The sequence below is a fragment of the Bacillus rossius genome, chromosome 13 (assembly GCF_032445375.1).
Source record: "Bacillus rossius redtenbacheri isolate Brsri chromosome 13, Brsri_v3, whole genome shotgun sequence".
Classification (NCBI taxonomy): domain Eukaryota; kingdom Metazoa; phylum Arthropoda; class Insecta; order Phasmatodea; family Bacillidae; genus Bacillus; species Bacillus rossius.
In genome coordinates, this window is record NC_086340.1 from 24205961 (window position 1) to 24273869 (window position 67909).

Genomic DNA, 67909 nt, shown 5'->3' on the forward strand with positions numbered 1-67909 from the left:
TGACCTAGCGAGTTGGTTGAAGCGGGGAAACACCCCTGGGACGTCGACCGTGAACTCCTCTTCCAAGCTCACGTGAAAGTTGATTCAGCTCGGCGATACGCATCTTCCAGGATGCTCAGTCGGTACACAGGCGCATACGTAGATCGCACATGCAAGCGCACAACATATCAATAATCCCTGGCGATGTGTTTTCACTTTGGTAATGCATAAACCCGATAAAGCAATCACGCTATCCGTCTCCCCAGGCAAGTCAGCTATAGCGCCATAGCGCCACGACATAAGCGATTGTAAACACACAACGCGAAAGTTAGAAATTCACAAAATTTTTTTATATCTTCTATAAGTCCTTGCTCAGAGAGTCCAAATTTAAGTAGTGGTTTTATAAATACGTAAACGTATGAGGCGTTACGTAAGCGACGTAACACTACGTAAGTGCTCTACGGCTACTTTAATGTTTATGTCATTTCCATGGTTCGTCACTACCAAATATCGCCAGCCACCGACCAGCTCAACGACATCAGTCACAATTAATTGTTAGTATTACGTATGTGTAGAGACCTGCACAATTCGCGGATTCATTCTGTGATAGGCTAGAATTCAAACACATATACCTCTTAGATGATTTTGCTATTGGCTTACTGTTAATCTGGACGAAACTCAACCAGTTATAAACCCTCAACCATAGAAGGATCGAATCACAGACAAACCAGCTGAGAAGACTTACAAGTCGGCAGCCAATGAACTTGCGTTACTTGCCCGAGTGTACAGGGGTATGTGCAGTCTATCCTGAAGGCCATAGAAACCGCGAATTTTGCATGTCTCTACGTATGTGTATAACGTCTTGTAGCATAAGTTAAGTCAACAATGCTCTGTCCGTTAAACAACTAGGTCCAAACTCGACTATCATTACTGTTGCACCCGCTGTAAACATTTCAATGACCAGCAGTATTCAAAGAAAAATTCTATCAACAACCTAGATAACTTTAGTGACGGCATACCAAATTTCATGTCCAGCGTAGTTCCGGCAACATGGCGGTGCTTGGCGAGTCGGAGCGTCGGGGCGGCGTTAACTGCTATCTTCTTCTTTGGGCGACTGCGCTGAGTCAGTTAAAATTAGGGCTTGTATTAGGGCTTGTACTGTCCGGACCAAACGTTGTGGTAGCTGGACTCCCTAGTGCTGTAGGCGCGTAATGTCGGCACGGCCCGGTCACACGCGGGCACATTCGGCACGGCCCGGCACGGCTAGGAAGTGTTGTCTCTGTTACAAAAAACATATGCGTGTATCGCTTTCTCATCGCTCCCCAGGCCACAACGCTTTGGGTTTCACTTGTCCTTATCATGACACCTTAGGCCCATATCATTTTTTTTTACTATATAACGAGAAATGTAAAACCGATGGTGTGAATGATATTAGCAACCCAAAAACGGCAATGTAATCAACCCATATGAATGCAATGCACACGTTACCAGTAGTCTGAATTTCACCTCGACAGATATTTTATCCAATAATCATCTGTCTCCAAATGTTTTTAGCTGAAAAACAAGGAATGTGCAATGAAATAAATATGTTACGCGCAAATAAATTTAGCAAATGAAGTTTACTGCAGGGAAAAATAACGTATTTTTAATATACCTCGTCACAAGTATAACTTTAAAAAAATCAATTACATGAAAATATAATACTCTCTTGGTAAAAGTGCCACATGCTGTAGAAAGAAAATTAAATAAAATCACCCTGTACGGGTAATTAACTCTTTAAATTACATGAAACAATAAAACATAAATCTCAGGAATTTAAAAATCAAACTGGCCTGGTCGCCGGTTTTGGTTCAATGCATAATACTGTAAAATTCAAAATTAGACTATAAAATGCCACTATACAAAATTATGAAAGATACAATATCATTCACAATAGCAAAATCGTAAGTATCAATGTCTACAGAATAAATACAATTTAAAACAAAAATATAAAGGTATAGTATAAATAAACAATGTATTGATAACCTCCCCCTTAAGGAATTGAAGTCATTGCTCACTACTTTAGCAATAATGTCTCTTTCTCGACTATGAATAACTTTATGAGGCCGTCGGCAGCGTTCACGTCCGTCCATTTCCGTACGTCTCGTAACACGCGCTGCGAGTTGGTCACGTAGCAATGTTTTCATGCTGAACGCTACACGTACCGACCTGCGCGCGCATCGCCTGCCCCTCCGCCGCCTTGCCCCTTCACCACCGCGCTGCCAGCTATCACAACGTTTGGTCCGGACAGTATACTCCTCTGGACGGCGCACAGTGGGAGATTTGCCCGAAAACGTGGTCAAAAATACAAAAACCAATGTTATGTCATACAAACTTCATTATAGGGGTTTTCGAGGTCGCTGATTACGAATTTAATGTTAAAATCAGTTAGTTAATGGCCGTTCATCTTATAGAGGCTAAAATAACAAAAAATACATATAATTTGTAGTCTATAATATGCATATTAAATGTTTGTAATTTTATTGGAAATTGCTCATCATGGTAAATAACATTTTGTATGTAACAGATATCTCATTCCCATTTATTGTTACAGTCAGTGGAACAAGTGATTCAATTTACTGCTCGAAATAGTTTTCTTCTCTTACAATGCATTCAGTGTTTTCATGGAGAAACTGCAGACTGATTGGCCTACAAAACCTGGAAAATGAATGCCTCGGATTCTTCCATATAACAATTTCGTCCCGAGATTTCGGTTCAGAAGAAACAAGTTGCAATGGTACAAAATACGTCAAGAACACATTTGCATCCGAATCAGAATCGTTGTTGAATCTTTGCTTGTACTCACTGTGTCCCGAGCTCCCATCACATTCCCATTTACAAATTAAACTTAATGCACGCACATCGTCGGGATGTAAACTTTGTATCACTTCTTCTTGGACTAGTAAAATACGTTGACAGGTGTGATCTAACAGATTTTGAAACTTCACTTCTGCACTTTTCTCAGTAACTGTGATACTCGTACGCGGTAGACAACACCTCTATTTCGCTTCCCTTACTGCTTCATAACTGGGATACAATTTGCAGTTGTGTTTTCGCGCTGTTGATCTAATTACACTGTATTGATGCCTACTCAATTTAGCATCAACCATTGTAGACAAAGCCTCATCTGCAGATATTGTCTTCTCGACTTGCATACTATATAACGCTTCCGATATTTCGAATCTTTTGTTGGGGTAGTTGTGGTTATGTCTTTTACTATGTTGGCAGCATCTAAATTACCAGACGAACGAAGGCTCATCTGAGTGGCATAAGACAACATCGACATGTCTACATTAAATGTACAAATTTTGTACGTAGTTGCTCTGTTCTCCTTCGTTTCGTTCGTTCACTACTTGAACAAAATTCCACGGAAGGGCGTCCACGTTTCTTTGCCGACTCTCCAGAACTGGGATTACTTACCGGAATACAAATGTTCTTGCTGAGCCATGCTTGATTTTTATTCAGAAAATAGTCAATGTTTCTTGAAGATTCTTTCCATGTAGTGTTTAGCTTAGAAAAAACGTGGACAAAGCAGGCATTGCACTCGCAGGTATTGTTATAATGCAACCCCGTTTCTCGGACAACACTTTCTGTAGGTGTTCCAGACTAGTTCTTATATCTGAAGTTAAGAAGCCCTTCAGCATCAAGAATAGCTCCCTCCTAGTATATGCCAGTTCTTCTTCTCCTGATCCTAAAAAGAAAATTTTGCATGACTGCAATGCAATGGCACTTATTAAAATCATTGGGCGGGTAAAAAAGTTCAGATCGGGGAAAGAGGGAAATTGGTTTGCCTTAATGGAGTCCTTTCTTGGATTATTTTCTGTATGAATAGAGTAACATAGATTAAAAACAATTTCGAATATTAAAAACATAATATTCACAAATTATTAATACCATTTTGTTGAATATAATTACAATAGTGTAATAAAATGCACTGATATTTTTATGCCATTCTGTTATAGTGAAAAAAGAAAACACCAAAGAAATAGTCAACAAAATTCTACCATAATTAAGATGTCAAAAATTGTTCATTACAGAGTGTTGTTTTTGGTGAATTCGTTTACAAGTTCTTTGTTCAGTGCTCATTTGCGTTCGCAACAGTAGACCCTTAGGAATAATGTCTTATTCGCGGGATTGATTCTTGGTTATGGTCGATCCGGAATTTCTTAAGGGGGGAAATGTAACTGACTTGGCCCTAGAAGAGCTAGTTTTCTCGGAGTGCTTCCCATTTCACTGTTGTATTCCATTCATGCTTCGAATCTACCCCAAATCACAGTCACTGGCACCGAAGACCTAGGCTGTTAAACTTCGCTCAAATTTCTCAATTGTTGCCATTTCTTAAATCCCATCATTCCATACAGTCTCGTGAACTAATTTAGGAAGTTTCTTCATCTCATTAGATAACAATAATTGAATTGTAAAACAACACATGACATAAACTTAATCAATTCCTTATGGGTTTGTGTGTATCCACCCATCATATATGGTTATTTTACAGCTGGAAAATCTAAAACAATTGTCCTTCTTAGTGAACAACTTTGAAGGATTTTAGATTTGTTTCTTACCAGTAGTAAAAAAATTCCGTACCAATAAAAAATCTGACTATACCAACACTACATGTGGTTTTCATCAAAGATTTCTGAAAGGCTAGACCACCACTAGTAAACTTCTCCAGACTTCAACAAACATAGATGACGATGTCGAGAATGAACTAACAATTAGTGAAGCTTATGAAGGAATAAGAAAAAAGGCATCTGGTATTAGACGGGCTATGCACATTGTCGACAATGATGGGTCGGCTTAGACCCGCCATAGCCTCAGGGAGTCGCCACCAGTGCAGCGATGAAGGAAAAAATATCGTACACAAAGGGTAGCACATATTAGCAGCTAGTTATTGTAAATTCGTATTACTAAAGCAATAAACTAAACGCTCTATTTCGAAAGAAAGGTGCATAATGTGGCATACCCAACTAAAAGCCTCGATGTAATATGATAAAACTAAATTAGCATTATGTTCACAAAGTCGCTTTAGAAAATAAAACAAATAATCATTACAGCTTTATATATAACAACATAAGGCAGCGATATAGACGCCATACCTCCAGGAATTGCATCAATTTTTCAGAAATCAAAAATATCAATTTTTACGGCCGCGACATTCAATTTAGTACATCATGGAATTATCTTCAACATAGTTAGGTCCGCCCAACGCACTCGACCCTCACTTGTCAGCTGCCGTGAAACCTCAGGATGTGGGAATTTCTCATTGCCATATCCGGTTTCCCATGCAGGGATGATCTAACATTACTACCACATTGCCAGTTTGGTCGGGATTTTAAGTTACCGATTTGCATTTTGACCACGTTTTCGGGCAAATCTCCCACTGTGCGGCGGTTGGTCCAACCTAGAACATTCTCCGAAGGTCTCCGACCAGCTGGTAGCAATGATCGCACTTCCGTTGGCGTAACACGTGGTGTGGAGGCTATTTTTTTTTTTTAATTTTGGGCTGGAGCATTTTTAAAAATTCGCACTGCCAGCTGCCTACTCCACAGGCGTTGTCAACCGCGGTCTGCTTGTTGCCTACTTCATAGGCGTCAAGCGCCGCGCACCAAAATGTCGGCTGATACTCCCGCATAACATAAAGGAAAAAAAAGGACCCAGCAAAGAAAATTGGGAGAGGGAGGGGGAGGGGGAATTGGTGGAAAGACCATAACAATATTCAGGGGATATTAAGAAATAAAACTAAAAGGAAAATCTGTGTATTACAAAAAAATTACATGAACAACATTACCAATCTCAACATGAGTCACTTCCTGTTTTAGTTTATTGTTCCAGGCGTTGTGATAAGTTCACCTTGCGTCACCCAAAATAACGCACCTCCTTCACCGAAAAATCGTAGTTTTTCTTCTTCAACACCTGGTGTAGTTGGATACATCGCCACATAACCCCCCCCCCCCCCCCCCCTTTTCCCCATGTATTCGCCACTGACTATGGATTCGTGTGAAATATCACTATCATTCTTAATCCGTTTCTACATCTATCTAACAACCTCTTACAGCGCGGGAAATATTATTATTATTTTTTTTGTAATTTTAACCGATGGATGGTAAAATTTGGATCCTAAGTCTAAGTTGCCAAGTAATTTTTCAGGTTTGTAATTACTGCTATTATTTTATGTCGTGGCTGGACATATATTTTTCAGCGGCGAAGCGCAATTATAAGAAGATTATTACGAGTCTTACGGCGAAAGTTTCATGTGTTTGTATGCACGACAAAAAAAAAATATTTTACTGCACAGCATTAACCTGCGCTCTACCCGCACCATGTAGAGTAAGTATCTTAAAAAAACCTTGTTTTATTATTAACAACAAAAATGTTGTTCGGCCCCAGCTTTAATCCTTTATTTTGTAGTGGTATTTCTATGATACAACTTTGAAAAAATGTTACTATTCGCAATGTTTCAGTGGTATTGCCGAAATACCTCGCGTGAGTAAGCCTTGTGCTGCTATCTGGCGATCCTAACAAGAACAAGCAACATTGGCTGCTTTAATTGTTCCTTCCGCCACGTCTGCTAAAAGTTACACAATAGATTCTAATTTATTTTTTATATATTTCTGTGTGCCTCAAAGGGTTAAGGAGATGTGCCAGATTCGGGAACCTACAGCTGAAGTTTGTCTGTTGAAATCAGACACATTCTTTATATAGGCTTATATGTATTTTCTTTTTCATCATGCTCTCGGAGACATCGAAAGGGCGGTGGCATCTTCGAGCGACCCGTTTTCACGAGGTCGCCTCTACGCCTTTAGTCTCTCCTTCCCACTTCCCCCTTCAACCCCTCCTGTGACTTCAGCAAGGGGGAAATTTATTCAGGGGGAAAGCAGGTGGCGCCGAGGGTAAATAACCCGGGCCTCATGATGAACTGCTGAATGTTTCATACTGCGAGCTTCATAACTATTCCTGAAGATATACATTATCCATTGTCTTTTTTTTATTTCCTTAAAAATAGTTTGTTTGTGCTCGAAGCTGATTTAAAACGCGGCTGAGTAAAGTACACAGAGAGAAAAATAAAGTTCTGTTCTGTTAACGAAGATTCTTTTTGGAAACCAGTTGCCAAGAAATAGTTTTTAATACTACAAGAAAAATATTGTAATTTTGAACAATACATGGCTGCGGCTATTTTTCCATAGGTATATGAAACACGTTTTTCGAGATAATACTGAGCATTTCTTAGGAAAATTGGAGCAAAATTGTGTATTTTAATTGATGTTTCATTCAGGCGTAATTATTTCAAACCACGGAAAAGATAATCGAATATTAAATAATTGGAAAGCTATTCAGGGAACGGTTTACAAATATATATATATATATATATATATATATATATATATATATATATATATATATTAACTATTTGAGAAACTGGGACAACACAGAGCATGAATTCCCGGGTAAGAATCCGAAGCCAGCATTAATTAGAACATTATTTTTGTAGTGATAGAGTTGTTTTCATGTAAATGTACAAATTTACAAATGTCTGTAAGTTTACATGAATACTTCTGCAGGGCTCTGGGAGACATAAGGTTCCAACAGGATAGCGCTACAGCCCGCACGGCTATAGTTCCAGCGGCGGCACTTGGACAGGTGTTCCCTGCGCGCCTCGCGTCTCTGAGGTCACGTGGGGTGGCCAGTGCGCTTCTTGCTGCGGGGAACAGCTCTTCAAGCATCGTCCTCACACCTCGGAGGAGCTGGACACGAGAATACTGGAGGAAATCACCGCTACACCCCTCTAGACGTGCCGAGAAACGGTCGAAGAGTTCCCAAATCGCCTTCAACAATGCATAGCTGCTGATGGCCACCATCTTCCTCATGTGATTTTCAGATCTGGATAAAAAAAATTGGTTGTCTGTAAAGTCGGTCTACGGACGATAGTTTAACGTGACGACGTCATAGCAAAACATTGATGAATTGATTGCATTCTTTTATGAATAAAATTGAATCATTTTTATTTTAATAATAAAAGAATAAATACTTGAAATTATACTAGTAATCAGATATTTAAAATGCAAGAATAATTAACCTTTGTTGCCGAAATTGTTGTTGTAATGAGCAATGAAAACCACATTAACTTTTCACTGCACTTTATAACCAGTCGACGAAACAGTTCACGTGTAGATGTAAGTTGTGTGCTGCCGCTGTCTTTCTTCTCCTCGGACGCATAGGCCAATCGAGTGGACGAGAGATAGATGCGGCGCAAGCGTACAATGAGCGTAACGGGACACAGCGTAACGGAACAATGTGCGTAACGGGACACTTTTTCGTGCGTGCAGGCGGCGTTCATCGATTTATTAGACGTTGTCAAGTCAAAAAAAATAGGAGTGTATACTGATTTCAATAAAATAAACGTCATTTCTCTAAGTTGCTCCATTATTTTTTAAATAGCCCTTCACAACCGATACATACCTTTTGCCCCACTCTGTACTTGAGTACTTGACGTTTCAAGTTTTAGGCCTATAACAATTTGGAAATTTCCTAAGCAACACAAGATTTTATTTACGGCTTCATTGGCTGACTTGGTACAAAGAGGCAGATTCTGTGATAAAACTATTATTTTCCCCACTGCTTTAGACTATCTACAAAATTTCCACTTCCCTATTTATATGAATGCAAGAGTTGAAACGTCTTACCAATATATACGTTAAAAAATACATACATACAACATTTTCGATTGACGTGGAAACATTTCATTTAGCCGTCAACAGACTAGGTTTATTTTGAGAACCGCCAAGAAGATAGCCCTTGCAAAATCACAAAACGTGCTGCAATACGTAGATAAATAATTGCTTATAGAGGATTGAAGATAATTATTTACAGTTTTTATTTTGCAGCTCATTATTTTCTTTCAAAAATAAAGATTTTTCTTTGTTCTTAAATTGATGTCAGTTGGGACAGGTATTTAAGACGGATTGTGTTGAATTTCAAATTCAGGAAGTCATTGACAGATGTCATTCTAAAACATGCGGTCTAGCTGGGATTTAATTTCGTATAAATTCATAAAAAAGGTAATGGGAATTTTTCGTTATTTTTACGCACCTAAAAGTGTTTGTGATGATTATTTTGTTACTATGTTAGAAATACCGCGATGACGCGCAGTTTGTCATTACTGGTTTGAGTGATAACGTAATGTGACACACAACGTTTTTATTTATTTTTTAATATTTTGGTCGGAAGATTACCAGTTCTAAAGAAGGAAAAAAAAAAAAAAGAATACCGTTTTGTATTCCCGCAAATAAACAGTATAAACGCGGTGTAATTACTCCCGGCATTGTGTTTTCGCTCCAAGTAACTTTCATTGTGGCCTTGTTTCCCCCTTTTCTCCTCCTCGTCCCACTTTCTTGTGGCGGCAAGCACAATGCAATCCCCATTAATCCAAAGGAGCTTTCTTCCCCCTCTACCCAGCCTTCAGCTGTAAATGAAAACACGCCTTCCAATGCGAAACGCAACGACCAGAAGAAAGAAAGTAACGAAACGGGCAAAGGAGGGTAGGAGAAGAAGAAAAAAAAAGATGCAGATTAACGCTGCTTTTGCCCGTCGGATTTTGGTTTCTTTTGTGGAGAACGAGGCGTAAAAGGATTCGCTGCGGAAGAGGAATCTCTGCGAGAAACGAAGAGCGTTCTTTTTTTTTTGTCCTCTTTCCCCACGTGAGCCCTGACGGCGTAGAATCATGTCACGTGACGTCTAGGCCGTTCGCACAGGTGAGACTCAGGTCCCGAAGGTGACGTCGTATTCTTCCCCGGCTGGGCGCGCGAGCTCTATAAACGCTAAGGGCGACATTGACTCTCGCTACTCACACCTTTTTTCGCCTCTACGCGCCAGGCACAGAATTGGCATGCAGTCTTCGCGTCGGCAACGCGCCTCCGTGGGACTTCATCTTGAACCTTGCAGTTTGAAGCTGGAATATTAATGACTCACGATGAATGATAATATATTATAATGAATTATGATAAATGATGATGAACGATGATGAATGATTTTGAATGTAGTTGAATGAGATAAATTATAATGATTGATGATAAATGACAAGGTATTATGATGAATGATGATAAAGAATGTTCAAAAAAGATAATGAATGCTAAATTATAATAAATAATGAATGATGATGCATGATTATGAATGATGATGAATGATGTTGAATTATGTTAAATGATGATGAATAATGATGCACGTCTATACACAACTTGCAATAGTGTGTTTAGAATTGTTCAAAGTTAAAAAAAAAATTGTGAACATTTCGAGCTTTTTTCTAGTGTCCGAAAAATACACGGTAAAGACGAAACCATGGAACGAAACTTGTACAGACAAGTGCAATGGCTCTTAAATTATATTCGTTATCGGATGCTTTCACTAATCTTGAGTGGTTTGTAAATAGCGCGTTGACGCCGGAAGTTCTGCATGCCGTTTGGCGACCCAAAGGACGAGAGAACGGCAAAGTGGCGAGTGAGGGTTCACTCGAGGCAAGAGGCGAATCAGGCGGATGTTCCAAGCATAGAGCTGTGAAAATGCAAACCTCTAATGAACTCTACTGAAAGGTCGTCGTCGATACCTTTTTTCCCCCCCAGTAAGACCCGTTGTACAATGACACGTAGCGGGACACGGCTTGGGGATGGGGTAATGGTCGTAGTCCGTGAAGAATTCGGCACGAGTCAACTCGCAGACCTACGTCACATTTCTGTGACCGACCTTGCTGTCGTACACACGAACACATTTAGAAACAGTACTTTTTTGACGTGACAACGTCTAATGAATCGATGAACGCCGGCTGCACGCACGAAAAAGATGACTCGTTGTCCCGTTACGCTCATTGTACGCTTGCGCCGCAACTGTCTCTCTTCCACTCGATTGGAACAACCATCGATTTGACTTTTTCGAGGCACATTAAACTTGAAACACTCCCATTCGTTTCCTACTGTTCCTATCGTCGTCATATCCTTAACAGAATAACACAGATTGGAAGAAGTTAAATAGCAAACATGTATAAACGTTATAGTTAAAATAATCTGTTCGTTAAAGTAATAAACATATTTGAATTAATGAGTGCAAATAAAAGTAAAATTATCAATTAAATTGTAGATTTCATTTCACTCTTTCTTTGTAACTATACAAAATAGTGATAATTCAATAAAAATGATTCAATTTTTTTCATAAAAGTATGCAATCATTTCATCAATGTTTTGTTATGACGTCACGTTAAACTATCGTCCGTAAACCGACTTTACAGACAAACACCCATCCCCCCCCCCCTTTTAATTTTAGTTCTTGAAAATTCTCGTTGCTGTGTGCGGTATTAAACTTTCGTGTTCAAACAAAAGTAAATATAATTTCCATCCCCCTTTTTTTAAGCTCCATTACAAATATTTATCCTTAAAAGTTTGATCATACTTTACAGTGCCGCTAGTGCCATTGTTTTATAAGAAATTGTAGAAGCCACTCATTTTCAATTACAGGAATTTTTTGCAAGTGGGAAACGTAGAGGACGTTTTCATGCGCAGGTAGATTTGTTATTTTGAGCGGTGCTTTTGTTTACATCCACTTAGTTCATACCGTCAGTAATGCCAATCGTAATCTCGTAGGAATCACTGCAGCCTCACTCACGCCACGACCGCTGATTACTAGTTTTCAGAATCTTTCATAATGCCAACACCGTCTTGCCTTGTCGAATGTTTTGAATAAAAAATATCCCAAGGTTAAAAATATTGCAAAACAAAAATCAAAATGTGGTGAGGGACATGGGAGTGGATCCGGAGGATAGGGCAGGGGGGCCTGGTTTCCCTGGACTTAACGAAACCCCTCACTGAGGGGTCCCGCGTTTGCGCTTGCAAAATAGCCACTGTAGATAGACGTAAACGTCAAAATTAGGTTTTATGGAAAATTGTCTGTATTTATTTAAAGTTTCCTGCTCATTGAATGCATAAAGATCAAAATATGGGTTGGTCACAACATAAAAGCACCCTACACAGAGATGGACTTGTGTGTCGGTTAAAACCCACGCGCCAATCTCACGGACCGCTTGCCTCCCCCCCCCCCTCCCCCGCCACGAATCTTCTGCAAGCCACCCTTGTGAATTCTACTTATCTTCAACTCCTATAGGTGGAGAGGGATGTTTTTTTGCAAAGTGGTGAGCGCATGTTTTATCAGAGACCTAAGAACACCTAAGATTCATTGAATCCGAAGGTTCAAGCATCTGCGGATTTTTTTTTACAAGTTGTAAGAGTTATGCTCGATTTGTTAAATTAATTAATTTCTCGCATAAAATCCGTTTTTTTTTTACCCTGGGTGGATATGTTTTCGCACGTACATAAAGGTGAGCGTAACTGAAACTGAAAGTTTGGTTGGGTTAAGGTTAACGACATTTAAAATACTTACTCTGAAACTGTTGAAACGTTTTTCGTACTAGCGCAACGTGGCAATTTTATTTTAAATTCCTAGCGGCTAACTTTGTACGTGTTCGGGCCGGATCGGGGGTCAGTGAATCTCGGGATTCGCCCCTCTCCCCCTCCCCCTCTTGATCATACAGTTCCCTCGTTCCCGACGGGCTGAAAAGGGGCGTGCGTGGGAAATCTAGTCGGGCTTAATTCAATATTGATGTTACTCGTCACGACCTCTCGCTTCACGTGTCACGCGTCGTTTTCCAAAATCGTTCCGATTAGTGCCCGTTGACGCGACGGCTGAGAGGAACAGATGGCGGAAGGGCCGAGAGGAATCCAGAATGATCTGAAGAGGGGGGAAGGGGGGAAATGCGTTTTTAAATGACGTTCTCGTTAACAGCAGCATGACGAACCTTTTTTTTTTAAAGCGTCCCGTCAACCGGTGGGGTGGAATATTAATCACGAAGCACGAAAAAAACTTTTTTTTTCTCAAAAACTCCTTCTCCCCCCCCCCCCCCAACCCAAAATAACCTGCGACTATCTTTTTTTTTTATTTCGCGGTGAAAAGTCGTCGGCAGATGCGCAGAGTTATTTACAAGGGTTTCCTACCCTGACTCGAGAAAAAAAAACTGGAATAAAAAGCAAAGGGAGCATTTGAGAGGACCCAACACACTTTACAGCCCGCAAAAAAAAAAAAAAACCGGTCTAATTAATTGCTATATATACACGACAAAAAATCATTAAAGTTGGTGTTAAAATTCAGACGCGACAGCTATGTTCCCCCGAAATGTTCCTTAACTTCACGTAAAATAAAAAAAATGGAATTTGGATAGAATATAGATTCCTACTCGCCTAAAAGAGTAAGTTCATCTAATTTAAATATGCATAGAACAGAAAGAGCTCAGTTATAGTACAGACCTACAATGAAACAGGACATGTAATCGATTTTGAACAGTACCAACACGTTCTAAACTACAGCCATAGATTAATCAGAGAAGACATAGAAATTAAAAAAAAAATGATAATGACTCCGATGATGGGCATACAGATTAAGTGATATCTGAAATTATTTGTTTCCCTATAATCGGTAACGTCCACCAGAAGTGAAAATCTGTATAATTCTTGGAAATTCACCGGGAGGGGGGAGGGTCCTCCCCCCCCTAAGGGTTTGGCGTGTAACCGACACAAGTAATCTCAGGATAGGATGCCCGTATGTAGTCTACTGTCCATATGTTGGCCTATAAGCACAATCAATAAAAAGAAAACTTTAAAATATACAGAATTTTCCGTAAGACATTGTTTTGACGTTTACGCTTATCAACCCCGTTTCACAGTCGCGATTTCGCAAGCGCAAGCGGGAAACCCTCAGAGAGAGTTCCAGGGGGCGTGGCTCTACGCTATTTTTAATTTATATAATTATGAATACAAATTTTTTAGACTAACTAACCTTATTCGCATCATCTAAGGATTTAACAGAGGACAGAAATCGGTCCAATCAATTTATATTTTAATAAGTTATTTTTCAATGATATTTAGAATTTTGTCCGAATTTTTAGGTTAATAATTACAGAATTTCAAGATGGCGGCCAAGATTACCGACCTGATAATATATACCATGGCAATAAAACTACAGCCCTCTAGCAGGTAAAAATTAAACTAATATGATTTTAGCGCTTTCTTGGTGGTGGATCGACTCGCAAAACGGTCATCCAAATAAGTTAGCCACACGCAAGGTTGCTGCGCTTGAATAAAGTAGACTCGTCCTGATTGGACACACCCTACTCGAATAATGGCAACCCACAGGGACCAATCACATCTCAGTTTGATTGGCCATAAATAAATACTACGCCAGAACACCAGGCCTTAGGTTATTAATCTCCCGTGAAGATGGCTGCATCAAGACATGCCAAAACGTGAAACACGCAATCATTTTCCACGGACATGGGCTCAACCTAGAGATTAAAAAGTGATGTCTTAGCTTGATATATAGCCTAAAGTGGAAAATAAGTAACTAGGTAAATATTGAAGCTCTGCAGTATAATTTGAAATAAAATTATTTAAATTGTCTGTAGGAAGGAATGCCATCATCAATCATGAAACATACATTTGATAGGTAGAAAGCTTTTGTTGTCACTAAAAAAAAAATTACACCTTTTAAATCACCGAATTGAAATCTAAAACAAAATATAAACCCACTGCGCGCCCCTCCCTTGAATCGGTTGTAAGCACGCCACTGAAAAAAAGAAGCGATAAAGCTGATAATCACACTCGATCAAATAAGTCTAAAAACAAGGGATTAAATATCCTATTTAAATATGAATGGTAGTCGGCATACAAGATAATCTATCATTGCTATACACATATAAACATTGATTCATTCACATAATGTAGTCATATTAAAGGGGAGAAAGAGCAAGACGCCATCTTAAATTCTACAGTTTTTGGGTCATATGAACATATTTTATGGTTATTTTTTTTTAATTTACGGCATCGTAAATATAACGGAATTCCTGAATGTAGTAGTTATTGGTTGTAACAAAATTTCATGTGTGAAATCGGTGTTTTGAATTAAATATTATCTGAAATTATAACAAAAAATGTCTCAGAAAATTATTCTTAATCTGTAACTTTGCAGATGATTATTTTTTTATCATCATTGAATAATCTGGGAAAGAAAATTGTGTAAAATATTGTGAATAAGCAAAATTATAAAACTTAATATTTTTTTTAACTGTGGTTTTAACATATCTTGGAAAATACGCAGCAATGGCATTGTTCAAGATAACGTTATGTTAAATTTTTCATTGCAACAATCATTCAGAAAACGTTGAAACTAAGGAATTACAAATGATACCGCAAAAAAAAAATAGAACTATTATTTGGTTTTATTTAGATTAGATAAAAGCTTTGAACATTGTGCGAGTTCAGCTGTCAGACACGATGATTGACAGTGAGATAATTACATAAAGTATATTGAATATTATCAAAATTTGAATGCCGAACTCTACATTACATTTTAAAGCCTTTATTTATAGTTTTTATGGGTGTATTTATTTATGGATCCATACAGGCATGAAGGTAGAAATTAAATTATTTGTTTTGTATGTAAAAAAAAAATTGCTGTTATTTTTCATTTCTTAGTCACACGCTGACATCTTTTATTTTAATTTTCTTCGTCGCTCAAGTTTTCTGTGAATAAAAATGCAAATTAATGGGAATTGAAACAATTAAATTGCAACCTGCAGGTAATTGAAAGTTCTGGTCAATACCTTTCTATTTCAGTTAAGGCTTTTCATGATATCCTACTAAGAAAAAAAATCTTTCAAAGATTTTATTGCCTTTTGCGATTTAAACAGAGTTAGATCGTTAGTATTAGAAAAAAAAAAGAACTTGGGTATAATTTATCAGGAAAGAATATCTAAATTTCTTAAGAAAAAATAGCAAAACAATAAAAATCATTTCAGTTTGGTTTAAAAATATTGTGGCAAAGAATTTAATTTAATATTTTTCCAGGGTAGAGCACCTGAACGTCCTTTTCTCTTGGGGCTATTCTGTCCCCCCTCCTAGGCCGCCGTTAATGCCCTTCTCCACATATCACGGCCCCTCAAAAGTTGATAGGCCCAAGGCTCTGTGAAGTCGTAGATCATCACTGCTTCCAAGAAAACATGCACTTTCTGTTGAGTAGAATACAGAAAACACAATATGTTTTGTTTTTCCCTGTCTTGTTTCTGCGGGAAAAAAAATTAGCATTTGAGCATCTCTGAGCAAAATTTCCATTAGTGAATGATATGAATTTTTAATGTTCAGAATCCAGTTAATTCTACCTTTACCCCTTAAGTACAAAGTAGGTGGTTGTGTTATTTTCTGGTGTTACGTTTCGGTTTGATTTGCAGTTACTCAGGATTGGATGGATGTGCACCGCCCGTGTGAGCACTGCAGCATAATATTTGTGATTCCATCATGGAACCACCACACACTTCAACATGTCGAACGGATCTGGGACGTCGAGTTTGTACCACCTCGTGCCACTTTGTATTTCCCAGTTACGATTCGGCAACTGTTTTAAGACGAGGCCACACAGGAAACCTACGCTATGATTGCGATGTTCACTATGTTCGCACAAGGGAAACTTTATAGTATAAACTGTTTGATGAATTTAAACATGATGGTATTTTAATGAAATTCCTTTGTTGAGAATCGGGTCCAAAGATAAGTGTTCAGTATTTTTCAAGTATTTTTTTTCGCTTTCATCGGAGCCTTTTTTTTTATTATATAGTTGAAAATTTTGGCCTTCCAGTCAAATGATTCAATAGTCGACGAGCTGCTCCGGGCAGCGAATTCTAGCTGCGGGTGAGGAAACTACGTGTCATTCGCGTCATAAAAAAAAAATATCCATCGCGCTCGGCATTATCTTAAATAATTTAGACTTTAAATTTCGTGTCCGAATGAGATATTATAGGTAGAGTCCCGGAAATTTCGCGGATTCCTCTGGCCTCAGGATAGAATTCAAAGATATAGGTGTGCTCGACCCATGTTTACCTTCCCATTGGTTGATTTCTTAGCGAGAACATTTTTATCCTTGTTATTTGGCACTACCTGATTAGCTTACTTCTCTCCTAGCTGGACATCGTTGGCTCACGGTCGTAGAGGGGCGTGTCCAGATAACTGCGGTCCAATCATGAACACAGTGCGACAGTGTGGAGGTTTGCATTCTAGCTTGCGACTAAATGAATCCGCGAAATTTCCGTGGCTCTAATTATAGGAGTAGGTATTAGCAACATGAGAATAATCTCTGAACCGAGGTTAGATGTTGCACGCCTCTGGAGGGCATGCATTGTATTTTCCCAAGCGACAGCAGTGGAATACGTCCGTGAAATCACTAGAAGTTCGTCCAGGGATTCTTGCGGACGTCGCGTTTGCGACAAGGCCGTCAAACGGGCCGCGAATCAGACGGGTGTTGGAAAAAAGGGGGGGGGAGGGGAGGCGGTGTCTCTCGCCCGGATTGAGCCGTCGAGCGCCGGACGCCTCTCGGCGGAAGAGGTCCCGCGGCGAGGGGGCAAACAAGGTGTTGTCGGCTTTGCGGAGGAAGCCAGGGGGGGTGTTTAGAGCTCTCCCTGTGTTTGTTTGCGCTGCGCCCTTTTGACGAGGGAATGGCGGAGGGGGTGCAGATCGTTAATTGAGTGTCATGCGATGTTGCGGGTCTCATCCATCATTTGCCGCGCGCCGGGTAATCCGCGAACAGAGAGCCGTCCGCTTGTCCTCTCTGAGCGCGCGCGCGATCGAAAACGCCTGTCGCATTATAAACGCGACGGAGGCGCGCCCAGCTGCGGGAAACCTCCTTTCGGCAGTCGGCAGGGTCAGGTCGAGCGGGCGATGACGTTAGGAGGCGTTCAAGTATTACGTAACGTAATTTTTGAAGATTTTTGGCCCTCCCTCCACCCTCCATGTAACGCGCCGTAACATTTCTTCTGTACTCCCTCTCCCCCTCCTTAAACGTTACGTAACACACAAGTGACCATTTTTTTTACCTTAAATTCATAATTATGTCGCGCAAAGTACCGGGAAGTCGCTAAAATATATTTGCTATTGTTTTAATCGCGTTTTCGGTAGTAATAAATAAGTCAGCATGAGAGCTTTTATAGGCCAAGAACAGCTGATGATGCAAATCTTCCTCTTTTGAGGACATTACAGTGTCAACTCACATTAACAATACTGACTACAGCAATGTGCTTCTGCGTACACAGTAACGAATACTGACAACGTAAACAAAATAAAAAATGACGTACAATACAGTCGTGGGATTCCCCGTAAAACATAAACGAAAAGGGTTGCGAAATTGGGACATTTTAATTGCCTAGTGTTTTTATTAAAAAAAAAAAAAAACAATTTTACGTTACGCGTTGTTCGAACCCCCCTCCCACCTTGTAACGCATCGTAACATTTTACAAGGACCCCACTCCCCCCAAATAGCGTTACGTAATACTTGAACGCCCCCTTATCAGATTGTCGACGGAAAGGCTCAGACACTCAGAGGGTAACGAAGAGCGCAACACAAACTTACATAACTTATACTATGTTATCTATGGCAGCAGGTTGAGGACTCGATAGCGTGTTTGCGCTGCAGCTTAACTGCATACATGTACGTTTGCACACTTGCGCATTTGCATAATCACACACTTGCGCACATTCTCATAAATTTTTTACCTCTATATGTGACATAATTCTAAGGCGCACCATGTCGACGTACCGGTTTGGATTATTATTTTTTTAATTTTAATAATATCTAGGCTCTAAAATTTGGCTTCACCCATCTTTTTATAACTTTTATACAATATTAATTTCAGATTATTTTGATGAAATAACGTAAAAAGAAGAGAATATAGAATATATTTTTCACGTGTTATTCAGCAGTTTAAACCTAGAAAATTAAATGTATTTTGTGTGTCTACGTTAGAGTTTGACCAAAATTTTTTTAACACTTTTCTTTCAGAATATCGAACTACACAGTCGCTGAACCCAATGTGCAATGCATATTTAGCGTAACATCAGCAGAAATCGCTGTGTTACAGATTGCGCGGAACCACGGAATACCGGATAGAAGATACTTTACTGGACTGATCGTTTTTTTTTTTTTTTTTAGTTCGAAATAATTGCAACGTGCTTTGGCCAACTTGAAAACACCATCGAAAGAAAGAATTGCGTTTGATTTTCTTTTGTTTTGCTCTGGGGGTGTTCGAGTGCGTGTCCGTCGTCGTCTCGGACGCGCGGTGTTTATCAGAAGGTGCGAAGGGCGAGAGATAAGGGGGCACATTAGCTCGCCATTTAACGCCTCGAGAGCGCTTGAGGCCGGGGGCCGACACGGGAACTCGTCATTAAGTCGTCTTGCTCGACGACGAGAAACGTGAAAGAGTTGAAGGGGAGAAGTAGTTGGGAGAGGGGAGGGGGGAGGGTACTACGACGACTCGACAGGGGTCGAGGGTTACTCACCTCGTATCGATTAAGTCATTTGCGGCCCGAAAAGGAGAAACCAGGGCTTCGAACTCTCTCTCTCTCTCTCTCTCTCTCTCTCTCTCTCTCTCTCTCTCTCTATCTCTCTCTCTCTCTTTAGCGGCGACAACCTCGCTGCCTGTAAACATGGCTCGTTTATCATGCGTTTGACTCGTGATCGCGGGGACACGTAATGGAAAAAACACTTCACCCCTCCGCCTCCAACATCTAACATATAACCCCGAAGAAAGGCCTTCACCTCAGGTTACCGTCGCTGCCTGGTCGCAGCTTCATAAAAGGGGGGTTAAATACGTTTCAGAAGCATATCTATTTATCATTGTTTGATTGACAAATCATGGCTTCTTCAGAGCACAACATATAATTTAGAAATTAATAGGGACTGTCCGCTACCAATACCGGCGTATTAATTTCGTTTTGGATGTGTAAACATCTTAGCTCTCGGTATAATGCATTTGCTATAATGAGTAATTCCGCGGTTGAAACGGAAGTCGCATGGAACGGAAATGTGTAACCACGATGCTGCCATCTCGTCGTGGATGGCATGAACCTGAGTTCACAAAGCCAAAATTTTAACTTTATAGTAGTGAGTGTTTAATGAATTTCAACAATGTGGGCAGTATTTTAATAAAATTCCTTGTTAAAAATCAGGCCAAAAACCGGGTGTTAGGTATTCTTTTAAAGTCTTTTTTGCTTTTATCGGAGCCAATCTTTTTGTAGTCTAACCTTTCGCTCTGCAAATCGAATGATTTGATAGTCGGCGTAGCTGCTCCGGCAGCGAATTCTACCGGCGGGTGTGGTAACTACGTGTGATTCGCGTCCAGACATCATCACGCTCGGCATTATTTTAAATTTATTGCCCGAGTTTCGTATTATAAATGAAATATTTAAGGTGTGATAGAGAACTAAGTGCAGTAGTATAAATATTTATCAACTTAAAGATTTAACACCCCATAATAAAGACCATTTATAGCCTGTTCTTTAAAGGATTCACAAAATGGGGAATTCAGATTTTTACATTTTTTTTTGGACATACACCATTGCAGTTTAGCACTCTTTGTAATGTACAAAATTCAAGAATCCAAAATAAATAAAAATGTAAACATAAAACCACAGAGAATAAGCTAAAATCAGCTTAGGCTTTAGTTTCCTTTTAATTGGGTATTCTTCCTGTATGAATGAGTGGTGAAGCATTGTCCCAGAGTATTTTATGGCTGTTGTCCCAGGCATGTTCGACAAGTCTAGTTTTTTGAGTTTCACCCTTCTTCGTGTACCCTTTTTGCTCTTTAATGCGTGTTGATAGGGCCTGGCCTGTTTCTTTAATGTACGTGAAGCCACATTCACGGAGGATCTGAGAAAAAAAACACATTTCTTACGTTGCAACTTATCTGTGGCTGGGTTTTTCTCTGGTAATCGTGCTTTGAATAGTGGAATTTGACTTGAACACCGTTTGTTTCCCAATAGTCTTTTTTTCCCCACGTGTGAGAGGCCACGAACACAAGTAATAACCAATGTGCCACTTGGTTAATCTGTAGGTTTTTTGTTGTTGTTGTTGTTGTTGTTGAGTGATTTGGGATTTGTTTGTTGTCGTGCATTGTTTTATGATGCCAGGTGAAAACACAAAATAAATTGTTACAAAGAAAAAGCATAGAGTGTTATAATCAAGTCAATGCTCAAAGGAGATTGAATATTGAAAAAAAAAAGAAAAAAACAGGGAAAGACTGATCTCTATCATAAAAACAATAAGATTTTGCGGAAGACAGCAAATCGCACTAAGAGGTCAACGTGACAGTGGACGTATAAGCCTAGAAGAGCCAGAAAATAATGACGTAAATTTTCGATCAATGCTGAGATACAGAGCAAACAGTGGCGATAATGACCTAAAAGACCAGTTAATGAACAGTGGAGGGAGGAACCTGTACACTAGATCTTTTAATTCAAAACGAGCTCATTAACACGTTTGGTCATTTAATACAATCCCAAATTGTGATCTGCCGTAAGTTCCCCAATTCGTCGCCTGAGAATTGGAGTGTTCTATGTCCATTGAAGTCGGAACTGAGATATAAGCATTTGAAAGTTCAAATAACTATGAATATCATTACATAGAACAAAATAATATTGGTCTTAAATTAAGAACAAACATTTTCATGTGCGTAGCTGTGTGTGGATATAGTACAAATGAATACTAATATTAATTTCGTGTCCATAGCATAAAAACCCTAAAAAGTGGACATAGAACACCCCAATACTCAGGCGGCGAATTGTTCGTCGGCAGTTGATTTCAACGCCGAGATCCGGCAGGGGCAGATCCACGCGCAGTTAGTTCTCTCCAGTTCGCGAGAGACTGCGGACTCTCTCTCTGGACCCGGGGCGTGATTGACGTTTCCGGACGGGGTCACGTCACGTCGCGTCACGTCGCTTCGCCCCCGCAGATTACCGCTTCTAATTGGACGCGCCGCGACGCTGATCCCCCTCCCCACCCCCTCCGCCAGACGCCTGGGGCGAGCTCTGATGCGGCGTCTCTACGCAGGCACCAGTAGTCCTACCCGTCTAGAGCCCAATCGCGCCCAATCTGCCCTTCGATCTGCGATCCGGTGATCTCGGCCCTAGAGTGACCTGGTGATAATTATTCTGTATGGTCGCGTCAACACGCTCTGGAGCTGCATCCGAAGAATAATAGAGCTGTAATTCCCCTCAGCCGACACCCAGCAAACGCAGGCCATCTTTGCGTTGCGTCCGAGTTCTCACGAGGGGTTGCCGACATCCCTATATGCGTCCGCTAAAAATTGAGATATCTATCTATCTATCAAAAAATGTGTCCGTACACCATTAACTTCGGAATAGTGTTTTGTTTTTTGTAAATAATATTACTTCAAATTTTTGGCATAAGATTTGTTTAATTGATAACTGAAATAGACAAAAAACGACGATAAAAATATTAAAAGTCTAATTAGTCTTATAGGGTATTTAATGCTCATTATAAGTATTTTTTTTTATAATTCGAGATTCACAAAGCATATCTATTTTTATTGCTAACACATATATCATCCATCCCACATTAATTTTTTTTTAAATTTGGTCTTTTCTATTTACGATTTGCTGAATATCCTTAGACATCACGACTCGAAATGGCTACGTGTACATTAGTACGACCAACTGTGAACACGTGGTGCTAGCAGCAAAAGCATTCGGATACTATCCATCCTTTATAAATGCGTCTTTTACATTGTGGCTGCATTTGGTAAGGGATGTAGGGATATGTGTGCTATGGACGCATCCCCCCTTTTTTTTCGGATAGAGCTTGGGACTACAAGATCTTAGCTTGCGTGAACTCTTAATTCATACATTTCCAATTACAACAGGAAGCAGCATTGTCGAAGATATGTTAGGTGCATTTCAATTGGTGGGCTTGAACATCAGTCGCTACAATCGATTGTGACTCGGCGAATAAATGGCTGATGCAATTAGTACACGATAGCAACTCATCTAATCGCTGCCTTATCTTTTGAATTTTAATAACAACTGAAAACGTTTTATTGCAGAAACGATATTAGGTTTGCCTAAGCAAATGTGGACAAGATTCTTGGTTGCCGAGGCATAAAAAAAAAAACGAATGTTAGAGGTAGAAAGTGGGGTGCGATAGAGAAGCGCTATGCGTATGACTGTACTCTATGCAGTAGAAAAGGACGCAGCGGAGTGAAACCAAGTTGGCATGCTCCGTTCTCCGTGTGATAAAGGACTACACTACCACTTTGTAATGACAACGTCATGTACTTTGAATTCGGCGCGGCGTGGTCGTCACCCCTCCTACCCATTCCCCCTCCTTTCCCCTTTAGATACGTCACGATTTCTTCTCCTACCAACTGGTTTTCGGCGCTTGCGCTGCTCCCCTTCGGGGGCGCGGCATTCGAGGATTTTCGGCGCAGGGTCTCGAGGCATGTTTAGCTGTAGCTACCGACAGTGTCGGGTCACTTTGTATTTTAGCAGCATGTAGTTAAAAAATCGAAATAATATAATTCCCCTACCGTGAACAAAATGCTTATAAATATGTAGGGCCTCGTGGCCGTGCGGTCAGCATCGATAACTTCCAAACTAAAGATTGTCGGTTCGAATCCCGGTAGCTGCGAAATTGTTATTTTTGTACTTGTAAAAATAAATACGGCGCACGCAACATTTCAAAAGTAATAAATATATTTGAATTAACGAATGCAAATAAAAGTAAATTTATTAATTAAATTGTACATTTCATTTCACTCCTTTGTATCCATACAAAATTGTGATAATTCAATAAAAATGATTCAATTTTATTCATAAAAGTATGCAGAGGTAGATTGTATCATACAAAAAATAAAAATTTAAAAAAAAAATTCTTCCTTTTTAACTCTTTAAGTCAGTTACGGGTACGGTGGTTGCGAGCTCTCGGCATGATAAGCTTCTTCGCGGAACTTGTGTTTGTGTGCTTGGGCACCATCAGGTTGTGGCCCTGTTCTCAACGTCATGTGATCGTTATGTATTGCCTTTTTAAATTTGTTCTAAATTATTTGTTTCGGCTTGCCACTTGGAGATATACGTTTGGAATTTTGCAATAGGGTAACCATGTCACGTTGTCTCGTGCTACGTACGGTTTTGTGGCTCAATAATTTTTCAATCTTTTTTTTTGTGGTTGTTGTAACTGTATCTTGCTTTGCCAGTTCTGTATTGTTGTCTGGTCTACGTTAGTATTTTAAGCCGTTTGAGGCATGATGCGCTGTATCTATTTGACTCTCTTTCTGTCATTCACAGCTGGCTAGCTTTGCTTTGCGAGAGTCCGATTACGGGACCTGATAATGGAAATTTTAATGGTTTCATGTTATGCTTATAATTTTGTAAAAGTATTGAATGTTACAGTTGCAGGGATCAGTATTATACATGTCTGAGCGAATTATTCAACTATGTAAGCATTTTGTGAAAGAAACTATTTGTATCTATTTATAATGTACCTATTTACAGTTGAAAGGATAATAATTAAAGGAGACGTAAAGATAAAATTTAACTTTGATTGTACCTACAATAACACACCCCTAATAGCCATTCCTAATCCAGCTTAGGACTTTGTCATTTGTTTTAAGGTACATATTTTGTGAGGGTACTTTTTATGTTTATCCATGCGTTGGTTGGAGGTTATTTGCTGATCTGCAACAAGTACCCTTCAACTTAAATATATACACGTTTTTTAATATTGTAACTTTACCTCGGAGCAAAATGCACTTTTAGCCATAAACTTGAATAACGTTTAATATTATTTCTAGTAGCATAAAACACTTAGATATAAGATATATATAAACACATATTTTGTGTTACATTGTAGTTGAGTAAAAATGTAAAGCAATATTCAAAATTATTTAAACTACTCTTATGAAAATTTTGGCGTATTAATCACAGTGTCTTATGACTCCGAATTACATATATATAAATAAAAAGGGAAATATGACCCCCCTCCCCCCGGCTCCACCCTGGCTTTGAGAGTATTAGGTCATAAATATTTTCTATCTTTTAATTTTTTAAATATGACTTCGTCAAAGGATGGTATGTGATTTAATGGACTGACTGCTGAGAACAGTTTATCATGTGTCATTGGCGTTTATTATTGAATTTTTTTTTGGGAATGACGAAAATTATTCAATAGTGTCAAAAGGCAACATGTTATGTTATTTCAAAAGCTCTTTAATTTATGATCTGTGTATTTTACGAATACAACCTAATCTCAATGTAATTTTATACTAATAACATTTTAAAATCTCATACAATATTATATTATGTTTGTTTTTTAATTCTATTTTACTGTACAAAGCCGAAATTACTTCATTAATCATACCATTAAAGATATTTTTAACTAAATTTTTGTGTTTCCAAATAATTTTATGTTCTAATAGCTTAACAAAAATATACACATATTTCGCAAGTTTTACTTAAAGCCTCAGAGAAAATACATTTGACAGAATAGCCAAGTTAATATTCTACGGAACTAATAGACTGAAGTACATGATCGTTTTCTTAGAAATAACACACCACACTATATCATGCTAATGTCTGAAACGTACATTGAGTTTATCATGCAATTCATTTAAATGTTGCAACATAATTTTTTTATGATTTTTTTTTAAATTGCGATACTGCAATTAACTCGTCACATTTGAAGAAGATAAACGTTTTGATAACTGGGTACATAAAAACTAATCATATTTACTCAGAACAAATAAGTGTGTGATGATATGATACAACACGCTAATGAGACGTGCAAAGACACAACCCAAGTATGTGATTAACCCAACCTTTCTGAACATCGTTCATATGTTGGGAGGCAGGTATGTATCGGTAGTCTGTTATCAGCAATCATCAGCAAAATAGATTTTGCTGTGTATATTAGTAGTATAGCTTGGCCGGTCCGGAAACAGGCCTTAAGGCTGTGGAGCCGAGAGCCGACTCCGCCATCTTGGATTGTGACGTCACGGCGGCCATCTTGGATGGTTGTGACCTTGACCTTTGACCTTAACCTTGAATTTGATCCTCAAAAATCGCCAAAATCCGCCAAAATTGGGCAACATTTGCCCAAAATTCCTCAAAAATCGCCAAAATTTCCATTTCTGTGGAAAAACGTTCCGCCAAAAAATCTTAAAAAATTCCACAAATTAAAAATTTCTCATTTCGAGGGAAAAATTTCCCGTTTCGAGGGAAAAATTCCCGTTTTTAGTCCTTAAAAATCCCAGCGGCTGAAAATTCCTAAAACTGGCTTAAGCATCCTTAACTCAAGCCTCAGTTAAGCCATTTCTAGGAATAAGGATACCATGAACGCCATCTTGGATTATGTCGCCACCGTTGCAATTTTAGTTACGGTCGCCATCTTTAACTTTTTTATTATCCGATTTTAATAAAAAAAATTAAAATTTATTAAAAAAATTCAAATAATAAAAATTTAATAAAAATATTTAAAAAGCATACTTTTTCGACACGGAGCTCGGAGTCCTCGGTTCGAACCCGAAGAATGCAAAAAAATAAAAATGACGACCGATCCTTCCCCTGTGGCGGGGGGTGCTGGCAGACTGACCCCCACCACTTATGTCAATGAACATATACTATCAGGTAGTATGACGTCATGTCCGCCATCTTGAAATTTGAGACGCCATCTTGAAAATCTTTATTTATTATCCGATTTTAATGAAAAAAATTCCAAAATTCATCAAAAAATTAACGTATTTAAATTCTGTTTGATTATATCGATGTACGTCCTTGGTTCGATTCCCGACGAGAGTAAACAGTCGATCCTTCCTCCATGAAAGCTACCTAGACTGATCTATCACCACCAATACCAAGGTATATATCGTCAACTGGTATGACATCATGACCGCCATCTTGTCTTCATCCACTGGAGACCACCATCTTGTTTTCGTCTGCTAGAGTGTGCCGATATCATGTAGTATAATTATCTGGTCACCACACCTTTGACCTTGACCTTGAACTTTGACCTTGACCTTGAAATTTGACCTTAAACTTGAACTTTGACCTTGACCTTGAAATTTGACCTTGAACTTGAACTTTGACCTTGACCTTGAAATTTGACCTTGAACTTGAACTTTGACCTTGACCTTGAAATTTGACCTTGACCTTGAAATTTGACCTTGACCTTGAAATTTGACCTTGACCTTAAATTTTGACCTTGACCTTGAACTTTGACCTTGACCTTGAAATTTGACCTTGACCTTGAAATTTGACTTTGACCTAGAAATTTGACCTTGACCTTGAAATTTGACTTTGACCTTGAAATTTTACTTTGTCCTTGAAATTTGACTTTGTCCTTGATGTCCATCACGGATCCGTCATTTTATGTTCAGTACATGCTACCAGGAGCGACCACCTGCTGGAGTACACCATCTTGTGCGTGTACTCGTATTACCATCATGCTAGTTTTATTCTAACATGCTACAGTGCAGTAATCATTTATTACTGAGGTACCCACCATCTTAAAATTTGACCGCCATCTTGAAATCATGTAATTATTTAGCTAGAAATGCGGGAAAAATTCCAATAGTCTCCGAAAAAATCATTTATTAATTTACAAATCGAATCGATGGATCCCTGTCCACGGTTAGATTCTTGACCAGAGACAGTTGTAACTAATTATTAAATAAATGTTAGGTTCTGTTTTCCATTACCTTTCGCGGAGTTTATTAATCATTCACTCTACGAAAATCAACTCAAGTCAATATACCGGACCAACGAATTAAAACAGTGCCGATTAGCCTATTATGAAAGTCTAATTTTTCAATAATCTGAATAACATATAAGCCGTTCATGTACAAAGCCACACATATAGATCAATTGCCTTCAGTCCCTGAGACCATTCCATGTCATTATCAGACGTATAGGCTAGTCATTTCAGGACCACATGACCTTCGTAATCCATCATGGCATTTTTATACATTCTAAAGGACCAAGCAACCTTGTAAAATATTTTAGTAACACCAAGAGGTGATAAACTAGTAAATATTCAATCACTACATTTTGTACTACGCACAGTCAACAAAAAAGGAAGCACCAACAACGAAAAGGCAGCACATTTGGAAGCACCGACTACGAAAAGGCAGCACATTTGGAAGCACCGACTACGAAAAGGCAGCACATTTGGAAGCACCGACAACGAAAAGGCAGCACATTTGGAAGCACCGACAACGAAAAGGAAGCACATTTGGAAGCACCGACAACGAAAAGGCAGCACATTTGGAAGCACCGACAACGAAAAGGCAGCACATTTGGAAGCACCGACAACAAAAAGGCAGCACATTTGGAAGCACCGACAACGAAAAGGCAGCACATTTGGAAGCACCGAAAACTAAAAGGTAACACATTTGGAAGCACCGACAACGAAAAGGCAGCACATTTGGAAGCACCGGCAACAATAAGGCAGCACATTTGGAAGCACCGGCAACGAAAAGGCAGCACATTTGGAAGCACCGACAACAAAAAGGCAGCACATTTGGAAGCACCGACAACGAAAAGGCAGCACATTTGGAAGCACCGACAACGAAAAGGCAGCACATTTGGAAGCACCGACAACGAAAAGGCAGCACATTTGGAAGCACCGACAACGAAAAGGCAGCACATTTGGAAGCACCGACAACGAAAAGGCAGCACATTTGGAAGCACCGGCAACGAAAAGGCAGCACATTTGGAAGCACCGGCAACGAAAAGGCAGCACATTTGGAAGCACCGACAACGAAAAGGCAGCACATTTGGAAGCACCGACAACGAAAAGGCAGCACATTTGGAAGCACCGACAACGAAAAGGCAGCACATTTGGAAGCACCGACAACGAAAAGGCAGCACATTTGGAAGCACCGACAACGAAAAGGCAGCACTTTTGGAAGCACCGACAACGAAAAGGCAGCACATTTGGAAGCACCGACAACGAAAAGGCAGCACATTTGGAAGCACCGACAACGAAAAGGCAGCACATTTGGAAGCACCGACAACGAAAAGGCAGCACATTTGGAAGCACCGACAACGAAAAGGCAGCACATTTGGAAGCACCGACAACGAAAAGGCAGCACATTTGGAAGCACCGACAACGAAAAGGCAGCACATTTGGAAGCACCGACAACGAAAAGGCAGCACATTTGGAAGCACCGACAACGAAAAGGCAGCACATTTGGAAGCACCGACAACGAAAAGGCAGCACATTTGGAAGCACCGACAACGAAAAGGCAGCACATTTGGAAGCACCGACAACTAAAAGGCAGCACATTTGGAAGCACCGACAACGAAAAGGCAGCACATTTGGAAGCACCGACTACGAAAAGGCAGCACATTTGGAAGCACCGTCATCGAAAAGGCAGCACATTTGGAAGCACCGACAACGAAAAGGCAGCACATTTGGAAGCACCGACAACGTAAAGGCAGCACATTTGGAAGCACCGACAACGAAAAGGCAGCATATTTGGAAGCTCCATCAACTAAAAAAGGCAAAAAGGAAGCACAAGTTACGAGATCTAAGTCTTAGTAAGAAATCATAATACAAGAAATAAAAACATTACATTCTTATAATTTAAATTATTTATTTTATTGCTTTACATTATACAAATGCAAGTAAAACAAGTCAATATTGTATGTAGCCAGCATTCCTCAGTTCCTTGAGTATGAAGGATATTTCTTTGATGCACGAATAGTTTCCTGCACAAAGCGAACCATGTAGAAGTCTTAGCCGGTCAACCAATATGTTTGGATCTTTCCATGATGTGTAATCATTCTCTTCTACCACCATCTTCCTTGCACCTTTATAATAAATATTATGATCTCTGGTGTCTTCCGTTTTACCACCAACCTCAGGGTAACTTTCATGTTTGAGACGGTGATCATCACAAGCTTGATCAGATTTATTTAATATATCACGTCGTTTCCATCGTTTCGGTCTCAGGACACCGCCACATTATTCGATCTTGGCAGCTTTAGGTGCTTCATCATAGTCTATGTCTTTGTCAACAGCCTCAGAGTCACTGTAACAATCACTGTAGAAGGAATCGTCTTCACCCAATTTACCGTAATAATTCGATGTTGATGATGTTGAAGTGTCTTCATCGTCTTCGTGCTTCCTTTTTAGGAGTCCATCATTTTTACAAAGTAGGAAAGATCTACTTGAATTCGGCTGGAATATATTCTCACTTTTCACGTTAAGGATTCTTCCATTGTCTTCATTCTTCCGTAAATCATGTCTACGCGACTACGAACCATGAGGTTACGAGACTACGTGACTACGAATCTTCAAGTTGACGAGACTGCGAGGGTTCAGATCTACGAAGCCTCTAGAAAACGAGTTTACGTGTCTGCATGGATACAGGAATACAAGTCTGCATGAGTTCTTGACTACGAAGCTACTCGTCTACAAGGCTACAATTACTACATTTGTCTTCGACGGAATTTTCTCTTTTACTACATCTGCTCCATCACCATTATGTTATAAGATTACAAGGCTACTTGCTTACGTAGCTTCAAGTCTACGAGGCTCCAATGCATCATGACTACGAGACTACGTGCCATGAGGTTACGAGACTATGCGATTGCAAGTCTTCAAGGTTACGTGATCCTGAGGCTATAGGACTACCAAGCTTCCAGAACGTACGGTTACGAGACTGCATGACTAATTGGCGGCGCGGCTACGAAACTTCATGTCTCTAACTGACTACAATAGCACTATTCAGTGGTGAGAGTTAATTTATCTCATGCAAAGGTACTTGCTGCAAGTAGTTCCGCTTTTCAACATCAGATGGCGTCACGTGTTGCTTGCAGGTAAATAATATTAATTTCTTATATGCGGGATGCTCACTATCGATCGCATAAGAAGGATGGCTTCGTTAGTCTCCAAGTAGAAGGAAGTTCGTCCTTCCTGCTAGTGCTTCTCAGATTTCTCACGGTCCACCATCTTGGATTGCGACGTTACGACGACCATCTTTGATGGGTGTGACGACCTTTGACCGAAACCGCAGGAATGATCGCAAGCACTCGGATTAATCATCAAAATATTGATAAGAATAATCAGAAGCACACGGAGAAAAACGACACATGTTTTCTTTGATATCATAAAATTACAGGAAAAAAAAATTCAAAAATAAAAATAAATTAATAAAAAATTTAAAAAAATTAAAAAATACATAAAATTCTGGCTTGTACTAAAACTCTATCTTTGCTCAACAATGATAAGTTTACAAGCTAGCAGAATCAGTTTATGTATTTTTTAATTTTTTTAAATTTTTTATTAATTTATTTTTATTTTTGAATTTTTTTTCCCTGTAATTTTATGATATCAAAGAAAACATGTGTCGTTTTTCTCCGTGTGCTTATGATTATTCTTATCAATATTGTGATGGTTTTTTCCGTGTGCTCCTGATTATTCTTATCAATATTTTGATGATTAATCCGAGTGCTTGCGATCATTCCTGCGGTTTCGGTCAAAGGTCGTCACACCCATCAAAGATGGTCGTCGTAACGTCGCAATCCAAGATGGTGGACCGTGAGAAATCTGAGAAGCACTAGCAGGAAGGACGAACTTCCTTCTACTTGGAGACTAACGAAGCCATCCTTCTTATGCGATCGATAGTGAGCATCCCGCATATAAGAAATTAATATTATTTACCTGCAAGCAACACGTGACGCCATCTGATGTTGAAAAGCGGAACTACTTGCAGCAAGTACCTTTGCATGAGATAAATTAACTCTCACCACTGAATAGTGCTATTGTAGTCAGTTAGAGACATGAAGTTTCGTAGCCGCGCCGCCAATTAGTCATGCAGTCTCGTAACCGTACGTTCTGGAAGCTTGGTAGTCCTATAGCCTCAGGATCACGTAACCTTGAAGACTTGCAATCGCATAGTCTCGTAACCTCATGGCACGTAGTCTCGTAGTCATGATGCATTGGAGCCTCGTAGACTTGAAGCTACGTAAGCAAGTAGCCTTGTAATCTTATAACATAATGGTGATGGAGCAGATGTAGTAAAAGAGAAAATTCCGTCGAAGACAAATGTAGTAATTGTAGCCTTGTAGACGAGTAGCTTCGTAGTCAAGAACTCATGCAGACTTGTATTCCTGTATCCATGCAGACACGTAAACTCGTTTTCTAGAGGCTTCGTAGATCTGAACCCTCGCAGTCTCGTCAACTTGAAGATTCGTAGTCACGTAGTCTCGTAACCTCATGGTTCGTAGTCGCGTAGACATGATTTACGGAAGAATGAAGACAATGGAAGAATCCTTAACGTGAAAAGTGAGAATATATTCCAGCCGAATTCAAGTAGATCTTTCCTACTTTGTAAAAATGATGGACTCCTAAAAAGGAAGCACGAAGACGATGAAGACACTTCAACATCATCAACATCGAATTATTACGGTAAATTGGGTGAAGACGATTCCTTCTACAGTGATTGTTACAGTGACTCTGAGGCTGTTGACAAAGACATAGACTATGATGAAGCACCTAAAGCTGCCAAGATCGAAGAATGTGGCGGTGTCCTGAGACCGAAACGATGGAAACGACGTGATATATTAAATAAATCTGATCAAGCTTGTGATGATCACCGTCTCAAACATGAAAGTTACCCTGAGGTTGGTGGTAAAACGGAAGACACCAGAGATCATAATATTTATTATAAAGGTGCAAGGAAGATGGTGGTAGAAGAGAATGATTACACATCATGGAAAGATCCAAACATATTGGTTGACCGGCTAAGACTTCTACATGGTTCGCTTTGTGCAGGAAACTATTCGTGCATCAAAGAAATATCCTTCATACTCAAGGAACTGAGGAATGCTGGCTACATACAATATTGACTTGTTTTACTTGCATTTGTATAATGTAAAGCAATAAAATAAATAATTTAAATTATAAGAATGTAATGTTTTTATTTCTTGTATTATGATTTCTTACTAAGACTTAGATCTCGTAACTTGTGCTTCCTTTTTGCCTTTTTTAGTTGATGGAGCTTCCAAATATGCTGCCTTTTCGTTGTCGGTGCTTCCAAATGTGCTGCCTTTACGTTGTCGGTGCTTCCAAATGTGCTGCCTTTTCGTTGTCGGTGCTTCCAAATGTGCTGCCTTTTCGATGACGGTGCTTCCAAATGTGCTGCCTTTTCGTAGTCGGTGCTTCCAAATGTGCTGCCTTTTCGTTGTCGGTGCTTCCAAATGTGCTGCCTTTTCGTTGTCGGTGCTTCCAAATGTGCTGCCTTTTCGTTGTTGGTGCTTCCTTTTTTGTTGACTGTGCGTAGTACAAAATGTAGTGATTGAATATTTACTAGTTTATCACCTCTTGGTGTTACTAAAATATTTTACAAGGTTACTTGGTCCTTTAGAATGTATAAAAATGCCATGATGGATTACGAAGGTCATGTGGTCCTGAAATGACTAGCCTATACGTCTGATAATGACATGACTCGGTCTCATGGACTGAAGGCAATTGATCTATATGTGTGGCTTTGTACATGAACGGCTTATATGTTATTCAGATTATTGAAAAATTAGACTTTCATAATAGGCTAATCGGCACTGATTTAATTCGTTGGTCCGGTATATTGACTTGAGTTGATTTTCGTAGAGTGAATGATTAATAAACTCCGCGAAAGGTAATGGAAAACAGAACCTAACATTTATTTAATAATTAGTTACAACTGTCTCTGGTCAAGAATCTAACCGTGGACAGGGATCCATCGATTCGATTTGTAAATTAATAAATGATTTTTTCGGAGATTATTGGAATTTTTCCCGCATTTCTAGCTAAATAATTACATGATTTCAAGATGGCGGTCAAATTTTAAGATGGTGGGTACCTCAGTAATAAATGATTACTGCACTGTAGCATGTTAGAATAAAACTAGCATGATGGTAATACGAGTACACGCACAAGATGGTGTACTCCAGCAGGTGGTCGCTCCTGGTAGCATGTACTGAACATAAAATGACGGATCCGTGATGGACATCAAGGACAAAGTCAAATTTCAAGGACAAAGTAAAATTTCAAGGTCAAAGTCAAATTTCAAGGTCAAGGTCAAATTTCAAGGTCAAGGCCAAATTTCTAGGTCAATGTCAAATTTCAAGGTCAAGGTCAAATTTCAAGGTCAAGGTCAAATTTCAAGGTCAAGGTCAATGTTCAAGGTCAAAATTTAAGGTCAAGGTCAAATTTCAAGGTCAAGGTCAAATTTCAAGGTCAAGGTCAAATTTAAAGGTCAAGGTCAAATTTCAAGTTCAAGGTCAAAGTTCAAGTTCAAGGTCAAATTTCAAGTTCAAGGTCAAATTTCAAGGTCAAGGTCAAAGTTCAAGTTTAAGGTCAAAGTTCAAGGTCAAGGTCAAAGGTGTGGTGACCAGATAATTATACTACATGATATCGGCACACTCTAGCAGACGAAAACAAGATGGTGGTCTCCAGTGGATGAAGACAAGATGGCGGTCATGATGTCATACCAGTTGACGATATATACCTTGGTATTGGTGGTGATAGATCAGTCTAGGTAGCTTTCATGGAGGAAGGATCGACTGTTTACTCTCGTCGGGAATCGAACCAAGGACGTACATCGATATAATCAAACAGAATTTAAATACGTTAATTTTTTGATGAATTTTGGAATTTTTTTCATTAAAATCGGATAATAAATAAAGATTTTCAAGATGGCGTCTCAAATTTCAAGATGGCGGACATGACGTCATACTACCTGATAGTATATGTTCATTGACATAAGTGGTGGGGGTCAGTCTGCCAGCACCCCCCGCCACAGGGGAAGGATCGGTCGTCATTTTTATTTTTTTGCATTCTTCGGGTTCGAACCGAGGACTCCGAGCTCCGTGTCGAAAAAGTATGCTTTTTAAATATTTTTATTAAATTTTTATTATTTGAATTTTTTTAATAAATTTTAATTTTTTTTATTAAAATCGGATAATAAAAAAGTTAAAGATGGCGACCGTAACTAAAATTGCAACGGTGGCGACATAATCCAAGATGGCGTTCATGGTATCCTTATTCCTAGAAATGGCTTAACTGAGGCTTGAGTTAAGGATGCTTAAGCCAGTTTTAGGAATTTTCAGCCGCTGGGATTTTTAAGGACTAAAAACGGGAATTTTTCCCTCGAAACGGGAAATTTTTCCCTCGAAATGAGAAATTTTTAATTTGTGGAATTTTTTAAGATTTTTTGGCGGAACGTTTTTCCACAGAAATGGAAATTTTGGCGATTTTTGAGGAATTTTGGGCAAATGTTGCCCAATTTTGGCGGATTTTGGCGATTTTTGAGGATCAAATTCAAGGTTAAGGTCAAAGGTCAAGGTCACAACCATCCAAGATGGCCGCCGTGACGTCACAATCCAAGATGGCGGAGTCGGCTCTCGGCTCCACAGCCTTAAGGCCTGTTTCCGGACCGGCAAAGCTATACTACTTATATTCAAGAAAACACTTCAGTCTTAGTATTTCCGTAAAAATTGAATATACATGATCTGTGTTGAACGTATATTCTTTAGGGTTTTGAGTTATAACTAATTTAATGATGGTTTTTATTTATATTAAAAACCAAATCTCACTCACAGACATATTACACATGTTTTAATTGAAAAGTCCTAGAGAGCTGAAATTTTATACATATGATAAATTTATGCCCTACATTTATCTTTTGAGTGGTTTAAAACTACGCCTATGCTGATACCTACATTATGATACCTACATTATATGCACATCTAAATCGCCCAAACATCTTAGATTTTGTACATATGTTCATCTTAAGTTCTAGTCACAATAAGAAAAAAAATATTTTTCAAAATTCAGGTAATTGTGGTGTTTTTTTCTTTCGGATATTGCTAAGAGCCATTTAATCAAATAAAAATGTATGACGTATATATACTTTATCTAGAATGTCAAAACAAATAAGAACTAGGTACGGGTACATGAACTACTACGTAATATTTTGGATGTGTAACATCTTAGCTCTCGGTATATGGTATTTGATAGGAGAAATTTCGAGAATGAAACGGAAATTGCGTGGAACGGAAAGATGCAATCACTGTGCTGCCATCTGTGGCGGAATGCGCGAACCAAAGTTCACATAGCCAAAGGAAAACTCTTTAGTATTAACTGTTTAATTATAACAATAGGCTACTGGCAGAATTTTAATAAAATATTTGTCGAAAATCATGTCAAAACCCGTGTTTTAATATGTTTTCAAGCCTTTTCGCTTTTATTAGAGCTGTTAAATTATATAGTTTAAAATTTCGCTCTGAAAATCTCTGATCTAATGGCCTGGCAACGAATTCTAGCGGCGGGTGCGGAAACTACGTGTGATCAACGTCAAGAAATGTAGTTTAAAGCACAATTTGAGTGTGTATTTATCACGCTCGGCATTATTTTAAAGGATATACTTCCTACGTTGAATTTGGTGTCCCGAGTTTCAGATTACGAGTATTACCTGCTACACGAGGACACGTGAATCTACTCGTCACCGAGGTTATATGCTGCCAGTGGCGTAGCCAGGATTTGTGTATGGGGGTTTTAAGAAGCATGGCCCCCCCGTATTAAAGCGGGGTTGGGGTGGTCCTCCCACGGGAAAATTTGGATTTTAAGGTGTAAAATAGTGCTATTTTAGCAGTTTTCGGTACTTAAATTTAAATATTATAATGGTAAAATTTTTATTAATTTTAATATGAAATTTGTTTGAGTGATGAATAAGAAATTATTTAAAGATTTGGTGCTAAGGGGGGGGGGGGGGGGGGTTGAACCCCTAAACCCCCCCCCCCCCTGGCTACGCCCCTGTATGCTGCACATCTCCGACGGGTATTTGAAAGACTCGCCCGCGTTTTATTTATCGTTGACGTGAAACACCTTACAAGACGCGGGGGGGAAAAATGCACGAACTTTTCCGAGCACGTGTTGGCGCGAATGAACGAGTTCCTAACACGGTCCCTGTGCGCCGGGGGCCAATCACACGCGACCATCGCGGACAGGGATTACGCCCCCGGTAATGCGGTGCCCATCCCGCGGGCCCCGAACAACAAGGGCGGATAACGGCCGCGAGGTCGCAGCACATCCAGTGTTTGGGGGGTGAGGCGGGGGAGATTTAACGAGCGACTTTTAACGGCGGGGAAATTTCAATCGACGGGAGGGGAGCAATTAGCAAGTAGGGAAGTTTATAGCGAAAGCCCCCCCCTCCCCTCCCCATCAGCCCAACACCAATTAAAGCGCTCATTGCGACACTCCCAGTTTTCGCCACGCACCCTAACCCCCCCCCCCCCCTCCGTCCGCGCTAAACAAAACCGCAAATTAGCGCGGGCCACTTGCCGGCAGCCAGCCAGTTAGCGCACAGGGAGCTGCGAACACGATCAGCCGCTCGCCTTGCCTGTTTTGTCGAAGTACATTTTCCAAGTGAAACTTCTTTTCCGAAGAGGGAGGGGGCCTACATTTTCCGAGCGTTACGAAAAAATCGAACGCCTGAGGGGAATAGGTGAGAACTGGTAGAGGAGGAGACGGTAGAGAGCTAGAAATGCCGCAGCATACTTTTTTTTTCTTACATCTTGCACCTGGACTACACACACAAACTCATTATTAAAAAAAAACAGTAGTTGTGTCCGAATACATATGGATGCGTCAATAGCACACACATCTGTACACCCCTTAGCAAATACAGCCATAATGTAAAGGACGCATTTACATATAAGCGATGGATAGCATCCGAATACTTTTACTGCTAGCACCACCTGTAGACAGTCGGTCGTACCAATGTTTTTAGCAGTGGCGCCCGTGGATAATTAAAAGGGACTAATACACGTCTTCTTGAGGTGGTAATTGAAGTTAAAAATTGTTGAAACGAATAAATTAAAATTCTTAGAGGAAGAATTTGATTTCCTTTACATGAGCTTTGAATATTTCTTATTAAATACTCGTATTATGAATTTCCAAGTATTAAAATTACTTAAAAGGAGCATGAAACACACACACAGGTTTAACTTCGCCTTTCGGTAATTCTTATAAATGTTTTTACATATCTCTAATTGAGTTATTATTTAGACTTACGCCGTAATAAATAAATCTTATGCCAAAAAACTGAAGTAATATTATAATCAAAAAATAAATAAAACACGATTCCGAAGCTAATGGATGCACGGGCGTAAACCCTAGAAAATGTTATTTTAGTGACACATGAAGGGATTCATCGGCATACCTCGAGAGAATTCGGAAGCAACGCAAAGAATACCAATCTAGTATTCGATTCTACAAACAGTTCTAGAATAACAATCTCGAATTAGATTCTTCAAACAGTTATCTAAATAACAATCTCGAATTCGGTTCTTAAAACGGTACTTGAATACGAATTTCGAATAAGATAGCTATATAAGAGTGCCTTGAATACAAATCTAATTATCAAGAGTCAGGAATGAAAACAAAATACAGGCCACATACACGCCACATACACGCCACATACACGCCACATACACGCCACATACACGCCACATACACGCCACATACACGCCACATACACGCCACATACACGCCACATACACGCCACATACACGCCACATACACGCCACATACACGTCACATACACGCCACATACACGCCACATACACGCCACATACACGCCACATACACGCCACATACACGCCACATACACGCCACATACACGCCACATACAGGGCACATACAGGGCACATACACGCCACATACATTCCTCCATATAGAAAACCCTAACTCTAAAATATGAAATAATATAATAATGATCGCAGGCCTTCGCGGCCAATGTCTGGAGCCTTTGGCCTCTAGGTTTTAGCCGCGTCAAAATTGCAGAGTACGCCAACGTTTCGGTCAACATTGCAGTTGCCATCTTCGGTGTCCTGCCGACAGACAGACTGGGAACTGTTACCCTGATGCTGGCGACTGCAGTGCCAACAAAAACATTTGCTAACTGTTCACTTTTGGCGCGGCTAAAATCAACTGGCTGAGAAACCTACAAACAAAGTATGTTCAACTCTTATTTGTTGAAACAACATCGCTGAGGTAAGAACGAAATTCCTCTCGGAAAATGCATGTAAGGGAGCAATAAATAGTTTTTTCACGTGACTACATTTGATGGGAACACCGCAAACTTCGAGGCTGGTGGTTGGATGTGTACCCACGTAATGGTAAATTAAAAGTAGCTGTCACTTTTTTTTCGACTGCGTATCGTGGCTATTTAAGTTTTACGTGGTAGCAAATAGTTGTTTTTTTTATTTTTTTTTTTTTACTCAGAGATAGGAGAAACATATCTACCTGGATGTAAGAAACTTTTGTGATGGTAGCGGAAGATCTTGAAAGGTGATGTAGTAGGTGGGTTGGTTGGGGGGGGGGGGGGAGTGTGGTTGTATTTTAAAATTTACAGCCACGCTGTACGCTGGAAGTTTCCACAGCACATGCAAAGCCGGCTGCGTGTAGCGAGCCACAGCGTTGGAGAGTTCGTCGGCACGGTACAGTGTCTGGCAGTGCCGGTCGGAGGTAGTGCGGCCCCCACCCCTCTTTATGAAACCCCCCTCTGGAACAAGTCTGCTCGCGTGACTGCTTGCGCCAACTTTCCCCCCTCCCTCCCGGCTACCCCTCGCATAATTATCATTACCCTTTCTCCTCAGTAATAAGCGACGACATCGTTAAGAGTTAGTTCGGGGGAAAATAACCCCTAAACCCCTAACCTCTCAAACCCCGACAAGAATTCACTCACTGCGGGCATTTTAGAAATTTCGTCAAACTAAAACAAAAAGGAAAATGCTTCGTTGCGTTATTTCATTGTTGATATTTTTTTCAGGAAAAGAATTAAAGCGTGCCACAAATTTTTTAATTTTTTTTTTTAAATGTAAAAATGTGTAACGCCCCTCGTGCCCTAAAAATTATATTATTTTAATTTAATAAAAAGGCCTCGGAAACTGCTGGGCAAAATATTAAGAAAATTAAAGTTAATTATCAGAGGGGACACGAGGCGGTGAACAAGACAAAATTTACACTCCCTGCACACTAGTAACTTGGGAGTTCGTGGATCGTTATGTAGTAGAAGGTATATGATAAATAAATACACTATATAAATAATTCGGTCTATAGGTTTTTCTGGTTTATTATTAAGAGGTTTTGTTTTAGCATTATTTCGACATGATAATAAAGATCTTAGTAAGTAACAAAGTTAAGGGGGCGCCCCAAAATTATTTAAAACAATACATATTACACCTTAACAAACAAATGATTACATAAACGAAAATTAGAAGTGTTACACCAAAATTTGATTCTCCCAATGATTCCATATATTATTACTTTCCTTGATTCGACATGTTCTTGAGGATTAAGTTCTTAAGGCACTGCTCGCTGGTATATTTTTAATGAATTTAGTTCATGCTATGCAAGTGGAAAATATATATAGCTCATATCACCCGGGTCTTCCCAAGATGACGTCGGACCGGGAGGAAAACTCTTCTAAGGGGGAAATCAGCTGGAGGTCCCGAAGATCATGCGGGGAGCAATTTGTCTCCCCAGAATTTTGGACCCTGTCTGAAACACAAGTCAAATTCAAAACGAATTAGACCTGCTTCCAGACAGTCATTCACAGTCGGCGCGAAAGGCCAACAAACGGGAATTTGGGGAAGAGAAAAAAAAAGGCCGGATTACTCACCAAACAGGATGTGGAATCAGGGCTCGCGAGGTGTCTCGCGCCGACATCAGGATGGCGCGCACCGAGATACCGCGGATGACACGGAAGCAACCAAATTTTAGGAAAATTTAAAAAAAAAAACTAATAAAATTTAACTATACATGACTTTTTCTAAATACTACATCTGACTGGCTACTGTACCACTGGGATCACATCCCTAAAGCAAGCTGACTACATTCTTGTGCACACGATTTCACCTTTGCCGCGAAAAGCCTCTTAGCACAGAGGACGCCGAGAAGACGTGGTAAGTAGCCGAGGTCAGAGAACTAAGTCCGGCGATGGTGGACACAGCGCCTAATTAAATCGGGCGGTCGGCTCTAGGAAAACGGAGGGGGAAGGTTCGGCCCAGGGCCGAAAACATGCGGAGGTGCCCGAGTGGTTGTAAGCACAACTTCAGTTATTCGCGCCGAAGAGCGACTGCTGCGGTCTGTACCGCCAGGTACAGGAAGCTGCAAAGAATCGACTTCTACAGTCCGCGAGAAGAAAGCATAGTGCCTTATGGCGCCGCGGCGCTGCTTTTTAGCGGCGTAAAGGGGAACTAACTGAGACGGTGAGCTGACTTGCCACCAGGTGTCACGAGGGTGTGCTCTGCACGCTGGCGACCAGGCCCGCGGTTACTTTTTCTGCCGCTAGATGTCGTGGACGTCTCTGTAGGACCAGGGAGAAGGTCCTTGAAGTAGGCCATCGTCTTGGCTAAGTTCACGTCAGGTCACTGCTCCTGGCATGATTTCTCAGAACTAAGGGGGAGAGGGGGGGAGAGGGGTGGGTGGACAGAGGAAGCCACTAAGCTGGGAACGGGGGTCCACTGGAGACCCGTTCATGACGAGACTCGCTATTCTCAGCAGGCCTGTAATAAGTAGCAGCTTGCAGCCCACAAGCTGCTCTATGCAATTTTAGTCATGCAGGGAATTAAAATTACAAACCCGGGACGTGACTGCAGGCGAGAGAAATTTCAACCGGGCTGCCCACGTCCACATTAGACTAGCAAAATATCAGATAGGCCCCTGAGAGGGGCTTCGGTCCACTGGCACAAAGTTTAAACACGTGGCGTACACCAGCCTAACAAAGAGTAAATCACCCCCTTAACAACCAGATAAATTAAAAAAATAAGATTTCCAAAAATGTTTTAAAATTATAGAAAAATTAAAAAAAAAGGTTTCGAAATGCCTAATTTCCGGCACAAATGTAACGTTTCTTCTGATATAAATAAAAAGCAGAGTAGATAATTACTTGCTAGAATTATTGTAAACGATTATGTTATTCAAAATCTCGCATGGTTATGTAATTTAACTGTTTAAACATATTTAATTTCCTTAATTAAAATTTTATTTTTGCGAGAAATATTAAAATGAAAATGTAAAAATAAAAAATATCCAAGCGGGTATCATACCCGAGCCGCAGACTATCAGTCAATGCTTGTTACTACTACACCACACAGCTCACTTAACAATTGAAGATAAAATAACTTTGAAATAATATCTTTGTTATATTAAAACTTTAACTGAGAATTGGGGCAAAGTAATCCAGATATTGCTATGTATTAAAACCTTACAGAGCTTCCAAATGAATAAAAAAAAAATAACTAAACTTTACCCGACGTTGAAAAAAAACTTTTTTTTATTTGTAATTTTCCTAAATTTTTGATGAAACACCCATTTTTATTCCAATGTTAATGATGGGTTCAACTACTACTAGCGCCGTTAGTTCCTAGGCCGCCGCGAGCTTCATTACGCGGACGAGACACGCCAAGGCAAAGTACAGGAAGTTGCCAGACCGATCTATATGACCGTGGCCATATGTTCTTTTTCAATAAATTGTTTAAATTATTTTTGAATCCATAATGGCGTCAAACAAATTGGTTTTAGATTCAAAATAATGGCTGCAAGATTACAGGGTCAAAGTCATCCAAGATGGTGGCCATTACGTCACCAATTCAGTTATGACGAGATCACACCACAATACACTCTGAACCTACCAATTGACTTACATATATACACTTCTGCTCTGTTCTAAAAAAATATTTACAGGTCATATGTGCAATTAGGGAATGAAAGTATAGTTGTATAAATAAATAAAAAAAATTTCCGTTTGCTAAATTGAATACTGTTAACACCAAACGTTATTACGCACTTTCTTAATATTTGTTACAAAATGACAAGGGAATTTTACCTCAAAGTTTAACCCAACAGTGTTAATAATTTCACCAAGGAACATAAAGTAAATTAATTTCTTACTCTTGCCGTTCCTTGTTATGTAAATTAAGGAACTTGTTATACGACCTGGACAGGGAGACGAACCAACTTGGAAACACTGTTTTGTCTGTATTATTTCATGTTATTTATGTGATGCTATCCACCACACAGCAGCGCGTTTTATACTGAATGAGGTAGAAACAACCGTTGAGTTATTACTTACTATTGAGAGGTAGTGATAATAGTGATAATAATAATTATTATCATCTAAAGTATTTAAAATAAACTTTTATTTGTGTAATGTTTCATTTCCTTAAAACGAAATAGTTAATTTGTTATTCTATGAATTATTTCTTTACTTAAAAAGATGTGTTTGGAGGAAAGTAAAATGTTATAATTTTTTTTCCAGTAAGTATTTAGATTAAAATATCATTTATCTAATACCTATTTTTGTTTGTATTAATGTTTGTAAATTAGCAAATTATATGTTATAAATAATAATTTGCATAGCTTGCTAACAAACATATTATATTTATAAAAAAAGCTAAAATCGCGTTCTTAGTTGGATGTCGTCAATAAATAATAAACATCTACGTCTGATTTTGGTGATGCGAAATTTGTTAATGAATTACTTGTGTAGATAACAAAACTTTTATGTTTAGTGTTAAAATATTTATGCCTGGTTAATTTATGAATAGTTAACTAAAAATTAATAAATACCCGAACATATTGCGAAGTTTTGGAAGTAGAAAAAACGCCACAGTGATTTTGCTGTTTAAATAATGTAATGTGTATGTTAATTTGGACAAGCAATGAAAAAAGTATATTGTTTATGAAAACCTAACTTTATTAATTTTATTACATTGCAGTTACAAATTGTTTCACCGCATGCAGAGGAGAAAACAGAGGGCAAGTAACTCGGAAAAAGTTAGCAATAAGTTTGTAAATACATTATAACTGTCATATGAAATATTTGGAAAGGCAGTTATCACAAATAAAAATTTACATGTTAAAACATCCAAAAACAGCTACTTTGAAAATAAAATTTAATACTTTTGAATACAAGGTCCAAAAAGACAGTCTCTTATCACTTCATTGAAGTGGAAACCATATTCACAGCAGTGGTGATGCGCCAAACCGCCTTGAATTGGACACCAGTAGTACCCTATACAATTGTTTGGGTCGCCATAAGCACCTTTCCCGTCACAGTAAAATGCGGTACTGTTGCCTCCAGGAGTACATGTGCCCGAACCAGACCCCCCTGAGCTACCCCCTTCACAGCTGCACTCTCCAGGAGTAGTCGATGTAGGGGTGCTGGTTGTAGTCTTGGGTGTGGTGGTTATCGGTATGGGTGTGGTGGTTGTCGGCTTGGGCGTGGTGGTTGTCGGCTGGGGCATGGTGGTTGTCGGTATGGGTGTGGTGGTTGTCGGTATGGGTGTGGTGGTTGTCGGTATGGGTGTGGTGGTTGTCGGTATGGGTGTGGTGGTTGTCGGTATGGGTGTGGTGGTTGTCGGTATTGGTGTGGTGGTTGTCGGTATTGGTGTGGTGGTTGTCGGCTTGGGAGTCGTGGTTGTCGGCATGGGCGTGGTGGTTGTCGGCATGGGCGTGGTGGTTGTCGGTATGGGTGTGGTGGTTGTCGGCTTGGGAGTCGTGGTTGTCGGCTTGGGAGTCGTGGTTGTCGGCTTGGGAGTCGTGGTTGTCGGCTTGGGAGTCGTGGTTGTCGGCTTGGGAGTCGTGGTTGTCGGTTTGGGCGTCGTGGTTGTCGTGCTGTATGTGATAGCCTTGTCAACGCAAGATAACAACGTGGCGTCGAACTCTCCGCCGTGTGGGCACGTGTAGAGGACAGGGTACAGGTAGCCGTACTTGCCGTTCTTATTGCATATGTAGTAAATGTTGGGGTTTTCCTGTATCGGACCCATTGCGTTTTCCACCGTGCAGGTGGGGACGGGTGGCTTGGTGCACTTGGTGCCTTCCTTCGAGCAAGTCATCTGCAGTGGGTCGTACAGCCATCCTGCAGAGCACTGCTGGGTGCTCAGTGTGGGGTTCGTGTCGTAGCCGTAGCACTCGTGGTACGTGGCGCAGTTGTACGGGTCGGGGAAGACGCCCACCGAGGTGCACGTGAACTCGTACTCCGGCGGGTCGCACGTGTTGGTGAACGTGCTGGAGCAGGTGCCAGAGTACCGGTCGCAGTAGTAGTCCTGACCGGCGTCGCAGGTCTCCAGGGATATCTGCGTGATCGACGGAGCGCTCCCAAAGCACTGGTACACCGTCTTGCAGTCGAGGCTGCAGATGTAGCCTTCTGATGTGCAGTTCACATCCGTGGATGCTCTGAAGTTCCTCGGCTGACTAAACCACGAAGATGGCCAGAAGTTATATGCGTGGCATCCTGTGAGCTGCAGAACAGATACAATATTAACACACTTGCATTGCTTTGAAGAACATTTTTAAAACTCTAGTTCTTTATGTATGCATGGCAAATGATGATATGCAGGGTGAATGAGCTCTAAAATGGCGGGGATTATAGTGGCGAAACTGGATCACGAATCTCACGCCTCTTAGCCTCTACGCGCATGGCACCGAACTGTTGTGCAGCTAAGCGTAGATAACACACCTCTATAGAACATCTTAAGTTCATCGTACCAAATTATGGAATACCTATCCTACTAGCAAAGCTGTGTGTCGATTTGCTCACACCATGAAAAAAATAATACTGGAGTTAAAACTGCAGTAAATCTCATATGCTATTCGTAAACAGACATCTTAAGAAAATATTAAGCTTTTGTAAACAGTGTTCAACTCCCGGGTATTTAAAGCACATAGAATACCAATGCATTATGTTTGCGAGCCCATGTCAATGCGCCTAGTACCTACAGGATAACTCCCTCAAAATCCCCTTCATTTACAAATTGGTCTGATGTCACTTCAGTGAGTTGCAGCAGCCGCTTCACAGGACAGATAGCACTTGGGACATTCGTGTTCCACCCAGCATCAGGCAATCGTCACTAACCACATAGTGTGATCTTGTGCAGGGCTGCGGGTGAAAGTTTGGGTTTTCTTGCGAAGAGTAAAAGTTTGAAGCGCAAGCGAACCTTGTTAACGTGAGTTAAGCTGAGGTAGAAGTTCCTTGAGGTATCAGAATAGCAGTGTAAGAGCTGCTAGTTGAAGGAGATTTCTGTTCAAGTTCTAATAAGGTACATGAATCAGTTACCAGATGAATCCCGAATCATGCAGAATCTGGGCAGGCATTAAGCAGTGTGTCGAGACATTGCAGATAATCATAGCTAGATATTTACAGTAAGTAAGTCGTTTGTCAGGAACAGATACGCAGATTCTAAAGTCACTGTAACAAGAATAACATTTTGTTTAGAAATAAAATTTACCATCACATTTTTGGTACAGGGCAGAATATAAACAGGTGACAACAAACCCCTTTCCATGAAGCTGTATCATGTAAGTTTTCATCATGAGCAGTTCGTAAAAGGCCTTAGGTACAAGACAGGCTATGCACAGATGACAACAAGCCTGTTTCCATAAAGCCATACATCTGAAGCAGTTAACAAAATTTATTTGGTACAGGACTGGTGACAACAAGCCTATTTACATGAAGTTGTATCGTGTACATTTTCACCAGCAGCAGTTAGTAATAGATCTTTGGTACTGGACAGGTTATATGTATATAGGTGAAAACAAACCAATTTCCATGAAGATGTATCGGGTAAATTTTCACCAGCAGCCTTAAGTAAAACAATAATTGTTACAGGACAGGATATATACAGATGACAAGACTATTTCCATGAAGCTGTAAAATGTACCTTTTCATCAGCAGCAGTTAGCAAGAGCTTTTTTACAGGACATGATTATACATATGACACAAAGCCTATTTCCACGAAGCTGTACAATGTACCTTATCATCTGAAGCATTTAGCAAAAGACCTTTGGTACAAGACAGGTTTTATACTGGTGACTTAAAGCCTATTAACAGAAAGTTTTATCGTGGACATTTTCATCAGCAGTAGTGTGTTAGGTACATGACAGGATATAAACAGGTGACAAAAAGCTTATTTCCATGTATATGTTTCGTGTACCATTTTATCAGCAGAAGAATTTCAATTAGGATTTTTTATTTCAAGAGAAGCAAACGATCCTCCAGCTTTTTCTCTTATTTTTGTAGGTAAGAAATCTAAACAAAGGAGTAATTGAAATTTAGTCTTTATATGGACAGCCATTATCTGAATGCTTTGACAGTTCTAGATATTAACCACTTGCCGAATATCGTAGAACATAAAATAATTTGTGTCATTGTAAAAGTATATTTGTTGTTATTTGACTTGTGTATACCACTAAATGGGGTACATTGTGAGGAACATAAATATGTCTTACATTATTACCTATTTGAGTGAATAATTATTTCTACTTATTATATGGTATTATTAATGTACCAAATATGTTTCAGAAGTTTATAGATACTGTAGGGGAGAGTGGGGTACATTTCGCAGTGGGGTATAATGTTATATTGACTTTAATTTTAGTTGTTCTGCTTGTATAATAATTTAAACAGTTAGAAATAGTTTTAAAAACAAATGTTTCTTAGTTTTGTTTGCAAATATGCTGGTACATGTTTTGGTTTAGGACATTTTTTCTATGGTATCACAAGGTAGTACAAAATTTAACTTTTTCTAATAAATTTTATTCAAAGATCTTTTTATTTATTGGTGCTAAAAACTTTTTATAACTAAACTTTTAGAACTATTAGTTAAAGCACAACAGGTTATTATGAATACAAGATGTTAGGGTGCACATAATTTATGTAAATATCTGTAGAATGGGCCAGAGTCATCATGGTGTTGGTGGGGGTGCTTTCAGCATGCCGAAAGTACCCCATGTAGAATTTTTATTTCACGTAAATTATTACAGTTTAAAATTGTTCGTTTTATATAAGAAGAACCTAAATTAGAAATACTTGACAGGCAGGCATAAGTGAAGACAGCATAAAAAACCCATTACTGATATCTTCAACGACACTTAGGAGCATTATAAATGCAGCAGAAACCTATCATGTCAAATGCTAGACACACCAAAGCAAAATAAAGAAAATTCTTGGAAATATTTCCAAAGAAAATTTTGTAAAGAAATGACAACCGTGACTCAGAGCAAGACAGTGAAGAAAGTACTGAAGAATTTTGTAGTAAGTATGTTGAAAAACAAGTTTTTTCAACCAAGGAAGAACGGCTACTGGCTACATATCTACAGAACTGTGCAGATTTAAACTATGGATTTAGTTATAAGCATGTTCGGGAGCTTGCCTTTGAAAATGGTTCTAAGTTGAAAAAGCAGTGCCCAAGAACTAGAAAACTGATTAAAAGGTAGGGTTGGATTGACTCAGGGGATTTTTTACCCGACAAAAGAATTTATCACTGAGAAACCCTGAGAGCAGACTCTATCCCGAGCCTCAGGATTCAACAAGAAAGCAGTTGACAGTTTCTTTTCAAACTATTTAGAGAGTTGGAAAATGTACAATTTTCCTCCTAGTTAAATTTATAACTTAGATTAATGTGGGATTACAACAGTATTAAAACCCATTAAGATTGTCTCTGAAAAAGGTAAAAAGCAAATTGTAATAACTGCATCTGCTGAAAGGGGGAATCTGTAACTTTAAATGGAATTATGATTGCAACTGGTGGTTTTTATTTTTGCCACCAGTCTATGTTTATCCAAGACTTAGACATCCTGAAGACTTGCTCAAGGAAGAAAAAAAAATATTGGATTACAATATATTTGTTTCCCCAAGTCTTGAAACATATTGTGACATCAAAATAAAACGAAATGTTGCTTTTATTGGACAATCGTGAATATCATGTGATATTGGAGGGAATTAACTATTGTAGAGAAAATTGTATTGTTTTTGTATCGTTTCCACCTCACATCATGCACAGACTCCAACCATTGGATGTTGGAGTTTGTTCTCCATTCAAAACAAGTTGTTTGGATGCATTCCATGACCACATGCTCACAAATCCAGGGAGGAAGATCACAATTTAAGATATAGCTCGACTAACGAAGACAACATTGTTGACTGCAATCACTTCATCCAACATTGTAAATTCATTTGAGAAAACTGGTCTCTGGCCTGTGAATACACTGACATAGATTTCAAACCAAGCCAAATTAACATCAGTGGTTACTCTGTAGGTCCTCAGTCTGAGCTATCAATGTAATTGGCTAACTGTAGCAGTACCCAACAACAGCCAAAATGTAGTTACTCCCGAACAAATACAACTTTATTCTAGAGCTCCACAAACAATGACAAAAATACAAGACAAAATGCTGGAAAGTCAAGAGTGTTTATATATACACCCGAAAAAAAACCAGAATGGAGGAATTGGAGAGTAGAAGAAAGTCTAACAAGGAAAAACAGAAGCACCCTGTTAGTTACAAGAAAAAAAACTGTTTTATAAACCCAAAGTGGCAAAAAAAGATCTAACCTGTTCTACAACTCACTCTGAATCAAGTGAAGACATGAGTGATGAAGAATAACCTTTGAAAAGCTGGGATACAAGTGATAGGGTGGACGTATGTTACTTTCTTTTGGTGAAATTTGCAACAAAAAATAAATGTATTCATTAAAACGGCCGTGTTAAAAAAAATTGTTCAACCCTCTTGAGTTAAATCATGGTTCAGATTTTGCGGAAGGGTTCATCCAGCTACTTCAGATGTCCACAGATTCAAGATGAAAGTGAAGTGGACATTTGTGATGTTTTTACGAAACTACCGAAACCATAAACGAAAGGAACATCACATACATCTGATATGTTTAAGTTTCCTTTTAAATTTGAGCTGTTAGTGGTTTTATAAATATTATATATAAAAATTTAAATTATAACATATGTTTTAATGTTTTCTTGTTTTGTACCTATCAGTAATTTTATTTTAAGTAAACAGCTATTTAAAAGTGCAAAAAGTAATTAACATGATAAAGTGTCAAATGTACCTCATGCTGTTGACGAATTTGCTCCACTGGTGGAGTAGATACATCAATGTGTAGTAGTGTTACAAAATTAAAAATTAATAAATTTTAAGTCAATGTAAACAAAAGTCAACATATTCATGTTCAATAGAGATGCCCTAGCAAATAAATTAGGAAGTGATTTTGAATGTATTAAAATCTATCGAACAAAATGTACTCTTTTTCAAATGTGCCAAATGTTCCCCTCTCTCCCGTATTTATAGGTTGACCCCTTCCCAATGTATACACTTAAATTAGGTATGATGGTCTTCAGTATAGTTATTAAATATGTGGAACATCTTAGAGCAGTCTTCGAAATGTTGTATGAGGCTAATTTGATATTAACTAACGGGAAATGTTTTGCTGTGAGTAAAATTTGGTATCTTCGAAATGTAGTAGGTTGTTCAGGTATGAGTTCAGATCTGAAAATTTTTAGAAGCCATTTCAGAAGTATCAGTCATACTTATGTGAATAAGCTCTAGAGTTTTCTAGGCTTATGCAATTTCTAATATAGCTTCATTGATAGTTTTGATGTTGTCGCACAACACTCATTAGTTTGTTCAAGAAAGGCCCAAAAATTTGTTTGTACTTCTGAGTGTGAACAGTCTCATCTTGTGTTGAATAAAGTGTTGTCACATCGGGCTTCAGTAAGACATTCATAGTAGCCACTGATAAAAGCCCGTTTTATATTGGCAGTGTCATATCCCAGATTTCAAATGGAGAAGAACATCGTGTTGCATATTCTACAAGATAACTTATATTAGGCAAAAATCATCCATTAACTTACCTAGAAGGAACTTTAAGTTGTTGTATGGAGTATAAGATAATTTCGCTTTTATCTAGTTGTAAAAGACTCCAACGTAGTTGCCTATAATGCGATAGAGAACACGGTAATGCAGATGGTGATTATGAATAGAAGGTTACATAACCTCGAAACTAGCTTAGAAGAAGGTCTACATACCAAGCAACAGATTGATTCAGAGTGTCAACTATTCAGACGGCAGCCAAAATTCCTTGAGGAAAATGGTCACTTGTTCCGAGAGATTCGTCTACATTAGGTGTTCGCAGTATCTAAATACCAGCAAAATAAATGATTTAAAGAATACTGTGATTCTGTTTAAGGTGGTCATCTAATTAAAACAAAATCGTAAAGTCGCTGAAAGATATTGGTGGGAACACCATAAGGAAGCAGTAGACAACTATGTTGAGAACAGTGTGTCTTAACTGCCGTACTACAAAATGAACATTTCCTGTACTAGTACAATTACATTAAACAGGAAGAGCCTTTGAGTTTAGGTCGACTCTGTAGTTACTCTGCTGAAAACAACAGCGCTACAAGTGTGTACACAGGGGTCTCGGGTTGAAGTCATGGCACGTCAATCAGCATTGGGTTACGAGCTTGGAATGAAACGATCGTTTGTTTGATTGACTGAATGTGACTGCGTGACTGAATGAAACACGGGAGTTTGGGTTTAAATTTTTTTGGCGCTACTTCCAGTCTCCCTAAGAACCTGCGGTGGCCCATGTGCTAGTTATCAGTTTGCTCCAAGGCTCGGGCAAACTAGAATCCAAAAATAAATTTTGTTTTGGACTCTACACAAGGTAATGAAACGCACTAAAAAAATTTAATGTTTTATTTACCCTCCCATCTTTTTTATCGCCAGTTTGAAATCCTAAAATATAAAACAAATTAAGATCTATAAGTTAACTTTTTAAATATCAGCAGCAAAATTTGTGTGTCAACATTAAATGGTTTTGTTGAGGCTACAAGAAATTTGTCACCACAAAATATTTTGTGGGGTATATAGGCCTATTGGCAAACATTTTGTTATTCAACAAATGGCCGAATAGCAAAAACTTACAAAATTTCAAAAGAAACAAAAACAAAAAGACATAGAACTTGTGCCAACAGAAATCCTAGCGGTTGTCATAGATTCATCGAAGTAACTGTTCCACTCATCATAATCACACGAAGGCACCCACTGCACACAAGGATGAGGACTCTGAATACTTGTAGGTAAGTAAGCAATGAAGAAGACCAATGGCGACCCAGAATCGGTGATAGCCGTAAACACAAAATCGGATAATATAAACAAAACAGAAAAATAACAGTATAGACAAGACGAAACATACAAAAGGGAGGTTGACATAAGAGAGAACACAATTCGCTGTTTCCGATACTGTCCTCTAGTTCAGATGTCACACAAAATGCAGCAAACTATCGCAGTGGACTTTAGAGTTGAAAAACAGGAATTTCATATCCTATGAATTTCTTCGTAGTGCACAGTTAGTAGGATTATTTTACATTACTATTGTAATTGAATTTTAGATGTAAAATTCTTTTTCTGTGGTGTGTTCTTGGATCATTTCCTGTATGACTTCATGAAATTAACATGTTTCCCCAAAAATATTTTATATGGCCCATATTTTATCGGTTGTCTATACAAGACCCACAGTGATTAAGTATAATCTACTTTTATGTAGACATAATTGTTTTTTTGGCGTTTTTTCCCTTCAGAACAAAACAATGCAGCAATGCGAATCTTAATGTTTTAGACTTTGGAATCTCTATTACCGGAAATATGACCTCACATTAAAGTTATTGGATATAGATTATTTTTTGGGGAATGGTATTTTCAAGTCTTTGAAATGGTAAACGTTAATCACTTTAACAATAAACGGATGATAAGAGAGATTATGATTTGTTGCAATATCCTGTTGAAATGATAAACGTTTAATCACTTTAACAATAAACGGATGATAAGAGATATTATGATTTGTTGCAATATCCTGTTGATGACTAGCGTTTTATATTCAAAGTGAATATTTCTTAAACATATTGTTTTACAGTAAACGAATTTATATCTAAATCTGAAACAAATCTTTTTTTCATCTATTACTGTAAAGTCTCAATTTAAGAATGTAAATTGAATACTGTCCTGATTTTGACTGGTGTGTTACAGAAAAATAACTAGATATGAGAAGAAATTTTGTCCTGAAAGGACATTCTTTTCACAAGCAACATAGTAGAAAAAATACTCCTACGTTTAAGAAATTTAACCTAGCTGAACATAGAATATAAACATAGTTTCCTAGTTATCTCTTATCTATTTAGATGGTGGATCAAACTGAACAAAAAATTGTGTGGATACCATTGTTTTAAGGATATATATTACATACCAGCCGGGCTGGACATTCCAAACGGTGGGGGGAAAAGGGCACGTGTAACTCAGTACACGTGATAGAAGTGAAAATTCCTTGGCAATTCAAACCAAGACTTGTAGGTAAATTCTTACGGGTAAAACCAAAGAGAGAAATAAAAATTTCTATGTAACTGTGCGTGTTACTGTTTCTTAAAAAAAATTCTGCCATTTGGAACACGCCAAATCTCTGAACGAAATATAAAAAAAACATAACAGGTAGCGCTATCTATGCGGGAAATGCAGGACGTGTCTCAACAGCGCTCTCTACGCTGCTGATTGAACAACGAGGAACGCGAGCGCGCTGGTAGCAAAAATAAAATTCAAGGCATTCACAGCTGACTTCATAGGATACATGTATCTATTTTCTGAAACCAGCCCATGCACACACTTTGTCTTATTTTTTTGTTCATCTCTCTCTCTCTCTCTCTCTCTCGGTTCACAAAAAGGAGTTTAACGGAAACGAGCCCAGCAACGTATATAGCACAGTGCTCTTCTGGTATATCTTTGGCCAAGTACGTTTTCTCTGTCCTTTTCGCGTCAGAAATGTTTCACAAAAAAATTGGTTGTCTGTAAAGTCGGTTTACGGACGATAGTTTAACGTGACAACGTCATAACAAAACATTGATGAAATGATTGCATATTTTTATGAATAAAATTGAATCATTTTTATTTTAATAATAAAAGAATAAATACTTGAAATTATACTAGTAATCAGATTCTTAAAATGCAAGAATAATTAACCTTTTTGGCCGAAATTGTTGTTGTAATAAGCAATGAAAACCACATTAACTTTTCACTTCACTTTATAAAGTGAAGTGATTCAATTTTATTCATAAAAGTATTCAATCATTTCATCAATGTTTTGTTATGACGTTGTCACCTTAAACTATCGTCCGTAAACTGACTTTACAGACAACCAATTTTTTTAGCTGTGTAACTAATAATTTGTCGCTGGTTTAATGCTTTTCACGTTTTATTTTGACAAGTTAATTATTTTCACGAAATTATTAACTGTTTAACTAAATGACACATCATATTATCCCACGATTAGTAAATTTATTAAATCTAAGAATATGCTATTTAAAAATAAGTGCCGTGCGTGGAATATTAATTGCTTCATTTCAGTAAGGTAAAAATGTAAAGATTTACCGTGAGGTAGGTTCGTGCCGTTTAGTTTTCGCGTCGCGGAGCGGTGGACATGCTGTCATTTTTCATTCATTCGACAGCAGAACATTATCAATGCCTATGAACACATTGCAGTATCTCTATGTAGCCTATTTGCAGAATCTGTTGCACTATATGTGACTGATAAAGTAGCTAATATTTGCATAAGTACAAAATCAGTATATTAGAATGCATGATTACATCTAACCTATACATATTATTAAATTAAATCTAATATAATCAATAATCTCTTTGATATTAACAAAACAAATTTTCTTTAAGGTGTGAGTATTTCATCATTCCATAATATGTATTGTTATTTAATCAATATTGATTGATCAATAATTAATAATATCATGATGATATATTTTGGAGTGAGTAGTTTTGTTCATGTTTGGTTAGAAAATTACTTTCTCTCTTTCTCTTCCTCTGCCATTTTACCTCTTACGTTATAATTACGAGCCGAGGTGTGAATAGCCAGTGAAGTTTCACTTCTATCTCACGTACTTAGTTACACGCGACCTTTTATTAATTTTAGAAAATTGTTTACTTGTTCTCTCTCTCTCTCTCTCTCTCTCTCTCTCTCTCTCTCTCTCTCTCTCTCTATACTTACGAGTCGAGGTTTTAATTTCAAAAGAAGTTTCACTTAAATCATGTGTACTGAGTTCCCCGCGCTCTTTTTCACCATATTTTCTAATAATATGAAATCATTTCACGTAATTTTTTCCGAAGAACAAACATTGAAAATTTAATGAAACAATTTTTGTTGCCCTAATTCGACTGTAAAAACATGAGTGTTTGTTAAAATCGAGAGGCCTGTTTGAATCTGTAAACCTTACGAACCAATCCATGATAAGTTTCCGATTGTAATAGACCTTACAGTTGATATACGTAAGCTTAAAACGAAATAGCATAAGATGCTCGATGAGTGACTTATTTTTTAACTCTTTAACTCTCCGTGTCCGTGTATTTTAAGGCAATTGGTTTTGTTTTATTAAATTAAAGGCATCATAAAAGCACATTAGATACGAAATGTGTATGTGAGAAAAATATAGGGCAGGAGTCACGGTTAATCTAAATTAAACCAATAAGTCATTCAAATTTGTCGTCTAACGAGTTGAACACCTTACATGTGGATGTGTATACTTTATTAACGTTTGTGTATCCTGACAAAGATCTCCTAACTAAATACTGAGACCTACTGCTGGAGTTTGCTGTTAACAAATTTTGAAATGCTTCAAAGCTTAAATACTCAGTTATCGCGTGGTTGAAATACTAAAAGTTCTACGCAATTTAGTAAAATCAGTTGATTCTTTTTATAACTAGCAAGTAAAAATTACAAACAATTATCCATGCGTGTAAATTACACTGGCTTTCTTATATTGAGGATCTCGTTTTGAATTGTGGGTAGAAAAAGAATGTGCTATTTTTATAAGCAAATAGTTAAATAAACTAGCCGCCCGGTATTTAGAAGGGTTAGAACCCACCATACTGGATTTATATATTTTCTTGCTATAATTTGAGTTTATAGTTATTGTCTTGGGAGAAACTACATCTGTCACTATTATTTCAACAGTTCCAGGAGATTGACATCAGCAAGTACAAGAAAAACTAGTTTCATTGTCTTTTAAGCTGTGGCTTAAATTTAAGAATAATCATAATGGGCAAAACACCTGTTTATAGCCGGAGCAATAATGAGCTCAGTTAATAAATTTACATTTAATTTAAATCACTTATCTATTGTACGTACCATAAAAATTAAAATGGAGAATTTCACACGTAGAGCCATGATTGAATAGAATATGACCTCTGTTTCTCCTCTGCAAGTGGTCTTTGATGTTATCTACTGACTTCACTCTTGATGTATGGCTACCAACACTGGGAAATACTCTTCGAGAAGCTATATACTTCTCTACTGATTACGTTATCTTAATAAGCAAAAAAAAAAATACGTTCACGTGGTGTGAAATGGTATCGTTCTAGTAGTATTGGCTAATTTATTGTACATTCTTAAAATTTACAGAAAGTAAAGAAGAAAATCATATTTAATACATATAATATCATCATACATAATGAAACATGTATACTAAAAGAAAAAAAAACACTTTTAATTACTAAACATAGACTAAGGTGAACAATTTGATAAAAATTTTTAATAAGAAAATGACGAACACATTAGCATAATTTTTCAATAAAGTTTAAGTTTGTTAAGTTAAGCTTGATTTGTTGGTGTATTTTTATTTCCATTTGAAAATGTTCAAATCGTTTTTTCTTTTAAAGAATTTTTATTTGTAATCACAAAGTAACTATATTGTTACGAACGTGAGCAAGGCCGCGACACGTGCAGGTGCACAGCTGGCTGAAATCACGCTTATAAACTGGTAATAAGTCATGAAAAGAAACTGTTCACGCACATTCATTGACAAGAATTCATACTATAACTGTAAATTGAACTTGATAAAGACGTTAATAATAACACACAGCTTTTAACCACTATAGCTACTGCTGGCAATTGACCAAAGCTTCCTTATTTGCATTGTTCACAATATACTTTAATACTTTTAACACAATATTACGCTCCCTCTCCAGTAGCCTATCAATGTAGTGTATTTTTCGGTGATCCACCTTCCGTACATTACATTTACGCAATTCACATAACGGCAGAAAAAAAATCACACGTGTGAACAAATAACCCTTCAAAATTGTAACTGTAACGAGCCACCAGATACAAAACGTCGCTCGGTCGCAGTATTGCGATCTCGTGGCCTGCAGCAGTAGAGACGTTTTTTTTTCAAAGTATTTTTTAATGATCAACAGTTTTTGGCTGAACAAGATGCTACCAAAGCTGACGCTATTGTAATTAGATTGCGCGATGCCTTAAATAATGTATTGCCGCATGAAAATTAAGTGTGGAGACACAAAATATATTTTAGAAGCACAAAAGAAGAAAATAATGGCAAATCAAGTAAAACAGTGTTAAAAAGGATTAGCTTTTTTATTTAAATAAGTGAGCATGAGACCCTGCTGCCAAAGGTTTATGCTTTATTAAGGCCTAGAAATTAACGAAAGAAAAAATAATAATTCGATGCAACTGTTTATCATTAAAATTTTATAAATTATTAGAGCAAAGAAAAGTAGGTATTGTTACAAGTGGTGTGAACTACGGCAGGAATTGATTGTACTTTTTAATCTGCTATCATGAATATTCCATCTATATATTTTGACAAACAGTTAATTAAATTAATACAATTTTTGTATGTTTGTACATTTACATATTTTTCTTTAATGAATTACGTTATGCATAGAAAGGGTTTTCATTAGCTAAAATGATTGAACTTACGTGTTATCTCTTATTTTATCTTTTAAATTTGCTTTCTGGTATAAAATGTACGAGGTAATTATTACAGGAAAGGTATTATAAAGTGTGCTGGATCGGTTTCTTTGTATGACTATAACGAAACTTGTCTAGTTCTGGGGTTTAGGCTATGCAAGCAGCAAACATTTAAATTAATTTAAAATGTGTGCTGAATTTGCAGAAAACGTTTTTGTAAGTGTCCTAGCAAAACTAAGACGACACTTAAATGTTCTGTTGCAGAGCACCTATCATTTAAATTTCTTCCAAACATGTGCGAAATTTGTAAGGAAACGTTGCTGTTTGCATACTAGGCTATACAAATTAAGCTGGAAAAAAATTCCGACGTGTTTATACTTTGTATACGCATACACAGTAAAAATAATCGTTTTCTTTTACAAAAAGTGTTTGAAATTCTAGTTCCAAAAGACAGTTAAACATATTAGATTTTAGAACTCACTTCCGTAGAATATTGTTACGACCTATATGTGGGGAGAACTGGGTTCGTAAGGGATAGCCCAATTAAGTTTTATTACAGTTCTATTAATTACTAATATTTACATTACCTATAAATAATGGTACTTCAAAATGCATTATCATAAATCACTAGCACTTAAAAATGTTTATTCGCAAGTCACTCAATGTCTGTCAAGTTCCACACTTCGCACTCCGTACTGAGTTAAGACTCAACAATGGTTCGCCCCTTACCTCGCGCCTGTCCCCCACCCCCCACACACACAGTCTCGCGCCACTCAGTCGCCGCACTCTCTCGATCCCGTCGCTCCGCGTCGCGCTATTCTCGAGGGGGGTCTCTCACCCTCTTCGCCGATGTAGCACTTCCCTTCACTCGCACAACCCTCCGAACTCTCGGAACTCGATCGGAACTCCCGTGGAGGCCCCGGTGTCGATGCTTATATACCTGCGGCGTCCTTTTCGAACCGACGAGAGCAGCTGTGACGAGTCGCGTCATCCTGGGCCGACCCGATGCCCCGAAACATCGGGAAAGGCGGTGTTTATTCGCGTCGCTCCGCGCGGCGGCCTCTGTAAGCCCGACATTCCCAGGCCCCCTGAAGGTGATAATATCCCTAGGCGGGACGATGCGCGGGGAGCAGAGGCGTGGGGAGGGGTAGCGAGGACCCTTGTAATCCGGCCAGGTACGCATGGCATGCGCATGCCTTACGTCAATGGACGGCGCATGACGTCATTGACCAAGCGTGGCCGCCAGCCAGCTCCAAACCTGGCGCGCATCACGGTCTTGTTATAGGATGTGACCTTGTGTTTGGTAACGAGACGTTCAATGTTTAAATTCTACATTGGAAATTTTTTTTAAGTACATTGAGAAAACACATAACCTTACCTGTTGTTACCATGTGGACATAACATCTTGTGAGATCACAAGTTACGGACAGGCTACTGCTGGGTGCAGGCAAACTCCAAACAAAAATTCAGATGGTTCCTTCCAAAACAGTTTAAAATTCAGGGGTACCAACAGATCTTAGTATCGCCTGTGTATAGATTGTTTGGACTACAAAGAAGAACCTTCTAGAACATTCTGTAATAGGCTCCGACCTTCTGTTCCTTCCCAGACAAGTGAGAGGCATAGGTGTGAAAGGATGGGGTTGGGGGGGGGGGAGAGAAATTTAGTGTATATAAGCTGGGGATTTGGACAGTTAGTTATGGAGCAGCATGACCTTCATTATTAGACTCGCCATGGATCGTTTATAGTTTACATCGCATACATAAATATATATCTATATTTATATATATTTTATATATGCACACAGAGAGAGAGGGAGAGAGAGAGGGAGAGAGAGAGGGAGAGAGAGAGGGAGAGAGAGAGGGAGAGAGATAGGGAGAGAGAATAACCCGGAACCTTGCAGGTTATTGGAGACCTATGTATTGATGTTGGTATTTTCAGTAATGGCCAGTAAAATATTTTCTAAGTGTAGTTTGTAATGTTTGTTGTATTCTTGTTGGATTGTGGCATTTTTCTTAAGTTGTTTGTACGATGCACCTTGTTGAGTTAGTGTTTGAATTGGGGCGCTCGTGGTGCCAGATTCAGTGCTTTCTACTGTTGGCGGCCATATTTGATTTGATTTGATTTTTTTTTTCATTCAATGGACCATACATAATGGTATAGAATATGTCAAAATAAAATTACAAATAAACATAAATACATAAACAGGTACAAGAACAGTATTAAAAGCATTACAAAATTAAAATAATATAATATAACAGCTACACTTCCATGAATAAGCACCTATTTAGATAATATTATATATAAAAGAAAAGTAATACATAAAAAATTACGAAGCTACCTCCTTTTCATAATCATCTATATTATAAAAAGCCTTATGTGATAAATAAAGAAAAAAATCCTTTTGAAATAAATTATATTGGTCCATATTTTTTTAGAACTAATGGTAATTTATTGAATAATCTAATACCAACATTTCTAACTGACTGTAAAGTTTTTTCTTATGAACCCTTTGGAGATGAAAATCTGCATTAATTCGCGTGAAATGCTCATGAATATTATTATTTTTTATACAAATTAATTTGTTTGTATGAATAAACAATAATACTTTGTAAATATAAATACAGGGCACAGTAAGAAGACCTAAGGATTTATAAATGTCAATACAACTGTCCAAACGTTTCATGTGGAGTATACTTCTGATTATTATTTTTTGTATAATAAAAACTGATTGTAGATGATGTCTATTACTCCCCCAATACATAATTCCATAGCTGATTAAAGAATAAACATAGCCAAAGTACGCAGACCATAGGCATTGTTTGGTAGTTATATGAGAAAGTACTTTAAACATATAACACATACTGTTTAATTTATTTAGCAAACCAAACGTATGTTTGTCCCATGATAAATATTCATCAATCTCAAGTCCAAGGAATCGTGAATGTGCCACAAAATTTAAGTTAGTATTTTTTAACAGAGTATTTGGTTTATTTGATTTTAATTTAGGGGGAAAAAATAAAATTTGTTTTACCATAATTCAGTAGCAGTTTATTATTTGTAAACCAAGAGTTTAATGTATGTAGTGTATTCATAACCAGAGCATCAAGTTCAGAAGCTGGATTGGCTTCAACCAGTACATTAGTATCATCTGCAAAAGAAATAATATGAATATCGGTAAAATGATAACTTAGATCATTTACATAGACCAGAAAAAGAAGTGACCCTAAAACACTACCTTTAGGAACTCCTACATTTATAAGTTTAGGTAGGGAATTATAAGACTCTAATATATTGTTACTATTGACACTAGTATTTGGAACTATCTGCATTCTGTTTGTGAGATAAGACTTCAACAATTTATTGACTACACCTCTAATTCCCAAATTATATAATTTATCAATAAGTAATTTATGATCTACTGTGTCGAAAGCTTTGGACAGATCAAGAAAAATATCAACGACATCCTCTGATCTGTCCTTTCATTCTGTGACAAAATCAACGAACTCGCCAATAGCCGACTCAGTACTTTTTCCCTTTAAGACACCATGCTGGGATGTAGATAGAAGGTTAAATTTTGTGAGATAGCTAACCAGCCTGTTATTAATGATACTCAAATATTTTAGAAAAGAAACTAAGAAGTGAGATTGGTCTATAGTTCTCAATTAATGTGGAATTACCTTTTTTTTAACAATGGGATAACTTTAGCAATTTTTAAGTCATTTGGAAAAACACCATGTATAAAAGATCCGTTTAAAATATGGACAAGAGGTGCAGCTAAAACATCCGAGCAATCTTTAATGACTTTAATGGGGATTACATCAAGTCCTGAAGATTTTTTAGATTTAAGATTTTTTATACATACAATAATTTCAGAGTATGTTACAGGATATAAAAACATAGTAAATTCAGATACTTTTGTTCGCCAATATGAGGGTGAAACGCTTTGAATAGGTAAATTAGATCTAACTATATTTGGAACATTGCAGAAAAAACTATTTATATAATTAGCTGTGAAAGAGGCTGATTTAATTGGAGCACCCTTTAAGTCAACTAACTGTGGAGTTTCATACGAAATTTTTAATTTATTGGTTACCTTATTAATTATACCCCAGATTGTCTTTGATTTATTATTGGAATTTTTTATTAGAGTTTCAACATAATTTTGTTTAGCAATTTTTAAAATTCTTTTATATATTTTTTTATAATTTCTGTAATAGCTGACAAAATATGGAGATTTATCATATTTACTTCTCATATGGAGATTTTTTATATTTTTACTTGCTATTTTTATACCTGTGGTTATCCAACCATTATTTAGTCTAGGAGAACACTTATTTATATGTTTTAGTTTTTTTGTAAAATACTGCTCAAATTTCAAACAAAAAATATTCATAAACATCCTAAATTTATCATCAACTGTTTTGGCTTTAAAAACAGGATCGCAGCTTTCAAGTTGAAGATCACAATAAAACCATGGAAGAGCACTGTAATCTCTTACTTATATACATAAGACACTTTTTAGAAACAAGTTTAAAATGATTTAGTTTTAATAATTGACCATAATGGTCAGAAAGACTGTTTGTTATTCGTGTTAAAGAGGTGCCCTTAATATTACTACTAATTATAACATGATCTATTGTGGTTGAACTATTAATAGATTCTCTTGTTACAAAATTAGTTAAAAGTAACATTCCGTGTTGTTGAAGAATAGCAAAATATTGTTGTACATAATTTGAGGCACTATTTATATTTATGTTAAAATCACCACAAAGAAGTACAGATCAACAATTTTAATAGTTTTAACAAGAAGTTCATCAAGCTTAACAAAAAAGAGTTTATGGCACTATTAGGAGATCGATAGATGCACAATACAATATAAACCTTATTGTATGCATCAGTAATTTCAATGGCAACAACCTCAATTATTTTTTCTACAGATAAGCACTCCAGATCTGTTATTCTTTTGAAGTTTAAGTTTTTCGAAACATATTTACAGGAACCACCACATTTAAAGGTTGACCTACAAAAATAACTGCCAATACCATAATTAGTTATATGCAATGTCAAAAGTTCATCCTCACTGCACCAATGTTCACATAGACATAGACAAGATATGTCAGAGTATTCATTTATAAGAAGTTCTAATTCATTTACTTTATTTCTAATAGATAATACATTTAGTAATAATATATTCAAAAAACAAAAATCATGAGAATCTGAAGGTATACCCTGTTGAACACTCCCAAAGCTATTTTGAGTCTCAACATGTTGTCTTTGAGATGTTGTGCAAAAATTATCTAGTCATATGGGAACATACAAAGTTGGATATTTGTGATTTACAGCTTGAAATTTGTTTATTGCCTCACAGATTTTTTCAACCAATACCATTTTACCATTATAGTTTAGATGAAGGCCATGGGCTATGTGTTGATCTCTACAGTCTGGAAATATCTACAACTAGTAGGTTTTAAAAGTGTCGCAAATCGTCTTTAGTTTCGCATTTACGATTTTTACTTCGTCATTTACACAAAAACTTGATGACAAGTCATGTCTTGCTGGTACATTGACAACTATTACATTTGTATGAGTAAGATTTATAAGTGTTTTTTTATAGCACTTAGGAAACTTCTTCTTGGAAACTTCTTTCAGATATTTTTCCTTAGCTATCGAAGACCTGAAATTACCATAATTTGCCAAGTATATAATGTTTGTTTACAGGATATTTGTTTTGAATAACCCCATATCATCAGGAAGGTTATATAATAAAGTTAATATTCTAGTATTATAAAATGAGATTAAGTAACTTTTGAGTCTTTTTTTCTTGTACCTGAATCAAGAAGATATATATATTTATATTTTTGTATGTATTTGTATTAAGAGATATTTATATTATGACTGTGGTTATAGAGTGGAATTATTTATCTGTAGGAGAATTTTGTCCAGAGATCATATGATTAATCAGAATAAAATTATCACTGAATTTCTTTTCTTGTCTTGTTGATGTTCTGCCACCTTCAAACCTGTTCCACATTTAGGTTATATTTCCTTTTTGATTTTTTTTCTAATATGCAGGTTAGGCCCCACCAGGGCAAGCAAGTTTACCTTGTGTATAGAAACCTTGGTAAATAGAGTGGTGCTTGCAGTGGGGGTTTGGGACCAGATGGGACAGGGAATCAAGGCAAATGGAAATCTTATAAATAAGTTTAAAACTTATGGTTGTCTACTAGTAGATAGGAACAATATTGTTTGTAGTACAAAACCATAAGTTTTTAACTCATTTATGGTATGTTTGTGTTCTCGCATTTAAAAATCTTGCTCTTTCTGAAATATTAAAATCGCAAATGAATCCTTATTTGTACTGAAACATGTATTTAATACTGTTTACCATAGAAATGTATATTTGTAGGGAAGCAATTTAATAATGTGTTTTTATATTCTTATTTGGGTTCCAGTAATATAAAGACATGCTACACTATTTAAAAATAACATTGGAGATAATGAATTTTTTTTATATATATATAACTATATCGCAATTTTCTTGAATAAAATGCATCAATGTACACTATTAACAAGGAAGCTAATGTTTCTGTATCATTATTTTGTCAAAATTACTGTTACAGTTAATCAGTTTTCTGTGCCGGCAATAAATATACGGATCAAGTTATACTTAGACCAAGTTAAAAATTAGACCTCTTTATTTTCTGCTTCACTCTTTCTTGCGGTCAAGCTTTTATTACGAAATGTTTTTTTTTCTATTGCTTCTCCAAAAACAGCAGTTTAAATTTTTTTTAGTTAAATAGGTAAATCTCTTCTCAAAAGTAGCACATCTATGGCAGTTCAGATTTCATACTTACATCCTGAGTGTTCTTTATCTTTGTTCATCTATGCTGTAACATAATATCCAGGGTACATAATTGAATACTGTTAATTTTGTCTGACCTTTTTTCTCCATGTACATGATTGAGTTGCTTTGCACAATATTCATTTCATATAAAACGCGATTTTGTGAAAATTTGCCGCAAGTTCGTGAGTGAACAGTAATAAAGTATGCTTACTTGTTGGCCTGCCGAACTCGAAGTATCTCATTTTTGCTGCATCACTCTTTCTCGTGAGCACGATCATTTTCGTTGTAAATAAGTGCTATTTCATCTTTTTTATTAAACGTAGGTTTAGGATTAGGACATACCTGCAATCTTAGTTTTGTTCATTTTAATTCCGTCCAGTGGCGATATGATGGCAGATATATAAGTGGGCTGTCCTGAGCGATGCTGTGATTGTGCTGGAATTTGCAGTGGAATCGTTGCGAGGCTAACGACTTGTTTTTAAGTAAGTGGTCGATTGCCCTCAGTTCCTGGAAATTCTGCAGGTATTCCTCTTGGGGTTAGGGTTTATGCGTTTGGAGGGGGGGGATAGAATGGATTAGGGACGGTACAGTCACGCCTTGATAACTGTAGCTGAGCATGTAGCAGACTTGCTGGCAGGTCATTTGGCCTTAGGCACTGGAAACAATTTAATTATTACACATAAGGAACAGTAAAATACACTGTAAAAACACACTCTTTATAGAAAAGGATAACCTTTCTTTGTGGATTTTTTGTTCAAATTAAATATTTCAAACTTTTACCATTTATAACATTAAAGATGGGAAATATTATTGCTACCAAAAGTTTACTTCGGGTCTATATTGTTTTTTAAAAAAAGCCTTTGGTCTTACACTACCTTGACTGGTAACACAAAATTTACTTTGTAGAAATTTTATTTAATTTCTATATTTATTTAGTTGTTAAATAATTTAAATGACAAACCAAGCTGGTGTTTCATCACTAAAAATATTTTACACAAAAATGTGTTTTTGAACAACATAAATTTGAAGAGTTTTAATGTTGAAACTATGTATTTTCATTGAAAAAAAAAAAATTGTAGCAGATGAAGTTCGATTTCTAATAAAGTAAGAAATAACGCATCTGAATACTATTATTGAAATACACACAAACACACACACGTATATATAAACAACGGATATTACCGTACAAAACTTATATTTAAAAAAAATTTAAATTCCTCTTTTCTCATCGCGATTCATGCCTTTATTGCAGTTGGCTGGTGGCATTATTTTTACTGGGCAAAATAATTAATATTAACAAAATTAGTCAGGTCAGTGCTTTAGTACATAATTTTGGCGGTACTGATATTTTGTGTAAATGTTTGTCAAATATTAAGGACAAAATAGAAAAAAAAACTTATATCTAAATATTAATTAAATCTGCTTAAATTGTACATTTAAATAAATAAAAATCAAAATTTCCTTTAGTATTTTTAATAAAGGAACTCTTTTTTGCAGTTAAAAAAATATTTGTAACATTGCGCTATTATAATTTTAGTTCAGCATCATTTCTATTAAAATTAATCCACAAACAAAATATGCACAACCTTAAAATAAAAAAAATTGCTCTTTCCTCATTCAAGTGTTTGAAAGGTATATTTAGCCTTGCTAAAAAATGCATGATACGTTTACCCATATTTGTCATTTAATTTTACTAGCATACAATTTTATTAGGATTTTCTTTGAATAAAAAAATAGTAAAATAAAATTGTATAGTAAATAAAATAAACTTAGATTTTCAATTAATTTAAGAGTCATTCAAGTTTTAACTATGCCCATATTGAAGTATTTGGTAAGTAGTCAATTTTATTTGCATAAGCTGTTCGACACGCTCCGAAGACACATTCATTGTAAATAGTGCTGTAGTGGTAGCCCTCACCGCATGTTTTGTGTATAGGCTGGTCATTCCCTGAGCATACGTAGTATGAGTAACAGTCATTAGGATCAGCAATATTACCAGTCACTGAACATGTTGGGAATGGCTGAGGTTTAGTTGTTGTTAAAGCAGGCACCGTGGTCGTGTCTGTTGTACTTCCCAAAGTTGTTGTTGTACTGGCAGTCGTTGCAGGTTGATTTGTGGGCGAACCACTATTCCCATTTGCGTCCGAACAAGTTCCAAAAACACACCTCTGGTAAGGGACACTAAAATGATAACCATTATCACATATTTTATGTGATAGTTGAAGATCGTCAGAACATTCATAATAAGAGTAACAATCATTGGGATCTTCGATGGGTCCTGCGATAGTGCATGCTGGTGTGCCATGAGACTGTTTGGTTGTTTGTGAAGTGGATTCTGTTGTGGGATTTACATTGTCGGTAGTTGTATCAGGTTGACCTGTTGAACTGTTAGATCCACTTGAACTTGAACACGTTCCAAACACACATATATGATACATAACACTGAAATAAAAACCACTATTACACACTTTGTGTGTTGGCTGGAGGTTTTCTGAACATTCGTAAAAAGAGTAGCAGTCATAAGGGTCTGCAATTGAACCAGCTGACGTGCATATTGGTGAAATTACTCCTGGGGTATTAAGGTTGACAAAAGCTGTGGAAGATGACATAGAGTTTGTTGTTTTGGTAGAATAGCTTATATGTGAATTATTGTCACCAATGTAATTATAACATGATCCAAAAATACAACCCTTGTACACTGTGCTGAAAAAATACCCAAAATCGCAAGTTTTGTACGTTTGAATAAGATCTTCTGAACATTCATAGTACGAATGACAATCATAAGAATCTTTGAAAATTCCAGAAACAGCACATACTGGCCCAGATTGATAATATTTGATATCTGATAAAGTATAGGCAAATGGCATTACCATAAAACTATGAACTATTTTGTTTGAAACAATTTTGTCATTCTGAATTTTGGGAGTGTTAATATGCAATTTACTTAGCAAACATGTTCCAAATATACATTTTTGGAACACACTATTAAAATAAAAACCATTTTCACATGTCTTGTGTGATTGCTGTAGATCTTCAGAGCATTCATAGTACGAGGTACAGTCGTTGGGATCTTCTATGTCACCTGCAGCTGAGCATGTTGGTACAGATTGTGATGGTTTTGTTGTTTGAATGGGAGTTCCTGAAGTTGTGGTTGTGACACCAGGTGCTGGTGTTTGGTTAGAGGAGGATATTGTAGGTTGGTTTGTTGGTGATTGGTTATTTCCATTTCCATTAGAACATGTCCCAAATACACAGTTCTGGTAAATATGATTGAAATAGTAACCATTTTCACATGTCTTGTGTGTTTGCTGTAGATCTTCAGAGCATTCATAGTACGAGGTACAGTCATTGGGATCTTCTATGTCACCTGCAGCTGAGCATGTTGGTACAGATTGTGATGGTTTTGTTGTTTGAATGGGAGTTCCTGAAGTTGTGGTTGTGACACCAGGTGCTGGTGTTTGGTTAGACGTGGATATTGTAGGTTGGTTTGTTGGTGATTGGTTATTTCCATTTCCATTAGAAC

At 37.8% G+C, this 67909-nt stretch overlaps 2 protein-coding genes across 2 annotated transcripts in view; both read right to left on the bottom strand.

The window, feature by feature from the left end:
• Positions 1-43666: 43666 nt before the first annotated feature.
• On the bottom strand, positions 43667-56096 carry LOC134538384 (mucin-2-like). Its single transcript, XM_063379664.1, has 2 exons — positions 55961-56096; positions 43667-45233 (listed from the first exon to the last, which is right to left on the bottom strand). The coding sequence occupies exons 1-2, from the start codon at positions 55997-55999 to the stop codon at positions 43887-43889; spliced, it is 1386 nt and encodes a 461-aa protein (XP_063235734.1). The 5' UTR covers positions 56000-56096; the 3' UTR covers positions 43667-43886.
• Positions 56097-66056: 9960 nt separating this feature from the next.
• The window catches only part of LOC134538383 (uncharacterized), a 12634-nt gene continuing 10781 nt past the window's right edge, over positions 66057-67909 (bottom strand). The window contains exon 2 of the mRNA XM_063379663.1: positions 66057-67909. This exon is cut by the window's right edge and continues 2854 nt beyond it. Coding sequence (XP_063235733.1) covers positions 66195-67909 — 1715 coding nt within the window. The 3' untranslated portion in view covers positions 66057-66194.

Excerpts from the sequence above, each read along its gene's own strand:
- LOC134538384 (XM_063379664.1), bottom strand. The coding sequence starts at position 55,999 with ATGGCTCTACGTGTGAAATTCTCCATTTTAATTTTTATG. Across the intron at positions 45,234-55,960 it reads TCTCCATTTTAATTTTTATG|CTCACAGGATGCCACGCATA; the intron begins GTACGTACAATA and ends TCTGTTCTGCAG.